The sequence below is a fragment of the Drosophila busckii genome, unplaced genomic scaffold (assembly GCF_011750605.1).
Source record: "Drosophila busckii strain San Diego stock center, stock number 13000-0081.31 unplaced genomic scaffold, ASM1175060v1 chrUn_01, whole genome shotgun sequence".
Taxonomy (NCBI): domain Eukaryota; kingdom Metazoa; phylum Arthropoda; class Insecta; order Diptera; family Drosophilidae; genus Drosophila; species Drosophila busckii.
Window position 1 is genome coordinate 456154 of NW_022872717.1, and position 70826 is coordinate 526979.

At 36.0% G+C, this 70826-nt stretch overlaps 8 protein-coding genes across 13 annotated transcripts in view; 3 read left to right on the forward strand and 5 right to left on the reverse strand.

Moving 5' to 3' along the window:
* Positions 1–7833: 7833 nt before the first annotated feature.
* Positions 7834–10851, reverse strand: LOC108600361 (leucine-rich repeat-containing protein 15). Its single transcript, XM_017987897.2, has 6 exons — positions 10702–10851; positions 9442–9987; positions 9199–9386; positions 9044–9138; positions 8602–8714; positions 7834–8538 (listed from the first exon to the last, which is right to left on the reverse strand). Exons 1-6 carry the CDS (start codon positions 10828–10830, stop codon positions 8107–8109), a joined length of 1503 nt encoding a protein of 500 aa, XP_017843386.2. The 5' UTR covers positions 10831–10851; the 3' UTR covers positions 7834–8106.
* A 2181-nt stretch (positions 10852–13032) lies between these two features.
* Positions 13033–17074, reverse strand: LOC108597617 (myotrophin). Its single transcript, XM_017984261.2, has 4 exons — positions 16936–17074; positions 16587–16697; positions 14177–14260; positions 13033–13343 (listed from the first exon to the last, which is right to left on the reverse strand). The coding sequence occupies exons 1-4, from the start codon at positions 17017–17019 to the stop codon at positions 13251–13253; spliced, it is 372 nt and encodes a 123-aa protein (XP_017839750.1). The 5' UTR covers positions 17020–17074; the 3' UTR covers positions 13033–13250.
* An 802-nt stretch (positions 17075–17876) lies between these two features.
* Positions 17877–20100, forward strand: LOC108594241 (ubiquitin-40S ribosomal protein S27a). The gene is made up of 3 exons (XM_017979355.1): positions 17877–17947; positions 19374–19716; positions 19884–20100. The coding sequence occupies exons 2-3, from the start codon at positions 19396–19398 to the stop codon at positions 20031–20033; spliced, it is 471 nt and encodes a 156-aa protein (XP_017834844.1). The 5' UTR covers positions 17877–17947; positions 19374–19395; the 3' UTR covers positions 20034–20100.
* On the forward strand, positions 18146–19276 carry LOC108594240 (ribosome biogenesis protein NSA2 homolog). Its single transcript, XM_017979354.2, has 2 exons — positions 18146–18251; positions 18417–19276. Exon 2 carries the CDS (start codon positions 18447–18449, stop codon positions 19224–19226), a length of 780 nt encoding a protein of 259 aa, XP_017834843.1. The 5' UTR covers positions 18146–18251; positions 18417–18446; the 3' UTR covers positions 19227–19276.
* A 1180-nt stretch (positions 20101–21280) lies between the features above and the next one.
* Positions 21281–25475, reverse strand: LOC108594389 (prolyl endopeptidase). Its single transcript, XM_017979551.2, has 10 exons — positions 25358–25475; positions 24946–25288; positions 24617–24887; positions 24412–24554; positions 24163–24322; positions 23973–24092; positions 23840–23920; positions 22190–22581; positions 21866–22138; positions 21281–21779 (listed from the first exon to the last, which is right to left on the reverse strand). The coding sequence occupies exons 1-10, from the start codon at positions 25437–25439 to the stop codon at positions 21380–21382; spliced, it is 2265 nt and encodes a 754-aa protein (XP_017835040.2). The 5' UTR covers positions 25440–25475; the 3' UTR covers positions 21281–21379.
* Positions 25476–30302: 4827 nt separating this feature from the next.
* Positions 30303–31351, reverse strand: LOC108602788 (BLOC-1-related complex subunit 8 homolog). Its single transcript, XM_017991003.2, has 3 exons — positions 31250–31351; positions 31113–31183; positions 30303–31040 (listed from the first exon to the last, which is right to left on the reverse strand). Exons 1-3 carry the CDS (start codon positions 31287–31289, stop codon positions 30639–30641), a joined length of 513 nt encoding a protein of 170 aa, XP_017846492.1. The 5' UTR covers positions 31290–31351; the 3' UTR covers positions 30303–30638.
* A 1832-nt stretch (positions 31352–33183) lies between these two features.
* Positions 33184–58210, forward strand: LOC108608012 (kinesin-like protein KIF21B). 4 transcript variants are annotated; one of them, XM_017999182.2, is made up of 12 exons: positions 33216–33252; positions 38374–38434; positions 39673–39811; positions 39870–40279; positions 41159–41729; positions 43269–43617; positions 43696–43854; positions 44103–44291; positions 44367–44569; positions 54301–55262; positions 57950–58034; positions 58091–58210. In XM_017999182.2, exons 2-12 carry the CDS (start codon positions 38379–38381, stop codon positions 58154–58156), a joined length of 3189 nt encoding a protein of 1062 aa, XP_017854671.2. In that variant the 5' UTR covers positions 33216–33252; positions 38374–38378; the 3' UTR covers positions 58157–58210. The 4 variants fall into 4 exon arrangements, with proteins under 4 accessions (XP_017854674.2, XP_017854673.2, XP_017854671.2 ...); XM_017999183.2 differs by having other exon boundaries at positions 33217–33252; positions 43696–43839; XM_017999184.2 differs by lacking the exons at positions 57950–58034; positions 58091–58210 and adding an exon at positions 57804–57913 and having other exon boundaries at positions 33211–33252.
* An 8143-nt stretch (positions 58211–66353) lies between these two features.
* LOC108608217 (NPC intracellular cholesterol transporter 1) overlaps positions 66354–70826 on the reverse strand; it is a 13962-nt gene continuing 9489 nt past the window's right edge. Inside the window, exons 10-12 of one of the 3 annotated variants that reach the window (XM_017999493.2) lie at positions 68708–70097; positions 67163–68029; positions 66461–66603 (exon numbers count right to left, since the gene is read on the reverse strand). In XM_017999493.2, coding sequence (XP_017854982.2) covers positions 66521–66603; positions 67163–68029; positions 68708–70097 — 2340 coding nt within the window. In that variant the 3' untranslated portion in view covers positions 66461–66520. Of the gene's footprint in view, positions 66604–67162; positions 68030–68707; positions 70098–70826 lie in introns of all 3 variants that reach the window. The other 2 variants (XM_017999494.2, XM_017999495.2) reach the window with 2 other exon arrangements.

Below are 70826 nucleotides of genomic sequence, written 5' to 3' on the forward strand. Positions count from 1 at the left end.
TGGCACACTTGCTTGCGTTTATCCCGGTATTCCAACGATTTGCCCATTCTGCGAAGCTGTTTAGGTATTGTTGCAATATACCTCCAGCTTCAATTATACATTTACTTCTGGTCAGAAGGTAGGTGGCGATAAGCAGATCCTTGGAGTCTTCCATGCGGATCATAGATTCAATGGGCATATCATGTGTGAAGATGGTGTATAAAGTGGGCTCTAGAACACTGCACTGAGGCACACTAGCTTGTATAGACTTCACATTGGACTCCTCACCATCCAAGACAACCGTAAACAGCGGTAGGAGTGGCTTAAGCTTAGTCAGCAGACCATTATGCCAGACTCTGTCGAATGCCTGTTGTATATCCAAGTACGCCGCAACTATGTACTCCTTTGCTTCAAACCGCTCCAAAATGAAATTTACAACCTTGTTAAGCTCAGGTGTACCATGAGATTTACGAAAACCAAACTGAAAGGGATTAATTTTGTTTTTGATGCTTTCCAGTCGAAGTAGGCGCGTCAAAAAGCATCGCTCAAAAAGTTTATCTATCGTAGGAAATAGCCTGATCGGTTTAAATGAGTCAAGTCATGATGGACTTTTTCTTGGCTTATGTATCATACAGATCCTTGCTTTCTTCCATTTGAGTGTAAAATTATCTAATCCGTCTTCGCCTGGAGCTTTTCTAACTTTTAACTGTTTAATGTGTCCGTTAACTTCCTCAACTGTAATAGGTGCTACCGGGGACATAGTTGTTCAGGAATCTCAAGCTCTTGTTCAACTCTTCTTTGACAGCTAATTGAGCTGGTGCTAAACGGTTGAAATCTGGACTTTAGATCTTCCGCACATGCTTCGGATCTTTCTTTTGGGGATCTGGCCCAGGATCCATCAGGCTTTCTAATTGGGAATTTCGGTGACACCTGCTGCTTATATTTTTTTAGCCAGAGTTCATAAGGAGTGTTTTTGACTTGAATTAGCGGAAGCATTGGATACTATGCGGTCAACTTCCATCCGCCTGATATCAATAGCTTTTTCACTATATTTGAAATTCTTTGATATACTCTGTTACTGTTGGATCACGAGTGCGACAACGCTGCCTTCTGAGCATCCTTTTGATGAGCAGTAGCGTCTCAATAGCTAAAGGGAGACTGTTTCGAAGAACTGGAGCCAGACAACAATACTGTTAAAAAAAAATGAAGGGCACTCCAAGTACAAACTTCAGTTTCTACTGCATCGTAGAACACTATAGTAGAACCACATAAACGCAACGGCCCTGTACAATGCATGAATTGTCAAGAATATAGTCACACACGGTCATACTGCACACTCCGCCCGGTGTGCAGCTTCACGACTCCGCATACTGCCCAGAAAGCAAAGAAGATTCTAGTACTAAAAGGTGCATCAATTGCAGTGGTAATCACACAGCTAACTACAGAGTTTGCCTAATATATAAGGAGTTGAAAAGTCGAATCCGCCAGCGAGTAACCACGCCGCGTTTCGCAAATGTACGGCTTACACCATTTAAATACAACCCCAGATGCTTCTTTTCGTCAGCAACCAGAATCATCGCTTGACTCCGATCCTCAATCAAGGAAAAATGTGACATTTGCAGGCGCTTTAAAATCAGGATTGAAGCACACTGCCCCAAATACATTGCACCCAAAAGCACCTCACACTGAGATAAAAATGGCAAACCATTACCAGCCTATGGAGCACCAACAATGTAACCTGAAGCACTGTTCTCTAGCCTACAACAGAAGCATTATGGAGTTCATGTCTTTCCTTGAGGACAACTATGCAAGACTTAATGCGTAATCAGAATCTCTTGATACAAATGTTAGTATCACATCAGTCCAAATAATCAATGGTTCCTCTACGTATATTTACGTGGAATGCTAATGGCGTTTCACGGCATAAACTTGAGTTATCACAATTCCTGCTCGACAAACACATTGACGTTATGCACATCAGACGAACAAATATAACTTCAATTAAAGAGGCTACACATTCTAATCAACAAACTATCCCGATGGGAAAGCACACGGTTGGACTGGTATCCTGATCAAAAACCGTATTAAGCATCACCGCTACAAGGAGCTCGCAGAAAATTGTTTACAAGTCACAACAATAAGAGTAAAACTGGGTACTGGTAAACAACTTACTCTAACCGCAGTATATTACCCCCCTCGTTTCACCATAAGTGAAGGAGAGTTCATGCAGTTTTTCGAATCACTAGGAGACCATTTCATATTAGCTGGCCAACAGACCCAAACAAACTGCCTGACTTAATAGACTTCACAATTACCAAAAAAAATACCTCGAAACTTGATCAGTGCCGAAAGTCTGTCTTATCTCTCATCTGACCACTCACACAAAACCAAATGACCTCACACAAAACCAAATGGATCTGCGATAGGAAATATATAAGTTCACACATTAAGCTCAATCCTGTACTTAACGTTGAAGATGATGTCGACAACCTTATAAACACACTAGACTCCGATTTTGTCAAGGCAGCCCGCATTGCAACACCTCAAAACGCACAAGCGCCTTACACTCAAAAGAAGACAAATCAGCAAATCGAGCAACTCGTTCTAGAAAAGCGATGCCTTAGACGAGAATGGCAGTCTCACAGGTCGCCATATGCACGTCAAAGGCTTAAAGACGCCACCCGCAAGCTTACCAAAGCGTTAAAACAACAAGAAGCAAATAGTCAACATCGCTACATCCATCAACAATCATCCTCTTCTCCGAAGAACTCACTGTGGAAAGCTCATCCAACTCTATGCTCACCAACAGAAACCGAGATGCCTATAAGAACCCAACTAGGCGGATAGGCCCGCAGTGATGAAGACAGAGCCGAAACATTTGCAGGACATCTTGAAAACGTGTTTCAGTCAAATCCTGCCACAAATACCAACATTAACAAGTGACTCTCAGCTTCAACAAGATCCAATGGAATTTCGCCCAAACGAAATTGCACACATCCTCAAAAATCAGCTGAACCCGAAAAAATCACCAGTCTTCGACCAAATAACGCCGAAAATGATTATTGAACTCCCATATTGTGCAGTTTGGACCCTTGCGCAACTCTTCAATGCCATCACTAAGCTTGGTTACTTCTCAGAGAGATGGAAAAAGTCAAAAATAATAATGATACCGAAGCCAGGCAAAGATCACAAAAATCCATCGTTATACAGACCCATAAACCTACTATCATGCCTATCAAAACTCTTTGAAAATGCTTGCTGACTCGGATAAATGCATATCTAAGAATCCATAACAAAATCCCATCACATGAATTTGGGTTTTGTGAAAAACACGGCACATCTGAAATAAGAAGCGCATTCAAAAATCCAGAATATTGCACTGCAATATTTTTAGATGTATCCCAAGCATTCGATAGAGTCTGGCTAGAAGGACTAACGCATAAGGTCAGAGCATCGCTTCCTTATATACACACAAATTATTAGAGTCGTATCTATACGACAGGAAATTTGCAGTGAGATACAATTCTGCTATGCCTGTCGACTACGTGATCCGAGCTGGAGTGCCACATGGCAGCCTACTTGGACCAACACTATATGTCCTTTACACATCAGATATTCCAACAAGTAGACGACTAAAAACATCCACCTTTACTGACCCACCTTTACTGATACAGCTATTCTCAGCCGATTGAGGTGTCCTATGCATGCATCAGCACAATTGGCTTCGACCATATGATTGAAGTGGAGCATGTTACGTTTACCCTAAACAGGCAAAATTGCACACCGCTGACACTAAACAATTCCGCACTTCCGGAAGCAAACGAAGTGACGTATCTTGGAGTACACCTCTACAGAAGACTCACATGACGTAGGCACATCGAAGCCAAGCCTCCACTGGCCTATCAACGCTCGGTCCTCTCTCAATCTTGAATATAAGGTCCTGCTCTACAATTCCGTACTTAAGTCCATCTGGACCTATGTGGCTCCCAACTATGGGGGAACGCCAGCAGTAGCAATATTGATATTGTTCAGAGAATTCAGTCAAAAATCCTTAGAACTATCACCGGGGAGCCGTGGTACGTTCGAAACGAAAACATATAGAAAGACCTAAATATTCAACCAGTCAGAGATGTAATAGCTGAACACAAGGAAAAATGCAACAGCAAGCTTTCTTCGCATCCTAATCCCCTCGCGCGAGGGCTAACAAGGCTGTGCAGGCGTTCCCGTCTGCGTCGTAACGACCTACCAACCAGCAATAGAATCTAGAAACGTGCAATCCTAAAACAATCCGCTACTCGTAATACGAGACCATTTTGGATGACCGGAAAAATGGTTATTTTCTTACAGGCTAGCTTAACCTTCGGGAACCTAATGATAAAATATAAAATGTTATTGAACTGAAGTACCTTAACGGACGAAACGGACAAAAGTTACCCTATGGGAGTGTTGGTGGGCTCCCCAAGCCAAACTGATTTCAAGTCTATGTGATCTAAAATATTTGGTCTAATAATGTTCGCCTTACCTAACGTTATTGGTAGCATTCAATTTTGCATGTCCATCATCAGCATTCTGTTTCTAGCTAATAGGGTATCATACAAGTGACCAGTGTCAACTTGTGTCTCTTTGGTCTTTGAGAATCTCTTTGACAGTGATTGTGAGCTGATTAATTTGCTTCTGTACTTTGGTGTTTATCTCTACCTGTCTATTGTTCCCGTTTATCAATTGTAGTTCTGTGAATTTTATTTGTTCTGTTCCACGGCTTTTTTGTCACACAAAGGTGTAAGTGTGTTCCCGAGTCTCCGGTTAGACTTTTGACCAAGACCACGACGAAGACCCTGTTCTACCGTTTGGCATTTTCCCTGGCTCTGAGTGATGTGTGGGCATTTCTCATCTTGTTTTGTATATTTCCTTGCGGCTCGTCGGGATGCGCTTGAACCATATCAACTGGTCTTTTGTCGATGACCGAATGGATCGATTTATTATTCTCAATTGTAGCCAGCATAATGATCTAATACCCTTGTCGATCTTTAGGCACCTAGAGTGCTGTGAAAACGCTCTACCTGACCATTCGAGACGCTATGGCGCATTTGAAACGCTAACCCCATAGTTGTTTGCAAGCATAGTCACGATTGTTTGTGAATTCAATGAAGGTTCATTGTCACAGTAGATGGACCTGGCTTTTGGGAAAAAATTGATCAGCTGCTTTAGCGCTGGTTTTAGGTTTACAATGGTTCTTGATGGAACTGGTTGTTCGACAGAAAATTTAGAAAACTTGTCGATGCGAGACAGAAAAGTTTTTTGTCGGTGGAGAAAATTTCTATGTGTAACATTTCTCCTACGTGCGATTGTATCGCCAAGTTCCTGCTTCTTAGGGTGTCTATCATATTTGGTCTAGCGCACGTCTTGCACTTTTGCATGATTTCGTAGCTAGCCTTGCCATCTTTGGGAAATTGTAGTCGGAGATTACCTGTTTAATGTTTTCCTGTGCACACCGGTGTGCCCTATTATGCTCGGTTGTGAGAATCTCTCGTCTTTCCGCAATACCAAATATGTCCATGACACGGTTCTTACAGTGCCTGAACATGGTGGTTGGGTACCTTCGAACCAACGCGTCTTGTATAGTATAGTTAATTAAAAAACGTTTCTTGTTTCCGAATAAATTGAAACTGCGTTTTAAGGGGAAACGCGCCTCTACTATTTGGTTCTGGAAACAGTTCAAGGGTTTGTCTGTTGCTTCGATAGTGTAGGTGAGAGGCTTAGTTGTGGATCGTTGCTACGCAAGACCCTACCTCTTAGTCATCTACAGCATTGAGCTGTTGCCTTGATAAAGCATCTGCGACAAGAATATCTTTGCGGGGTTTATAAAAAGGCGCTCATTGGATTCTTCAATCCGCGCATTCCACCTTTTGATCTAGACGTTTGGATTTGACTCCGAAACCGCGAAGGTCAAGGGTTGGTGGTCAGCGAAGATATTTATATCCTTCACCCCATATAAGTAGTGCCTTATTTTAACTATTGGCCAATAATTCTCGCTCATTTGTTGCGTAATTAGTTTCACAATTATTCAATATTCTTGAATTCTTGACAGAACAGCACCTACCCCATGAGCAGAAGCATCGGTCGTTAGATGGAATGGCTTTGTATAGTCCGGGTAGCTAAGAAGAACTGAATTTTAATGTCCCTGGACCTACACTTACTGACTGTTCCATTTTCTCCCTTCAAGAAGCTTGAAATAGGTCTTGCTATTGCAACATTTGGGTTCTGGAAAGTCTTGTATTGCGCTAACTTTCTCTGGATCGTTTGTGGCACCATTGCTGGTGACTATAAATCCCAGAAAGTTAACGCTTTTCTTGAAAAAAAAAAACGCGAGTTTTCAACTGACACTCTCATGTTTGCTGCATGCAAACTCATTAGGACCCAGACCACATGTTTAATGAGGGACTCCCCATCTTTAGAGAAGATAATTACATCATCGACATAGACATATAGCAGAATTTGTCGATCTGCTCTCGCAGTATGTCGTCGAGGGCTCTCAGGAAAATGCATTCTTCAAGCCAAAAGGAAGTCTTTTGAACTCATATTTCCCCCCTTTCACCGAGAAGGAAGTCTTTTCGCGGTCACATTCTGCTAGCTTGATAGCCAGACTTGAGGTCTAATTTTGAGAAGTATTTGGCTTAACCCGTTTAGCTTACGAAAGTCTATCACCAATCTCATATTTTTATTCCCTGCCTCGTCATTAGTAATGACTCATTACCTTTCTTATCTACTACCCATATTGGGATATTGTAGGGGGACACTGACTTTTGTATTATGCCATTCTTCAGCAGACTTTCGATTTCTATATTAGCGAGATCAGCTGCTCCCAATGGGTTTGCGTTTAGCTTGGCATAGACAGGTTCCTCATTTTTGGTCGCCACAACTGAGGTGTTATATGGCAATGCTCCATTCGGGTCTGCAAATGCCTTTTGTCTGGGTTTTTAGCATCTACCAGAACGTACTTCTTACAAATGGAGGTGCTTCTGCACAATCTACGTTTGTAAAGTTGGCGCAATTGCGGTAGGTGATTTGTTCGACCTCTGTACCCCATTTATGTTGGACTTAAGCCAGCTTCAGCAAAGCGACGCCCCTGCCTGTGTTAACAGCTCGAGGCCTATTATTCCATCGAACGTTCACAGGCCCGATAGGAGATAGAAGGTTGCTTTTATGTCGAACATTGAGTCGAAACATTTTTCTTTGACTATGGTTATGCAATGAATCGAGTGGATTGTGAAGGGACGAGCCCGTATCTATGAGGAACTGCATGTCTCTTCGCTTGATGACGGGCAACAGGGATCTACCCCTAAAAAACTAACAGTATCTGAATCGTAACCAGCCCTAGCTTGATCTCCAAATTCTGCCACTGCTCTAAAGACAGCACTGGCATACGCTTGTGACTCTTGGTCTGTGTCCTTTGTGACATGCTGCTTTTTTTGGAAGCCTGTGCGATCAGATGTGTGATGCTTGTGTGGGTTGAAAGACCCTGGAAAAGAAAGGATCTACCTCCATGAGTTCCTGTCCACTACTGTTGTTCTGCTGCAGACCAGATCGTTGGTCGGGTTGACTCTGTTGTTTGTTAAAGTATGGGTTTTTTTGTGCCAGTTGTTTGTGGCTCGGTAGGTTTGTCCCGTTGACGGCCCGGCCTAAGCTCTTTGTCCTCCTGGCTTTAGGAAAAACTGGGCGCGAAAGCATATCTCTCGTTGTTCGATTCTACCTCCTGCGCAAGTGCAAGGGTTGAAGGCAGAGCACATACGCCATGGCTACTTAAGGCACTTTTGTATTTACACCTGGTCGGCCGTCAATATTATATTAATTTTTATTTATTTATTACGATATTCCGCTTTATAAAATGTACGGGATTAGAGCCCGTGACAGAATGGTACTTGAGTTCGTTGGCATTGAACGCACATAGGCTGAGTGTAAGAAAATTTTTTAATTTAATTGGGGTCTGGAAATTTCACAGTTGAACTATATACTCCTATAAACTATAGCATTAACTTTCCTTATTGACTCTAAATTTATCAAGTTACAATATGATATATGCTTTTACTCATGTAAACTTGTTAAATTATAATAATAAAAAAACATTTCTTAAATGTGAACATCTTCATTAAAACTAGCTCGGCTATACAAAGCCCTATTAGATACATCGTTCTTCTTATGCCATCGGAAAAAGCCACGTTTATGTAAAACTATGCCAGCCAATATGATCGGTATTGCTAATAAAATGAAAATCATGAGACTAATCCAAATCAAGCCATCAGAGGCCGAGGAGTCAATTAATTTCTCATTAGAAAGTTGTAAAGCTTCAAGTCCTTTGAGCTTTTCTGGAAATTCACATTTAACATTGCCTGCTAATTTTGGAGTTGATTTGTTAACTTGTTTCATTAAATAGTTAATCATATATTCGTTTGAACTATCACATGTCCATGGGTTCATCCGTAGATCCAGCACGTTAAGTTTGTCCCATCTACGAATTAATTTCTGTGGCAGCTTAGTCAATTTGCAGTTTCTCAAATACAACTTAAAGAAACGGAAAATTTGTTCGTTTATTTCGATTAAATAAAATATTATGTATAATGTTACCTTTTCCAATGGGGGGTAATCCAAATATTCACCACCAGTAACATTTTTACAAAATGCTTGTTCATCAATTTCAGAAAGCATTTGGTTGTCACTTAAAATCAATTCCTTTAAATCTACAAAAAAAAGTTTTATTTTAGTAAATCAATGTTTTTGCTTTGAATGTAAATATATATCTTGTTAGAAGTGAAGAAAAACAAATACTATGCGTCATCTGATTTGAGATCTTAATACATTTACATCAACTCAAGTTGATGTAAAATTCACATCAATCCTCTTTTACTACATTTTATTTATTTATTCTACTACAGTTCTTCTTTATTAATATATTATGTTGAATTCTCCAAACCTGATAAAATTAATTCTTTAAATTTCTTTGTTTATGGAGTCACTTTCAAAAATGAGCAGAGCCTGTACAGAATATAATTAGACACATGATACTTACTCTGTAGCTCTTTAAAAGCTCCAGGTCCAATTTTATAAATATCAGGCATATATGCTATACTGAGGTATTGTAGTTTTCTCAATGTTGGAAAGACACTTGAATAAAAATGTAAATATTAGATAAATGTGTTTCTTGTAATTTTGAATGTAATTTACTTTTTTGCTTCCAAATTTTGAATGGGGTTTTCATCTAATACAAGTCGTTTCAAATTAACTGCAAATGAAAGGGCCTTTGGTAGTTCAATGAAAAGATTTCCTGATGCTATCAGATCTTCCAGTTTTTGTGGACCGTGGAAAATTGTTTCAGGTAAAGTCATAACTTTCATGTATGAGATATCAAGAACCTAAGATAAACTTAAAGTTAAGCAAAAATTTAAATAAGCTATTCATGATGTATACTTTTAATTCCAAAAGTCCCGATACTGCAGCTTCCGTACTTCTATCTATAGCTGTGAATGTATTTGAACACAAAACCAGCTCTTCAAGATTTGGAACATGTTCAAATAAATCAGCATTTAAAGTGTGTAGTAGATTACATCCTAGATTAAGAAATTTAAGGTTCTTCATAGGCAGAAAATCGTGTTCAGAATATTTTCCCTTAAAAACATCGGGTTTTAAATCGTTTGCGGATAGTTTGTTGTTACTCAAATCAAGTTTTGCAAGCTCTGTTAAGTTCTGAAATGCTCCGAGTGCAATCGACGTTATCTGATTATTGCTCAAATATAAGTTTTTAACACCATAGGATGGTATTGCAGTTATTTCTGTTAGATTGTTATGATCAATCTTGATCGTTTCAAAAATTATTTTATCATCTTGTAGAATTTTCCATTCTTCCTTAGAAAACCATTGAGTATTATTTAACTTTTGTGAGCAATCAAGAAGTTTGTTTTCAATATCACAAACGCATTTTTTACAAACTGTGCTTTGCATAACATCGGTAGCTTTCTAAAAGAAGATTTTGTTAACATTTTTTTATTGTATTACAAGTTCAAATTACTATTACTATCAAATTATTATCTTTGAGAATACCCACTTTCAGAGTTATTGGTATACGCAAGCATTAAATATGGAAACAATATCAGTATTCAGTAAGCTAAAGAGGTTTCCAAGATATGACACAATGTTTTTCTTAACTTAACGCTAACTTTTACATGCAAAAGTGTCTACAAATAGTATTGATAAAATCGAATAAACTTTGAGAAGCTTTTGCTGACTAAGTATAAGCTACTCACAGTTATCATACCAACTATATATGTATACATATAATATAATCCAATGTGAATCATTAGCAGGGTGTACCCAGAGGGTGTACCAAAAAAGAAACAAATTGATTTTGAAGTATGAAGCTATTTGCTTCGGAAATATTAATATCTACATATCCGATTTCATGTCTCTAGCTCTTGTAGGTGCAGAGTTCTTGTTTCCCATACAGATGACAGATGGACAGCAAGCCAAACGTACATACTTAATCGTTTGTCTAGCTAATCCAGAATTAATATACCTCTTAGGGCCTGTCACGCCCGCTTCCCTTATTATATACGTACACGTTGTTAGTCAAATCAAGTTTTGCAAGCTCTGTTAAGTTCTGATATCATGATACCCTTTTACATTTATTATATGCATAAATGTTGTAAAATACATTTCAGCTATTTTGATTACCTTTTCTTTTATACTTTTTTCTATAGATGTGTCGTTATTATTTGATTCTGTACTAGAACTCTTCAAAATCAATAAAAACGAAATTATTATAAAAAGGCTTGCTTTTTTATTCATTATGTTGCCGAACATAGCTCGAAGCTACCACACTAAAGTGCACACAAAAACTGCCAGTCCGCAACTAGAGTACTTCACAAAAAGCTCTGGCCACTTTTTTACTTAGCCAATATCTAATCTTATCATCTTATGTATAGCACAGCCAGTTTCGTTATCAGTGCGTATGTTTCATACATACATATGTACATATTACAAAATTCCAGAAAATGAGCAGCTACCTACTGACAATGTAAAACTGTTGTCAAAGAGAAAAAAATCCTCAAAATAGTTTTCGCTTCGCTTGCTAATAGCTCAACGAAAAACTGTTTTAATCAGTGTTTCCTGACAGTTTTGACTCAACACCATTTACATTTACGGCGAGGCTCACGATTAATAAGAAAAACATCATCCCGTTATTTTCTCCATTCCTCTTTAATACATTGACTGTGACTAGATATTTAACAAAAAGCGAAAACTATAGAGCTTGTACAAAAATATAGGTCATCTTTTTGTCTCCCTGATACTGATACCCAAAAGCTGAGCCAGCATTAGCGATCTCCACGATTGTAATCAAAGCGGCATTTGGCACATTCTCTGTATGAGCAACAAGAACTCAGAGACTATGATCTAGTCAACCAAATTTGATAAGTATCAGAGATCGGAAAGGGTTGCAACATCCAAGCCTACGCACAAAATGCGGATGGCCTCTTAGGCTGCGTGCCTTTTTAGATCGGCAACCAATGTTCTGTAAACACCAGAGCACGGGTGGGAATGAGTGCACCCACCTTAAAAAATAACATGTTACTAACATGTTGACATCCGTACACACAACCGAAATTGCGGCTGATATTAGCCTACGCTTATTGCGCGGCTAGCTGATGAACAGCCTACAATTATTTTGAGCGATGTCAGACATTCCTCGGTTGTTTATGAGAATACACAAAAAAAGGTCATACAATTGTTTGTTAGCTTCTGTTTCGGATACGCGTATTCGCCTTTGCTCATGTCTTGTGGATGTGTGTATGCCGTTCATAGCCTCTTGTTGTGTTCGCGCGTATGTACCCACACCCATGTCATGCGGATGCCACCATGTTGCTTAAAAAGACCACACCTGCCGTTCTCTGGTCAACACCAGAGAGCGGCAAGAGGGCACTCACCCTAAAAAACACTGTGCGTACAACCAGTACTACTGACACATATAAGCAAAACAGTGGCTGATGGGCACAAGAAATATTGTATGTGTCGCGAACATATTCGCGAGCCGTGCACAAGAAAAAGGTTCAAAAAGTGTTTCAAGTGTTTCTACCTGCCTTCGCGGCGGCGTTACAGCCAGTGCTGACAGACTGCAAAGGCTCAACACAAAGTAGCGACTATGAATGAGCTTGGTAATAAATATTCAATTTCATATTACATCATGTTCACATCAAGTCACATTCACATTAAATCACTTGCATATATGTCAGCACTGTTACAAGCAAGCGAAATTATTTCTCGCAAAGGCTTAGTCCAGTCGAACGTCAGGTCTTGCACTTCTTTTTCTACTGTGCCACCCTGTGCCTAAAAAGTGCCTCTCTTGCCGTTCTCTGGTCAACACCAAGGTGCTTGACCATGTACATGGTACTTTACAAAAAAAGGTAATATAATAATAATAAGTAAGATAGCAAAGAATTGAAATAATTAATACTTAATACACATTAGGTGGTCAAATCGAATCAAAGTATAATTTATTTAATTTAACAATACTAAGTATGCGTGTTCTTAATTTAGTTTTTATTTATTAAATTATTTTTAGCGCATATATGTAGTCGGTCTACGCTAGCAGCGGTTGCGGCATCGTCATGCAGGTACCGAAGCGAATCACATGCACACAGAAGAAAAGGCAAGGATTGCCTATGCCTCACTAAAAATTATATGACCTTTTTTCGTGCATGTCCTGGACTATATCTAGAAAAAAAAAGTAACCTTTTTGACAACAACTATTAATTTTTGAGCAGTAACTTACGAAACTTGGTAGTAAATATGGGTGTTTACACAGGCCACTTTCTGTGTTGGCCGGTATACGCTGTGTATATTAGGTAGTACGTGCGTGCGCTTGCTGCGATCCCATATCCAAAGTGCTAAAGTTAACTGTGCTTGACTATTATATAATTCCTTCCTTTTATTATCAACCCAATTAGGCTTAAAAAGGCTTTGTAAGGATTAAGCACTGCCATGGTAAAATATAATATAACGAGTTCGTTTCGTTTTAAATAATGACGGTCGAAATCTACTGTTTATTCCTCTGTTTACATATTAAAGTACATAATTCCGAGTTTTAAATACTCACAATTTTTTCACAAAAATTCATAAATACATAAATTTTTTGTAAATTATATAATAAATCAAATATATATATATATGTACATCATGAATCTTACAGTTGGATGTGTAAAATAATCATTCGTATAAAATACTGTTCAAGCATCAGATAGGAGTGATTTGATTTCTTCTTTCTCAGCAACTTCAGCATACGAATGTCCATCGGGAGTTATTCCATTTTTGTCAGCACCCTAAATTAACAAAATTTATAAATGAATAAGAAATACTTTTAATTAATGATTTATGCAATAAGAACGCATTAAAATCGGACACAGCAAAAAAAAAAGCTTACTGTTTTAGAAATAGGAGCATATACATCCTTAGCTCTTATAGTCTCTGAATTATTATATCTCACAGACGGACATGGCTAAAGTGACTCATCTTGTCTTGCTGATCAAGAATATATGTATATATGTACATCTTTATGGGGTCTGCCACGCGTGCTTCTCTCTTCTTCTTTATGAATTTCTTTCCATTTTTATACACCGACATTTTTGTAAAAAAGCCATGTCCGTCTGTCCGTCTGTATGAGTGCGTGTTTCTCAGCAACTAGAGCTAGAGCAAATACCAAATTTGGTATGTAGGTGCTCCAATATCCAGGACACTACGATTTTATTTTTTTTTATTTCCTCCCCATCAAATCGAAAAAAAACGATATAAGGCAGTATAAAAATCTTTAAAAATAAATTAAATAAATCAGAAATTGCCCAGTCATGCTTTCGACCGATTGTGCGATTTCAGAACGATCGGATAAATAACTTAGCAATTATTTACATTTCAATTTTCAACAGAGACAGCAGGGTGGACGTGCTGACGCGCCATACAACACGCAGCGGCGGCGTCGTTGCTGACGCTGCAGTGACCAGCTGTGACGGGTCCGCTGTTTTGTATGTATGTGTTCATGCGTGTGTTTGCTGCCCTAGTCGAAGTGTATCTAAAAGTTGGTGGCGCCCAACTTTAATTTGTCCACTTGTTTTTAATAAAAATGTGAAGCTGTATACATTAACATTTATATAATTCATACCTTTTCCAATAGATACTCCACACAGTCTGTGTGTCCTTCCCAAACAGCAGCAAGGAGAGGAGTTATGCCATGCTTATCTTTTTTCTAAATTGAAATTGATATATAATTTTAAAAAGCACATTAATACTATGTCAACATTTTTTTATTAGAGATTAGATATTTATTGTACATTTCATATTATATCTGATAAATATAAAAATGAGTATTTAGCAGAGCTCGCAAGTGGTCCCTGTTTGCAAAAGGTCCCAAAAAGAACTGTTGCTCGCAAACACAATTGAAAACGGGATCAAAACGACACTTCAACCCTGTTTTTACTCAGCGTGCTCTTTGCTCAATCAGTGATAGTTTCTTGTCGCTCTCTTTATGTACGCGCTCACTCGAGACACTTTAAATCGGTGAGAGTGTCTTTTGAGTATATTCAAAACTTTCACGTTTTGCAAATCGTTTTGCTCAGTTGCCGAGAGCCAGTTAAGGAGCGCCGAGCAAAAATATCCTATTCAAACTGTTGTCGCAAGAGCCGTGTGTTCTCTCACCGATCAGCATAAAACAGAAAACACGAGAGAAAAAAGTTAGAAGTGTTCTGTTCGGTGAGTGAGCGAGTCTGTACAATATTTTCCTGTTATTTCAGTGAGAAAACAGCTTGTGAAATTTTGGTTGAGCATATTTTGGGAACTCTGGTATTTAGACGATTAACCGTTCAAATATAAAATTTTGTATACATATCGAAAATATGTACATATATGGAACATACATATATCATCAGAATGTGCTGATAAAATGCCAACAAGTTTCATCTCGAACTTTAAAAGTGCGGTTAACCTAAGGTGTAACCTAACATATTAACCTTAAAAAGTGAGCCTTCTTAACGCACTGCTTCTGAGATTCAGTTTATAAATCTGCTGAAAAAAGAACGCGTTCTCTTGCCTCGATATTTTGACTACTCATATCGTGCCAATTTGGGAAAATCAGAGCTATAACTTTAAGACAGTTAAGCTTTTCTGTAAAGAAAAAACTTTAAATTTCGATTACAGGTACTCGACACATTAAACCCAGCCGATGCTGTATCTGTAAAGGTGGCAAAAGGTCTGATAAGAAATCCCGAATCGTGGGTAGATAACCACATGTGATACAGAAATGAACGATTGTATACAGTTAGAGTAAACGTGCACATGACATTGTCAACAATTAGTTGCTACCATTCAGACAAAAAAATGTCCTTTGTATTTTTTTTTCGAAATGTTTTCAAAGATTATGTAGTTTTATTATATTTCGTATATAGTTTGATAGTGACGGGTGATCGTTGTACAGCGAAGCCCATGAGAATTTTTACCAAAATGATATCAAAAATATTAAATTCGCGAACGGCAAAATATGAGAATCTGAAATTTTTACTAAACTCATTCAATAATTATCGTTAAATTCTAGTCATCGATAAACACAAAAGGTGTCGAAAATTCTAAGCTTTTTGGAAAAATGTAAGCATTATCACTAAGCATACAACAACAGCATCGACAAGCCCAAAATTGATCGAAAAGTACTTTAAACTTTTGTTCTTTTGTTTGTGCATAGCAAATTTAAATTTTTTATTAAAATAATTAAAAATAAAAATTTCAATAAATATTATTAAATACTCATGCTGGTAGATAAATAGCTCTGGTTGGAATACAATACTATTTTTTATGCATTACAAGCTTTATATGGCTGAAAATTAACAAATCTCTGACCAAGTGATAAGGATTTTAAGATACATATGTACTATCTAATTTGGTCTGTGTCACCTCGTATATGATTTGGGGTAAATTTGAGTTGATTTTAAATTCTGTGCCCCGTTGATATTTTCAAGCGTTGAACATGAAAATTAAATTTTGTATAATATTGTCATATGCATTTAATTAAAAAATATTGTATGTACACATATCTAGCTAAAAATTTTTTTTTAACAATTTTAAAAAATTTTTAACATTTTTAAGGTAGTGAAATTTGTGTACATACTACAATACAAGACCTCTTTTTCCTTTTTGTTTAAATGTCAATGTATAAAAAGATCAGCTGTACCTAAAACTGTTTTATTTAGCAACTATATACAAGTAGGCAAAAGGAATTGGACGAAACTGAAGTTGAAGGTACTCACCAATTGAACATACTTTATTGACACATGTCAAGACAAATTTTGTATCAAAAATCGATTTTGAAGACCTTTCCATTGATACCAATATGTCAATAACAAATGTTCAACTTTAGTTTTGTCCAATTACTTTAGCCTCTTGTATATAGTTGCTAAATAAAACAGTTTTAGGTACAGCTGATGTTTTTATACATTGACGTTTATACAAAAAGGAAATAGAGGTCTTGTATTGTATGTACACAAATTTCACTGATCTTTAGCCTACTGTATATTATATATACTCACATTAATATCAGCCCCTTCTTTTATCAAATATTTTAATACATTTAAGTGGCCGAAGTCAGCTGCGTAGTGAATTGGAAATCTTCCTTTTATTTCATCATTGACTTTTGCTTCCTGAAAGCAAGAAAGTAGATTTTCATACTATATATTAAAAAATATTTACGCGAGGTGCATACAGCATTCATTGTATGTATGTATGTACATATAATGAAAATCTTGGTAAACTATATCCACAAACATATGTATATGCATACATACATATGTATGTACCCACATATGTACATACGTATCTTGATTCAATGTTTGTTTTCGATTATACATATATATTCTTCGCTATATGAATACTGCTCACATTATTGCTAAAAGTTGATTGAACGACTTCCAACTCTCCATTTTTAATTGACCATATAATATTTTCGTCATTTTCTACGCTCATGATTCAAGCTAAAAATGTTCTTTTATTCCTCTTTTTTGTACGGCCTTTATCTATTGATGGCACTATCGTTATCATTTTTCATGCAACTGCTATTATTATACGAAATATGTGAATTATTTAAATATTTATATGAGTGGTGAATCTATACTAGTATTTAACAATATATTCATATTATTCAAATAAAAATAATATTATTATTAACCACAGCAATTTCCAGGTATTTTGGCCAAAGTTGATCGGTAGTCAACAGCTGCCACCATACATAAAGAACATTAGATCTTAAAATGTGTGTTTTATTTTCGCCGAATATAAAAGAATTATTTATTAAATGGTATCAGCTATTTTTCTTACTTTTGTTTTTTTTCTGGTGCATGCAAATCGCAATTATATGAATACGTAAAACAAAATATAAAATACACATTACTTCAGTTGGTAAATATATAGCTATGCTTATTATTTATTTTTTATTATTTAAATTATTTTGATTGTCGATTCATAGTTTTCATATTTTGTCTTACCAAAAATATGTGTAATAATAATGTTTAGAAATAAACTAATATAATATAATATAAATATTTATCATTCGATTCTTTCTGAATTAAGCGACATTAAGAAAATTTATATCCGACCTGCTGTCATATTTAAAATTCAAAATATGCAGACAAATTCAATATTAATTCAGTTAGTTGTCTCATTAGTTAAAATTGATCAATAATATTTTGATGTTATATTAAAAACATTTCGCTGAGCATATGTATAAACAAAATTTTTATTCAATTTCGTTGTTCCAAATGATTGCAATGTAAGGTTACTATGTTAATCAGAGCTGATCGATAAATATTCAGTGCAACCGTATATAATACGATTGTCATTTCCTGTCTACACCGCGTGTAAAATTTCTTTTCTATTGCACTACTGTCAGACTCAGGTTGGTAAATTTTTCTGTGTCCATATTTATGTAAGATTGCTGAAAAATATTACTTAAAAATAATTGTAGTGCTAAATCGAAAAAGTTATACATGATACACAATGGTACATATGTATAAATGAACTTATTGATTATATTGCATATCGGTGAAGTGTTGACGACTAAGCTATGTATGTAAATGTAAATGTATGTAAATATACATAAAAGTATATATGTATGGTTACATAGCTTTTACACGTGAAATAATGTTATTTTAATTCAAATCAATTTAAAAATGAACGTATTGTTTTCCATTAAATAGAAGGTGAGTGATGAAAGTTAAATATGTTGGGTGGCTTTTCAAAAATTATACTACACATGTAGATGCCATTTGCAACTTAATTATGGGTAGTATATTTTTTTTTTTGAGAATTCACTGTACATGTGTATTTTTAATTTTTGCTATGTTTAATTGACATACATTTTACAGGTCTGCAGTCTGCAATAAACTAAAAAAAAAATGCCTCAAAATGAGTATATGGAGCGGCACCGTAAGTTATACGGTCGACGACTTGACTACGAAGAGCGTAAACGTAAGAAGGAAGCACGTCTTCCGAAGGAACGTGCACGTAAGGCACGTAAGCTCCGAGGCATTAAGGCAAAGTTGTTTAATAAAGAGCGCCGAAATGAGAAAATTCAAATTAAGAAAAAGATACAAGCACATGAAGAGAAAAAGGTGAAGAAACAGGATGAGAAAGTTGAAGATGGAGCGCTCCCACATTATCTCCTTGACCGAGGCATTCAGTCTAGTGCTAAGGTCCTTTCAAATATGATAAAGCAAAAACGCAAAGAAAAAGCTGGAAAATGGGATGTACCAATACCTAAAGTACGTGCTCAGTCTGATGCGGAAGTATTCAAGGTTTTAAGAACCGGCAAGACAAAAAGAAAAGCTTGGAAACGCATGGTGACAAAAGTTACATTTGTTGGCGAAAACTTCACACGAAAGCCACCAAAGTTTGAACGCTTCATTCGTCCGATGGCACTTCGGATGAAAAAGGCACATGTAACGCATCCCGAATTAAAGGCAACATTCCACCTGCCAATCATTGGTGTTAAAAAGAACCCCAGCTCGCCAATGTTCACTTCGCTAGGTGTGATAACAAAGGGTACAGTTATTGAAGTCAATATTTCGGAGTTAGGCCTTGTAACTCAAACTGGCAAAGTGGTTTGGGGAAAATACGCACAAGTCACAAACAATCCTGAAAATGACGGAGTGATAAACGCTATACTTCTTGTTTAAGTGACGTAACATGCGTTGTCTTTAAGGTCAATAAAAAATAAAAATAAAAAATGTTGAGCTGTTTTATTTTAATTTAAATGAATATAAAATTTTTTTTGTGTTTTTTAATATTAACACTTAACACAACATTTTTGTTGCTCATTTCAGCTGGTCTTAAGTGTGTTGTAAGATGCAGATCTTCGTTAAAACCCTTACGGGTAAGACCATCACTCTTGAGGTCGAACCATCGGATACTATCGAAAATGTCAAAGCCAAGATTCAGGACAAAGAAGGAATTCCTCCAGATCAACAACGTTTAATCTTCGCTGGCAAGCAATTGGAAGATGGTCGTACTCTGTCCGACTATAATATTCAAAAGGAGTCCACCCTGCACTTGGTGCTCCGCCTCCGTGGTGGTGCCAAGAAGCGCAAGAAGAAGAACTACTCCACTCCCAAGAAAATCAAGCATAAGAGGAAGAAGGTCAAGCTAGCGGTCCTGAAATACTACAAGGTATATCAACTTCCATAAATTGAACGGATTATATCAATCAATATTGTTGGTTGGAATTCTTGAGTCTTGGTCTTGAGCTTATTGACTTACAAGTGTGTGAAAGAAAACATATTCATGAGAATCAATATTTTATGCTTTAATCCGCGAAAAATTTTTATGTTCTTCAGGTTGATGAGAATGGAAAAATCCATCGCTTGAGACGCGAGTGTCCTGGAGAAAATTGTGGTGCTGGCGTCTTCATGGCAGCCCACGAGGACCGTCATTACTGTGGCAAGTGCAACTTGACCTTTGTGTTCAGCAAGCCTGAAGAGAAGTAATGTCATGTTGGTCACGCATCAGCTTTGAAAATGTAATTTAATAAAAGTACATCTTTAATACAAATAATACACCCGTATGCATATTTTATCGACATAATCGAGTTTACCTTTTATTGGCTTTCCGATATATTTACCTTTGACCTATACTTGTTCATATATTAATGGTATTGACCAGTACACAGAGATTGTATATAAAATATTCGGAAGCTGTATGCAAAGGCGGCCAGGCTACCGGTGTGCTCATTGATTTTTGTAATTGGCTCTTGAGATATAGACGAATGCGTGTATGTATACGTTCTCCGTCCATAACCCAATACAAATTTTTCGTATTTTTTTTTGTCTCGACTGTGCGAGCAAATTTAGTGCTTGTTGTTGTCTGTTGTTTTGCGAGCCCTAGAGCAAACTTTATGTTGTTTGTATGCTTGACGAATTGAGATGCACTTACATAATTAAACAGCTTGCACTGGATACCGTTATTATCATTGCCTGCGAACAGTGAAAAGTTGGAGCTTTTTTTGATCGCATCTTGAGCAATTTTTTCTTTGAAATTTAATTTAAATGAAATTCAGTTTTTGTAGTTTATTTTTTAACATTGTTTAATTTATATAAAGCCCTTAAATTTTTTTTTTTTTTTAATTGCGGGGAGAGGAACATTAACAAAAAAAAATAAAAGGTGTGTGGATATAGGAGCAATACTCTAATGGTTGCCTAATCTATATGTGCTGAGATAACACGCACTCATACAGAGGAATGGCTATCTATCAGATGTCGAGCTGATCAAGAATATATATACTTTATGGGGTCTGCACAGCTTTTCCCTGTTACATACATTTAAAAAACTTCATAATACCCTTTTCCATTTTTTACAAAAATGTCGGTGTATAAAAATATTTTTAAAATATTAGCCTATGCTTATAAAATTATTTTTATCATCTGAAAAATAGGTATTACTGTGCCGTATCATCTCCTTTTTACAGATTTAAAATATCAAGGCCCAATCAAAAATTATAATGTACATATATATTCGAAGTCACAGAGGCCAATTTTTAGCGCAATTCGCATAAAATTTTCACAATGCTACATGCACTTGCCCTTCATTCTTGATTGGGCCTTGATATTTTAAACCAAGTGAAGAAATCTTAAATCTAAATATAGTCACTCCTGCTAGCTGACGGAAACGATCATAAGAACATATTTACCGAAACTGCAAATACAGATCCCACAAAAAAGAATTACAGTTAAGTGGCACAGTTTTTATTATTTTTCAAATTATGTAGCATAGATGCAGGACTATAAAGAATTTAACATTCCGAATTTTGTTTGGATTGGCAGAGTTAGAAGCTCTGTTAAAGATTTATGGTGTCCATATTCAGGCTTTTGAACATAAATGTCAATATATCCGTGGCCTCCTCGATCCTCTTGGAAGTGGGTTTACCAGCCCCATGACCAGCTTTTTTGTAGACCCGCAAGAGCAGAGGATTTTTTTGATATTCAGAATTGCGAACAGCATCTTGCAATGCAGCTGCAAATTTCAATGAGTGCAGGGGACTCACACGGTCGTCATGATCGGCAGTCAAGATCAAGGTAGACGGATATTCCCCCAATTCACTTTTCGGCGTGTGTACATTGTGTAAAGGTGAAAACTTGATTAGATTATCAAAATGCACTTTCTCAGAGGGATTTCCATAGTCGGAGCACCACGCATGACCGATAGTAAATTTATTAAATCGAAGCATATCCATAACACTGTTAATAGAAATATTGAATGATAATTCAATAATGATAATTAAAATATACTCATACGGTTTGAAACAATGCAAAGCTAAGCTTACCCAACTTGAGCTACCGCCGCTCCAAATAAATCGGGTCGCTGATTAATACACGCACCGACGAGGAGACCGCCATTTGATCCCCCTTGAATTGCTAGTCGATTTTTTGTAGTGTATTTGTTTTTAATTAAATACTCTGCAGCGTTCTGAAAATCGTTGAATACGTTCTGCTTATTTAGCAATCGCCCACCATTGTGCCATTTTTCACCATATTCTCCACCGCCACGAATGTTTGGATAAGCTAGAACACCATCAAACGTATCTACAAACATAAGACTGTATATGCGATTAGAAATATTATATTGCGCGAGCTATTCGCTGACATACCCAGTAAGACTAAATGTGGGCAACATGCTTATATTAAATCCACCGTATCCATAAAGCAAACACGGACGAGGATTAATTACATCTCGTTGTTTTCGTATAATAAACATAGGCACCATGGTGTCATCTTTGCTTGAGTAAAAAATTTGCTCAACAATGTAATCTTCTCGCCGAAATCCATTTAAGTTCAGCTTAATCTCCCGAAATACTTTTGGAGGCTCTTCGGGGCTTTTGAAATCATAGTGGTAAATTGTTCCCGGATTCAGAAACGATGAAAAATTGTAGAAAATCTCGGAATATTTCTTCTTTCCTGAAGTTCCCACAATTGTGCCAATATCTAATTCAAATTTACGAATTATTTCTCCTGACCGCAAGGAGTTTGCTTGGAGAATCGTCTACAACATACAAATAATAAGACTTTAAAAATATACGCTTTTCACTTTATGTTTTACTCAGGGATTGCAAAAAAACGAAATAAGAGAAAAAAATTCAATAAAAAAAAATTAATTTAGGTAAATAAGAAAACGCCAGTTTTCATATTTGTATTCCATATTAAATTTTTTACATGCATTTTTATAAAAATTGAAAGTATGTAAATTCTTAATCAGCAAGTCAAGCTGAGGTAATTTAGCCATGTCCGTCTGTATAAGTATATTTTTTATGTCGTGCTCCTATTTCCTCGGCACGCATCTATTTTTTTTATTTTATCCCACCGGTTCAAAAATCGAAAAAAACCTAATTTACGCTAAAAATGTAACGGATAAATAACTTCCGAATTTTTCACCTTTCGATTTCCCACAGACAGCGGGGTGCGCTTGCGTACGCGCCATGCAAACCTCGATCTAGACGCAGCTGCAGCGAAAAAAAGACCGTTCAAACGGCATAAAAAAGTTGAGTGTTCCAATATATAAAAATAGGCGCATTAAAGTTCGTCGCAGCAAACTATTATACACATTGACTCTGGCATCGCAGCACACATCCGCATGCATCCTTCAAACACATTCACACAAAGCAGCCAACGGCCGTTTTTGCTGTAGCGTCAGCTGACGCAACCGCACCCCGTTGCTGAAATGTAAATAACCCTTAAATTTTTTATCCGGTCTCTCTGAAATGTTTAGTGTCGGTCGCCAACGGGATAAAGGTTTTTTGATTATTTTTAGATTTCTGTGTTAAAATTTGTGAGCTTAAATCGATTTTTTCGAAGCGGGAGGCGGGAGGAAATAACATTAAAAGCTATTTGTCTCGCATATAGGAGTACCTACATACCAAATTTGAATGCTCTAGCTTTTATAGTTGCTGAGATTTTGATTTGACAGACGGACATAGCTATACGGATTCTCTTCGTGGGGTCCGCTACGTCTTGTGCCATACATTTGCCAATTTCATACCATTTTACATTTTGTACAAAAATTAAAAGGAAATACATTTTAACTTTTTTTATGAATGGTAGCAGTTTTTTTTTTTGTCGAAGCTTTGTGAATTTACTCGGATTAAATACTACGCAAAATTAAATCTCTGTAAGTTCTGTCAGATACTTTTCGTTTTACAGACTTATTTCAAAATCTGCTTTAGACAATAAATTAAAATCCCTGGCTTTATTGTTACTTTTAGTAAACATTTTTAATAAAAAAGAAAATGTTTTTTAATACTTACTTTCACGTCTCTTATGTAACTTAAAAGAAGCTTATCGTCATTTACGCACTTTGCCCACTCTAGAACATCTTTTTCATGTTCCTAAAAACGAAATTGTTAATATGTACACCTATGAAATAATTCAATATTTAACTGGTATAATGGTTTCCCAATTTTCTTCAGCCGGATTAGCAAAGTCTATAATAATGACCCGATAATTGGGAGCATTTTTATTTGTCCGGAAATATACCTTAGAGCCAACATTAGTAACATACTGAAATATATACGAAATATTTATAGAACATTCTAATAATATGAATGTTTAATGAAACACATGTACTTACGTCGTAGTCTGATTCAAACTTATCTACGATTATTTTGACATTTAGCTTAGAATTAATAGCTTCACCCTCACTTAGATCAGCATAGTAGACAATATTATCACGACAGTCCTTAACAATTGCCAGTATCAGATATTTTCCACAATCTGATACCACAGATTGGCTAAACAAATTGTAGATAAAACAATGGCAACAATATAATCGATGTATACTTCTATAAATATGTATATTTGTGTGTGTGTAAATACTTACAAGCGCCACGATGGCTCGTCATTAAATTCAACAACCAAAATATCTTTATCTTGGCTTTCCCCAATGCGATGATAATATAGTTTTTGGTGCTCATTCTGCTTTGTTTCTGAACCGTCGGTTTTTCCATCCTGGTCAGGATACCTCTGTAAGACATACGGCGATTTTAATACATCCGCTTAAGAAAAATCATATATTGGATACATACACCATAAAAGAAGCCTTTATTATCTTTAGTCCATGAAATTTCCGAAAATTTGACCTTTTCGAGCAATTCATCAAAGTCCTGGCCTGTTTCTGCTTTTCGTATGCGAATTTTAATCCAATCAGAACCACTTTCACTCAGTCCATATGCCATATATTTGCCATCGTCAGAGAACGATTTTTGAGACAATGCAACCGTACCATCTTCAGATAGGCTATTCGGATCAAGAAATACTTTGCTCTCCCCATGCAAAGAGTCCTGTTGATACATAACGCTGGAAGAGGACAATATATGATTGTAAATAGGACAAGAAACAAGCACGTATCTGTTACCTTTGATTTTGAAGACCGGTATTCATAAAATAATAATAATATTTGCCATACTGCATTGGGCACCCATATTTCGGATAGTTCCATAACTTTGTTAGTTTTGAATTAATGTGTTGCCACTGTTCACAACTTTCGAGAAACGGCTGACTTATATTGTTCTGGCTATCCACAAAATTTTGTGTTTCGTTAGCATCCGGATCTTCAAGCCAACGATAAGGGTCCTTTACTTTCGACCCATGAAAGTTATCCTCTACAGATGTATCCTTACGAGGAACGGGGTACACAAAAGTTTCCTTCATTTTTAGACTTTTATCTAAAGTGCTAGTCTTGTAATAATTTGATGAAACTGTACATGTAATGCATAAACATATTTACATATTGAATGTGTTTACTTTAATTTTTTAGTAATACTTACGTCTATCTCCAATCTTTATTTGAAGACCACGAGAAATGATTTTACAATGTCGGTGAATTACACTGCAGTATCGAATATGCATTGTAATAATTAGTTTTAGGGATGGAAGATGTTAAGAAAGATCCAATACGTATGACATAAATATCGATGTATCTGTTAGAATTGTTAATAGAGTATCATACTAAGCCATGCCCGTTGAATGATTTTAGCGAGATTATGTATCTATATATATATACCAGAGAACGGCAGGGGTGGCACTTTTTTGACACCATGGTGGCATTCACAAATCATTGGTATGGATAAATACGCGCGCAAACAACACAGAGGCATAAGCCTTAACGCATATACACAAGACAAGCCTGGGTACTTGCAAAGTGCCGAAAAATAAGGGCAAAAGAAAATGTGCGCGCTCACAAATACCACAAAATGCATTAAGTCTTGCATATGAACTCCATAATGCTTTGTTGTAGGCTAGAGAACAGTGCCTCAAGGTATTTTGTTGGTGTTCCATAGGCTGGTAATGGTTTGCCATATTTATCTCAGAGTTAGGTGCTTTTGGGTGCAATTTATTTGGCGCAGTGGGCTCCAATCCTGATTTTAAAGCGCCTGCAAATGTCACCTTCCTTGTTGAGGATCCCGAGTCAAGCGACGATCTGGTTGCCGACGAGATTAAGACGTCTGGGTGTGATATAGATGGTGTAAGCCGTACATTTGGGGAGCGCGGCGTGGTAACTCGCTGGTGGATTCGACTTTTTTAATCCCTATATATTGGGCAACCTCTGTAGTTAGGGCTGTGTGATTACCACCGCAGTTGCTGTACCTTTTGGTACTAGAGTCGTCTTTGATTGCTATGCAGTGTGCGGAGTCGTGAAGCTGTCCACAAACTACGCACACCGGGCTGAGTGTGCAGTTTACCGTGTGTGCGCCATATTCTACGATGCAGTAGAAACTTGAAGTTTGGTAAATAGGGTGCACTTTCGTTTTTTAGGTATTTTGTCTGAGCCCAGCTCAACCTTGAGAGCTTAGGCTTTTCTTATTCCCTTGTTTAGATGTTGAAGACTGTTCAGCGTTAAAACCTTTATCATGTAGAGCCTGAGTATTTCTGCAGGTGTTACATTCTATGCCCTTCCCTTTAAGACCACTTGTAAGCCCTTACTGCTTTTTAATTGATAACGCGTAAAAATTCATTTTGTGTCGTTTAGATGCTTGGATAATATTCTAAAGCTTTCTTCTGACTTCGTTTTGTTTGACGAATATTACCCCGTACAATGGAAATTATGTGGAAGTTGTTCTTGTCAATGAGCTCTATAATTCTGCTCACAAGGGCATTGGAACTTTTCTCCCGTATATATATCGAGGTGGCTGGCTCTTTTTTAAGCTTCTTCGGGCTGCAATCATCTGAGTTGTTTTGCTAGAATTTGAAAATATAATTGGTGGTGGTAAGTTTTTCGCTTGATCTACTTTCATATTGCTGCCGGTCATTTTCGCTCTTGGCATTGCTCTTAACTTCCTTTTAATTTGAATGTAGCGATCCATTCCAGTCTGTACGAGCGGTGTATCGCTTGCGTTGTTAGTCGAGGAGTTGGTTTTAGTTGCTTTTGTTTTTGATTGTTGATTCATGGGGGCTTTTCTTGCCGCCGATGACACATAGGGAGCTAGCGGGCGGCCGATACCGTTGCGGTCGTTATAGTTGCTGTTGCGGTAGTCAGAGAGACGGTTTGTGCTAGTCACCGTAGGTGAGAGCATGTCTCTCGGCCCATTGCATGCCAGCTTTTGCTTGTTCGATGTTTGCTCAATGCACTCGGTGCTCTGAGACTGTAGAGCTGGAGAGCAAGAACGAGCTCGATCACTTGTTAAGTACAACTGGTCAAATTTTAGGTCCGGGGTAATTGACCGTTCGAAAAGTACTGCATCAGCAGTATTTTGAGTTGGCTCGGCCACGAAAGAGAAATACGCGTTGTTTCGCTGAAGCGAAAGCCGGCGTTCGTCTTGCTCGCGCTGTCTTTGCTTACGAATGTCGTTATGATTCATCTTTTTAGTTTTTTGATATATTTTACTTATTTATAATATAATTAATCAATTAATTAATAATCAATAAACATTAAATATTTAGTGTGTTTTCATCGCACTTAGCGTTTTTTCGCGTTTTACACTAGTTATACACTCTCACTGCACTCTAAACTTGTGGGGCTTATATTTTTTTCCGGAGTTTTATAAAAACACGTCTGTATGCTACGACGATTGCAATTGCAATGAACACACTCACTAACGATCTTTTATTTTTGCTGAAACAAATTTTTGCGTCACAAAAAGTCAATGAGCGGGTATGATCGAAGAAATATTGATCGTTGTACATTTGTAAAAAAGGGTTTGCTGATTGACGGATAATAATGCCGGGTAAACGCTGTACAGCCGAACTAATATGAGGTACAGGCGTGAAAACCAAAATTTTGTCAAAGATATTTGAGTAGTTTCACATGAGAAAATTTTTGAATTTCCGCCGTGAAATTCGAGAAAATGCGTTTCCTTTCAGTCATCTCTGTCTTTCACGTAAAAATATTTTGAATATTAACATAAGTAGTTTAATGTGCTCAGATTTTAAAAATGATGCCGGAAAATCTGAAATTTCTATACAATAATAGCAAGAACGGAAAGAGATACAAATCTGATAATTGAACTAAAAATTAACCATGTGGAGACAGTTAAAAAATTATTGAGTTAACAATAAAAGTCAACGCAATCGATAAGTTCAAAAGTTATTTATATATGAGATTACTTAAAATTCCAAAAACGACCGTAAAACATAACGCAAAATTTACCGAAAAATTCAATACAATGCAGAGGACAACTGTATTAAATCCCTATAAAAAATATTTGTCCGATTTTCACTCCAAAATTGGAAAATGGCTTGCAAAAACTTGCAAAAGAATGCGAATTTACTTTGTACGTATAAATGTATGTATGTACATACGTTTTTATATTGCACCCACGACTTTCTGTCTAAGGCATTGCTTATTCGTTATTAAGCAAGGGTCGCAAATAATAATTTTGAGTTTAAAAAATTGAAGCCCAAGAAAGCCTCGGAGGCGGGTTAAAAACTACACATAATAACAATTACGTGTTAATTTTTATAATAAAAATTGAAAAAAAAAAATTGAATTGAAATATCTTTTTAACCAAAGAACCCAGATCAAATATCGGAGTATATATATAATCTACACCTTAACACCTTTAATTTAATATATATAATATTTATTTATGTATGTATGTATTAAACACAGTGTTCATATGATTGCTGTAGAACTGCAAAGCCATAGATGTTCTCAACATCGATGTTTTAAAAGAGGGGAGTCCAAACCCTGCATAGGGAAGAGCAAATCACCAATACACTAATAAGAAAACGCTAACACAAGTAAAAATGTCGTTAACACAATTTTATTTCATACACTGAATAGAAATTAGGTATCACCTATGTATGTACTTATTCAAAGTTTGCGCAGGCAACGATAATATCGCGTATCCAGTCACAAAGCGTATGCTTAGTGATCCAGTGCCAAGTTGTTTTCATTTTTTTTAGTGCACGCATTTGAGTCAAAGCAACAAACGAAGTGTGCAAAATTTTTGACGCAACAACAAACACATGAAAGTGTTGTTGCCACGCTAGCGCAGTCGAGACAAGGCAACAACAAAGACATGAAAGTGTTGTCGCTCTGCTCGCACAGTCGAGATAAGAAAAAAATATACGAATAATTGTTTGTGTAATTTGCATATGGCTGGAGCACGTATGTATATATAAAGCATTTGCTCTTCCTATACTCAAGAGCAATTACAAAAACAAATGAGCACACTGAGCATAGGGCTTGGACGCCCCTGTTTTAAAACATCAATATATCGCTGAAGCATTGACAAAAATTGGTAAATGTCCATTAGGTGCACGGGAAGCTCAAACATTTTTAATCCGAAACTAGAGCTTAATTTTTATAAGAGAATGTATTAAAATTATTATGCAGAAAAAATATGTTTAGGTTTTAGAGCGATCCAAAATTTGTCCATTTTCCCATGCAAATTTCCTGGATGCAAAGTGTAAAGAGAAGTGGAGGGGCAGGGTAAATTTATTTTTGAAAAAAAGAGTCGCGCTTTTTCTTGGCCTAAAATTAAAGTTTTGATTTGTTTTGTTTGTATGTAATTTATATCCTTATAACTTTTATAAGGTATTTTACAAAATATCCTTGAAACTATTATTAAACACAGCTCATAATTTCATTAAATTCACTTATTGATATATTTTTAAATCTAAATAAACAAAAAACATAAAGTTAATTAAGTGGAAACTAAAACATCGATGCTGAAAACAATCCATCGATGTATCGGACAAATCTGAAAACATCGAAATCACCATCAATGTTTTTGCAGCTCTTCATTATATATAAAATACATTTTAATATATATATGCACATACATATTTCCTAAACATGTTTAATGGGTTTCAACTACTATTATGGAAAAGTTTTTTTTTTAATTGTGTTTAGTGTACATACAGTTCGCTTATGTCTATTTTAAAAATTTGTTTTTCCATTCCCAGCAAATCAAAATTTTTCATATTATAGTTAAAGGAAAATTATCGACAGATGCAAAAAATAACATTAACTGATATAAAATGAAATTTAATTTTGTTTAAAGAAGACCTAAACTAGGGGCGTCCAAACGCTTGCATAGGGAAGAGCGAATCACCAATACACTAATACAAGTAAAGATGCCGTTAATTTCATACATTTAAAAGAAAGTAAGCATCACTTACTTCTCCAACGTTTTCGCAGGCAATGATAATTTCGTATGTCCAGTGCAAGCTGTTTTCATTTTTATTAAGTTCACGCATTTCGTCAAAGCAACAACAAAGCTCGCAAAAAATTTTTCGACACAACAAACACATGAAAGTGTTGTCGCTATGCTCGCACAGGAGAGACAAAAAAAAAGAATTCGAAAAATTGTTTGTGTAATTTGCATTGGCTTATGGAAGGAGCGCGTATACACGCATTTGCTCTTCCTATACTGAAGAGCAATTATAAAAACAAATTAGCACACTAAGCACAGGGCTTGGACGCCCCTAGCCTAAACTAACAACCAATGGGCCAACTTTTTAATACGAAAAAACTGAGGTTAACGAACTTTGCATAGGGAACGGAATAGACGGCGAAGCTATCTTGTTTTTATATAAATAGAACCAAGAAACTATAATCGCTTTTAATTACTAAAAATAAATTATTTACTACGTAAATACAGACTAATGCAGGGTAGTATGTGATCTTTGGAGCTCACTTAAAGTGGATTGAGAAGCGTGCGCGTCCGTACGATTTTGTGATGGAGCAATGATTGTGTCCATTACACCACTAAAGTCTGGCAAGTCTAGCGCAAGATGAGCTGAAAATCTCTTGTACACAGAGCTTTTTATGCTTTCCTTTTTTGTTTTTTTCTTTGCTTCTTCGTACTTTAGTTGTTGTTTGAGAAAGATAGATGTTTTCATCATTTCTTGAATGTTGAAGAAAACAGTTTCAGATTTCTCTATAGATTTAAGTGCTTGCACACTGTACTCCATGTCATAGCAATGTCCTTGTAGGCTATTTTGAAGATTTACAACTTCAATACGTTTTTCTAGAATTGCTGGCAGAACTTTACGAATGTGCTCCTATTTTCAAAAGATTTATAGAGGAATTTTCATTAAATTGCTTCGGGAAATGAAATTCATATGTATATTTACCTGAACCCGGTAAAATGCAAGCGACGGGTCATTTGCGAATATATGTACATTTTCAGAAATCTTTTCCGCAGCTAAATGAATAAAAGTATTTGTACATATCTGATATAATAAACATATATTTTTTCAATAACTAATACTTTTTTTGCCTCTAAAGTTGAGTTCAGTTCCTTGAGCCATTGTTGAACAACAAACAAAATACTTCTTTGTGATGTAAGAAAAAATCTATGCATCGATCATCGATACATATTTTGTATTCGAGCGTGTAGAGGTGGAGAAACACCGATGTTCGCCGACATCGATGTTTTAAAAGAAAACATCTATGCATCGTCGATGCTTAAAATAAAATAAATAAAAATATTTTTTGTTGCTTTTGGAAAAATTAGATTGTTTTAAATTAAAAGTTTTTATGGTTTTTTTATAACAGAAATCAAATGTTTCATATATATATATAATATATATATCTGCCCGCAGTAATTGCATACTGCCTTGCTATTATCAGTTGATTTTTGAAATGCAGCCACACATTTGAAGTCTCGCGCTTTCACTTTATAGTAGGAGCCAGAGACTCAATATTTTCTTTAGTTATTGGTTTACAAATGGTAAGTGGCTTGGTAAGTGTCGCCATTGCCACACATCTACCCAAGTTGCCTACACCATCAGTTAAATATCTGTCGATGTTTTCATCGATGTTTCTTCACCTCTACGTGCGTGGCATTGCTATTACGGGAAACATCGGTTAGTGAATTTCAAAATCTGGGCCACAGTGTTTTCAAACTACCAACTGTTTTACCGCGCAAAATCAGTTTCAATCTGGTTTTAGGAGACACAGAATTATTTTCTAATGGCTTGGGCTGCATTAAAGACTTTTTTGCAAAACTATCTAAAGATTTTCCAAGCAATTATAGATATCTATCTAGAGATAATAATAATATAAAGATATGTATGTTTATATTACGAAGCACCAGTCAATCTCCCATGAACTAGCTGACTGGTCGCTTGCTGCGCTCAGCCGATCCTTATCGGGTTGCTCGTTTCTCTCATGATTTCTGCAGTAAATGCGTATCCGAGAACGTCAAGAGTACACACACACACACACCTAAAAATACAATGTGTACTATCATTGTGCGACTGCCAGACACAAGCGAAATTGTGGCTGAGACCACACGACAATTGCTTGTGTGTGGCTGAGGGATCGGAGCAGTATTTTATGTGTGGGCTTAAGCTTCCCGAAGCAATTCACACGAAAAAGCCCATACAATTTTTTGTGAGTTTTGTGTGCTTCTGTTTTGCTACCTGATGTCGCCAATCAAGACAGAGCACGTGTGGGTTTGTGTGTTGAGTGTGCGGTGTTGTGTGTGTTCATATATTGTCCCGTGTTTTCTGTCTGCGCGTATGTTCTCCCGCTTGCTTTTTTAGGGTGCTACCATTGTGCTTAAAAAGTGCCAAAATTGCCGTTTTGGAGGCGTAATGTAATTGAATGTGAACGACAGCCTCAATGTTGGGTTTTTGTGTGGGTAGTACTATGTAAGTAACATTGTAATTTTAAGGGTAGGTGCACTCATGACCTCAATATTATATTGTGTATACAATATATGTATAAATATATATACATTATATTATAGTATCTTGGTACAACTGATCTCCGATCACGATTAAATTGGTTTTTTTACCGTAGAAAATATCGATCAATTGATTTTTCTATATATTTCTGACAATCAATCATACACTCAGTTATTGCAGTTATACGCAGTTACCTGAAAATGCACACTACGAAAAGTGTTGGACCCAATATATGAAATTGTATTCTGTTTGTCGCGTAGTATTATTATAATACGATGCCTTAAGATTTGATATAAACGTTTGATGTATTAATATTTCTTATGAAACATTTAAAATTAATAGAATTTTTAAAAATAAATCTAATAGTAAAGAGTCTAATATCGATAGAAGTTTTCATTTTAGAGAAATAGGATTAGTTTTGACTGTTATCGGGCGTCGGACATCACCAATGACATCAGCTGTTTATTGAATGTTTACATAGGCTTAATAGTGTATTTGTGAAAAACATGATCCGTTGAGCTTTAAAAAATAATAGAACTTTGAGCTTACTTGTTTAAAATACTAAATAAGTTTTGGATTGGTATGGTTATATGATATAATCACTTTATGTGGCTGTAGCTTTAATTTAATATTAATATATTACATAAAATCATATTTTTAAACAGCAGGTGTTGTATTCTTTTTACTAGTGTCATATTGTTTATGTCATCTTACACACATCTGGACAATAGTGCAAAACTCAAAAATTAGTGTGGGCACGCTTAAGCAATATGTACATATATACACAATTGTAATACACAAATATGTACATGTCGATAATATGAAATTTGAAAAAATACATATTCTAATTTATTTATACATTTACATACATATACATTTATAAGATGAATTTAAATCGTAATTTCCTTCAGTGTGAGCAGGAAGTAGTAGACATCTCCATTCTTATAAATTATATATATTCTTGATCAGGGAGTCGGTTCAGTCAAGTCCGTAAGACTGTCCTACCATAGGTTTGTTTCGGATAAATTTCATTTGGCCTTGATACTTTCTATACAAAATGGAAAATGGTATAAAATTGTGCAAATTTATGAAATAGTCAGAAGGAGGCGCGGCAGACCCTTAAATGTATATTCATACATTCTTAAGCAGCAATACAGACTGAATCGATATACCCATGTCAGTTTGTATGAGCCACGAGAAGTCAGAGATTAAGAGCTAGAGCAACTAAATGTGGTGTGTAATTTCTCGTATTTCCGAAGCATTCCGATCCCAATCGAAAAAAAAAACGATTTACGCCTGCAATACTGATAATTTCAGAACGATCGGTTACATAATTTAGGAATTATTCACATTTTGATTCTGAGTATAGGCAGCTTTCTGACGCGCCATAACGGGCTGTGTCGAATTAGCTATTTTGTGTGTGTGTGTTTTTTTTTTTGTTTTTGGCTCGGCATGGGGGGGAAAATCTTTTAAAGATACTACTGGCCCGTACCAGTAGCATGCACGATTCAACTCATTGCCTACGTACTTAAAACCCTCCCATACACCTCACACCACAATCCCCGCGGTATCATCGCAAAGTATTACTTCGCGAAGAAGGGTAGCATATCTTAGGCCCTCACCACGCCCCGTCGCTCCTTCTCGCATCGTCTCAGATCGCTCTGGATGCCTATGACTAGCTGGGTGACGTACTTCCAGTTGTCGCAGCTCTCCATCATGAACGGCACTAGTTCCTCCACTGATGGTATGCCTCCATGTCTATCCGTGTATCTTGTGCAGTGGTACAGCACGTGCTCCGGGTCTTCTTCCATGTTTGGACAGCTTGGGCACTCAGGGCTGTCTTCGTGCCTAAATCTGTATAGGTATTTCCTGTATCCTCCATGTCCTGTAAGAAATTGTGTCAAGTGGAAGTTAACTTCCCCCTGGCTTCTTCCTATCCACTCGTCAATGCGAGGGATCAATCGAAATGTCCACCGTCCTTTGGTTCCATTCTCCCATCTCCTTTGACATCTGCCTATGGAAAAAAGCCGAGCGGCTTCAGTTGTTATTATATTACCTCCTTGAGTGCGGGATTCGAACGTCGCCTTCATCTCCTTTGCCAGTATGTCGATTGGGATCATGCCGGCCGTTAACGCGGCCTCGTCTGAGACCGTCCTGAATCCTGATATTACGCGAAGCGCCGCGAGTCGATACGGCGCACCTAGCTTCCTCACCAGACTCTTGTTGCGTCTTGCTGGCTACTGCTGATGCCCATATGGGGGCAGCATAGAAGCAGAATTGACCAACTACGCTCGCCATCAAGAGTCGCCTTCCAGGTCGCGGCCCTCCAACGTTTGGCAGCATCCTCGATAGGGCTCCTTATATCCTCGCTGCCTTCTTACTCACATATTCTATATGTGAGTGGAAGCTCAGCCTGTTGTCTATCATAATACCCAAGTATTTGATAGCGCGCTGGGACTTGATCGTAGCGCTACCTACTCTCACGCTTATATACTCCACTTGCTTCCTGCTTGTTATCAGCACTGCCTCCGTCTTGTGTGCTGCTAAATACAGTCCTGCTGTTTCCATCCAGTTGGCGATGACATCAATAGCCGCGTTCGCCGTTTCCTCCACTGTCCTGATTTCCTTAGCCACTACGACTAGCGCCAGGTCATCTGCGAATCCTATCAGCGTACATCCATCTGGTAGTCGGATCCTAGGTACGTCGTCGTACATTATGTTCCACAGTAGAGGTCCCAAGACTGACCCCTGTCGAACCCCGGCTGTTACCTGGTATCGCTTGGGGCCTGCTTCCGTGTCGTACTCCAGTACTCTATCCCGTAAGTAATTGGATACGATGCCCAGCAAATAGCTAGGTACTCCAATCCTAAAGAGCGTATCCTTAATTCGTGCCCAACTTGCAGAGTTGAAGGCATTCCGAATGTCCAGGGTCACTACAGCGCAGTACTCCTTACTGCCCCATCTCCAGCGATCTCCTTCGATCGCTTTGGATGCGATGTCTGTCACCGCCTTGATGGCATCCACCGTGGAGCGTGCCTTGCGAAATCCGTACAGAGACTCCGATAACGCGTTCTTCTCATCTATAACGGCTAACAGCCGATTGTAGATAACTTTCTCCAAAAGTTTTCCCTTCGTGTCCAACAAACAGATCGGTCGATTTCCAGATGGTTCCTCTATGGGCTTATTTCCTTTGGTCAGGAGAATAAGCCGTTGAAGCTTCCATCTTCTTGGGAACACTCTTTCCTCTAGGCATTTATTGAATGTGCCAATGAACAGTTCCGGCCTAGTAGCTACTGCTAACTTAAGGGCCCTGTTCGGGATTCCATCCGGTCCGGGAGCCTTCCTGTCACCCACTTGCTTTGCGGCTACCTCGTCGGTGCTCACCAGTTGCCATGGCTCTTGGGATTCCTGTCTTGTCACCTCTAGCTGAGGAAACAATTCAGCGACGATGGTACCAAGCAAGTCAGCTTTACCGTCTCCTGGCTTCTAAGGGTCTTCATCACCACTTTGTAGGCCGTTCCCCATGGATCCATGTTTGCTTCCTCGCAGGTACGCCTAAGTCCCTCTGCTTTGCTCCGTTTAATGGATCCTTTAAGCGTTCGCTTGGCTGTCCTAAACTCTTCGAGTCGCTGACCAAAGTCTTGTCGACCTCGAGCTCTCTGGCATAGTCGTCTCGCTCGCAGGCAAACCTTTCTTGCCTGATTGATGTCCTCCGTCCACCAGTAGCATGGCCTTCCGCGTCTTTGGTTTCCTTCTTGGCATCGCTGAGTCACACGTATCAGCAAGAATGTGTGATAGCTTTTCAGCAGTATCTTCTGCTGAGTTTGGTCCTAGGCACCAGTCGCTTTGGTGTAGTGTGTATTTAAAGATTTCCTCATCTAGGGAACCTTCCATCCACTTCGTACCGGTTACTCGCATGCGTTGTTCTTCCTTCTCCGTCTTTCGCCTGAAATTAAAAAAGATAGCCTTGGTGGTTGCTGGCGGTGAATTCGTCCCCGACCCTCCAAGTAGCTCTTCTACTTAGGGAGGGTCTAAGGAAAGTAAGATCGATGACCGATCTTCTTCCAGCCTTCCAGTATGTTAGTTTGTCACCTGTGTTTGCCAATCCCACGTCGATCGCTGAGAATATTTCCAGTAGGCTGGATCCTCTAGGCCGGGTCTCCCTACTGCCCCATTCCACAGCCCACGCGTTGAAATCTCCTGCTATTACTATAGGTGCTCGTCCTCTCGAGTCTATGGTGATGTCCATCAGCATCCTCTTGAAGCGTTCCAGGTCCCAGCTGGGTGGAGCATAACAGCTGTAAAAAGTTATTCCTCGGATTTTCGCTCTACCGAATCCCTCGCGGGAGGTATTAACGTGCTGAGGCACGATCCTTGTGGACCAGATAGCAGCTCCTTGGCATTTGCTGCTGACCCATCCACTGCCTGGAATTGGCTTATATGGCTCGCATGTAAGAGCAACGTCCGTCTTCTTCTCTGCCTCAAGAGGGCCTGAGCCTTCTCGCAGTGGTTAAGATTGAGTTGAAAATAATTCATACTGTCCTCTCGGCCAAAGCACTCCTGAAGAGCGGGCATCTACCGCTACCCGCGATGTGGTTCTACTCCTTGTTTTTTCCTTTGCAGAACATGCACTGCGGCTCCTGTGTGCAGTCCTTCGCTAAGTGGTCCTCCTTTCCGCATCTTCTACAGAACTTGGATCTGTCCACCTCACTCTTGCAGTGCCTCGCAAGGTGACCAAATTCGAGGCACCGAAAGCACTTCGTAATGCTCACCCGTTCCCGGGAGCTCACCCATCCAACCTTAAGGGCTCCAATGTGCAGCGCTTTTTTCGCGTTATCCGCCGGAAGCTTTATGGTGGCAGTCTGGGTCTGCCCGTATGCCTTCCTCAGGTGGATATCGTCGGGGACAACATCCATGATGTTCATCTGCTTGCGTAGTGCCTCGCAGATATCCTCCCTCGTCGTGACCTCATCCAGATCTTTACATTCGATTGCGATCCTGTGCGAAAGCGTGCGCACAACATCCTGCTCTCCTATGGCCTCATCCACTAGGCTCCTGAACGCGGCCGTTTGTTCTTCGGCCTTGTTGAGCTCTAATAGAAGCTCTCCCTTCTGAGTTCTCCTGATCTTGCAGACGGCTTCCCCAAGTCCCTGCAGCTTCTCGTCCGTTTTCACTTTCCGAAGAATATCGGAGTAGCTAACATCGCCCTTTGCTGCGATGATTATAGCATCCGGTCGCGTCTTCTCTCTTACTTGCCGTTGCTTTTTCTCCTTCCTCTTCTTCTCTGGCTTCTGCGGCTTCTTCCTTGGCTTGACTTTCTGCCATTCCCCATGGTTCGGTCTGATGGCTGGAGTAGCCGGACATTTCGAGTCGCTGGATGTGACTTCCATTTCTTGAGGGACATCGGCTTGCGCAGATTCCTCTGCCTTGCTCCTCTTGCTGTGCGGCGTCGGGGCCTTAAGCGGCTGCTTTCTCTTTGTTTCCAGGACCGTCCTGAAAAAGGGCGATGTCTGCTACGACTGGTACGCCCTAATCACCTCCTTCGCCGAGTTATCGTGCAGCTGCCACCAGCTCATATAGCACTAACATAAACTTTTAAATTTAAATAGAGATCTTAATTTATTTATATTAAAGCCTTATATGAATACAATTTTCTATACTCATATTTTTGTATATAACCTTTGTGTTTAACCTTTTTAAGTAACTATGGCTACTGAAACTGAAGCTATTGACAAGGAATGCTTAGTCCGGGTTGCATTACGGTAAGTTTCCATTGAGTTAATTGTATTTACACAGCTGAAAATACGAAATTAAACCAATTTCACTTTGACTTAAAAAATTGTATTTATATAATTGATGACAGTGCGAATTTTGCCACCAATTTTTGTCTGCTGAAATTGAGCAAATGTATGTAAAAGGAGAAGGAGACGTGGCAGAACCCATAAAGTATATATATTTGATCAGCGAGACGAACTAAGTCGATATAGCCTTGTCCGCTTGTGCGTCCGTCCGTCTGGTTGTATGAGCTATTCAATTTTCAATATAGACAGGGAAAGCGCTTGCTGATGCGTGTATAGGCACGGATCGCTGCTGACGCTACAGCTGTCACGAGTTGGCTGTTCTCTGTGAATGTGTTTTTGGATGCGTCCGGTTGTTTGCTGTTATGCCCTAGTCAAAGTATATAAGAAAGTTGGGCCCAACTTTAATGTAGTATTACTATTTATAAATTTCTTTAATGAATATAATTAATTACTGCGGCTATATAGAATACATTCATTTTACAATTAATACAAACCTTTACAAAAATGTATATATATACATTAAATTGGAAATAAAACTATAAATTGAATCTAAACAAAATTATAAATTAATATTTAAAAAAACTATTCATTTTTAAATTTATGTTTTATATTAAATTAAATAAAAATTATTAAATGTGAAAAGTTGTCTGCTTTATAAAATAGATTTCAGTCTAATATCTAAATGCGAGTGACTTTATATGTAAATTATTTCATTTTCATTATACCCGTTAGAACTCAAATTTGAGCTTAGCTGAACGCAGTTATCTGCTTGATCGGTGATCGGGCAAATTGTCATAGGCGGAACATAATATTATAAATATAATGTAAGTTTTGTGGGACCTACGGGCTTGCTTGAGAGTTTTCAAAGTTAGCAAGAACCAAAATCCAAAATCACAAAAAATCTTATGGCCTTTTTCGTGTGAATTGTTTCGGGAAGCTGATGCCCACACAAAAAATACTGCTCCAATCCCTCAGCCACACACAAGCAATTGTCGTGTGGTCTCAGCCACAATTTAGCTTGTGTGTGGCAGTGCCACAATGGTAGTACACATTGTGTACACATGCACTCTTGCCGTTCTCTAGTGTATTTATAACCCAATGAAAAAAATTGTAAGAAAATAAATAGAATTCATAAACATTCGAATGACTTAATTAGTAATTTGAAATAGTACTGTTTTTAAAAATCTATTTTTATTTAGGATTCGACCTCAAAATTCAAGAGAACTCATTGATATGTGTAGGGTTTGCACATCTATAACTCCTGGTGAACAGCAAATAGTTTTAGGATCCGACAAGGCTTTTACATTTGATTATGTATATGGCATGAACTCAAATCAGGTAGGTTCACCTGAAATAAACGTTGTGGTTTTGACATTGTATAGTTTGTTCATTGCAGTGTGATATTTACAACGAATGTGTTGGGCGATTAGTGGATGGAACATTACATGGGTATAACGCAACCGTCCTTGCATATGGACAAACTGGATCAGGGAAAACCTACACTATGGGAACCGGATTTGACAAAGCATCTGATGACTATCAACTTGGAATTATACCCCGTGCCATACGACACATATTTGCAGGCATAGACAGCTTGCGATTCGAAAATAATGCAACTGACTCCGTTACAAATTCGCAGTTTAGTGTAGCTGTTCAGTTTATAGAACTTTACAACGAGGATGTTGTTGATCTTTTAGATCCATTTAATAAAAATACATCATTTAAAATCCATGAAAATGAAAACGGACAAATTACGGTAGCAGGTGCTACAGTCAAACCCATACATGAGCCTCAAGAAGCTTTAACGTAAGTAACAAAGAAATGGATATAACGGTTATGAATATTTTTATATGGTCTGCCTTTTAAATTTTATCTAATAACCAACAACCTCTAAAGGTAGACTTTCCATATACAAATGTATAAAAACGTACGTGAATATTTATGAAATCTGTTGTTAATAAAACTTTGTCATTTTACCAAATTTGGTAATTCTACTTTAAAGGTTGGTTATAATTTTACAAAAATTCTTTTTTTTATATACACATTTTTGTAAAAAACGGAAAAAGGGTATCATGAATTTGTGCAAATGTATGTAACAGGAGAAGGAGGCGTGACAGACCCCACAAAGTATATATATTCATGATCAGCTCGGACGGCTTGAGTCTATATAGCCATGTACTCGTTCTCCCGTCCGTCTGTAGATGTTGTGTGTATTCCATAATAATAAGAGCTAGAGCAACCAAAGTTGGTATGTAGGTGCTCCGTATATCCGGGACACTACGCTTTTATTTTATTTTTTTAATTACCTCCCTCCTCCCCCGCAAATAAAAAAAAAAACGATAAGAGGCAGTAAAAAAATCCTTAAAAATTTCAAATAAATCACAAAATTGCCCTGTCATGCTTTCGACCGATTGAGCATTTCAGAACGATGGGATAAATAACTTAGGAATAATTTACATTTAAATTTTCAATATAGACAGTGGGGTGCACGTGCTGACGGGCCATGCAAACGTCGCTGCCGACGTAGGCGGTGGCGTCGCTGCTGTATTAATCGATCAGCTGTGACGCGTCCGCTATTTTGTGTGTATGTGTTCATGAGTGCATGTGTGTGTTTGCTGCGATGCATATACTAAAATGTATTAAATTTATGATATATTTATATACACATTTTCCAAAATTTTACAGATTTCTCCAGCAAGGAGCTTTAGCACGCACAACAGCATCAACAAAAATGAATGACTTGTCTTCTCGATCACATGCTGTATTTACACTATTTGTCCGTAGAAAACACATTTTTGAGCCGAAGATACAAAATTCCGATTGCCAATTTGAAACCCTTACATCCAAATTTCATTTTGTTGATTTAGCCGGTTCAGAGCGTCTTAAAAGAACTTTAGCAACAGGTGAAAGAGCACGTGAGGGCATCTCGATAAATTGCGGCCTACTTGCTCTTGGCAATTGTATCTCGGCGTTGGGTGACCGATCTAAGAAAGTTTCCCATGTGCCGTATAGAGATTCAAAGCTTACACGCCTCCTTCAAGATTCTTTAGGAGGTAACAGTCAAACTCTTATGATAGCATGCATTTCACCAAGTGATCGAGACTTTATGGAAACACTGAATACACTCAAGTACGCCAACCGAGCACGTAATATAAAAAATAAGGTTCAAATCAACCAGGATCAAAGTTCGAGAACGATTTCGTCGATGCGTAGGGAAATCGCAGCCTTACAGTTAGAACTTTTGGAATACAAACAGGTATATTATAATATAACAAATTCAAAATCCATTTTTTTTGAGCTTTTTCTATTCTTAATTTTTTTAAATAGGAACTTTTTGCTACCAGTATATTCAATCTTCATTACCGAGTCGAGCTTAGACTTATATAAGACTGTCTACTCATATGTTCTGTAGGAACATCGGGATGTAATTATAATATATTGACTTATATAAGCCTGTCTACTCATATGTTCTGTTGGAACATCGGGATGCAAGACTGGATTGCTCTTAGGAACGTGCATAGCTCATGTCTATGTCAATCTATGATCTTATTTTTGTATGAAACGGATTACAAACACAGAAGCTATAAAGACAACCACGTATTCTTATTATAGAAATAGGCAGGGAATTAAGAAAAGTTTCGCAGAATCCACAACTATTACATAATGATATGATCAAGTTTGACATTATAATAACGAGCTGTATGCTTTTTCTAGTTGATCAGTCGAACTGATATTCGGGGGTGTCACAGATTTTTCAACCAACCTTCAATCATATACGAGATAATTTTACAGAGCCCTGTTCGATATGATTTTAAAATCCACATCACATGAGATTTGTCGGTGACCAGCCAAAAAGTACCATTGTTTTAGAAAGATCATAAAATTTCTAATATGCCTGTATAAATACATTTCAACATTATAAATGCTTTAATTCATGATTTTCAATTAAACAAAATCTTTAAGTTAAATCAGTAGGTTTAAGTTAGTATAACTTTAACATTCGCTGGCAGAGTTTAAAATCATCTCAAATCATTAAGACTCTTTACTTTGCTATGTAGTGTGCGCATTGCTTTTGTCATATATACATATATTAACAAGAAAAATTAGTAAATTCAATTGACTTTAAAAACAGCAACAAAAAATTGCGTACAAGTACTTTCAACTTAATAGCAACTTTTGATGTGTTTTCTAAAAGCTTATGTTTTGTTCCTAAAGCTAAGGTTTTTTTTGTTATCACCAGTCACAGTAAATCATATGCTCATTAAGTAGAATTTACTTAATTTAATTTTTTGCTAGCTTCTTTCTGATCAATAAAGCCATAGCTATTTATCTACCAATTAATTTTTATCTTATATTTTTTTTTAAATATAAAAATAATTAAAATTTGCTTTTCATAAGCAAAAGAACAAAAGTTCAAGTAGCTAAAAGGGCCGTAACCGGCCTGTTATGAAATTAAATTCTATTATCTTCCGCTCTATGAAATATAAAAATAAGAATACAGAATCATCTTTGAAAACATTACTAAAATAAGAAATATATTTAAGGACATTTTAATGAATTGTGCTACTTTTTATTGCCAATTAATTGTTGCGCGATTACTGGCCAAAAATCGACCTAGATTTTTTTGGCAACCCTGATTTTATTTATTTTGGAATTTATTATACACGCTATTTTATTTTTCATTTATCATACACAACATATTTCTGGGATTATTGTTTATAATTTCATGCTTAACAATTAATAAATTAATTTACAAAGATTCGCAAATAAATTTATGTATGTATTTTTGGTTTAGGGGAAACGTGTGCTTGATTCGCAAGGGAATACATCAATTTCTGATACATTTCTTGAAAATTCTATGCTCATGGCTGACAATAAACGTATGCAACAAAGGCTTAAGTCAATGCAAGAAACTATTGAAGTCTTAACTGATCGAAACGCTGAGTTGAAGCTTGAGAAACAAACACATGAATGGTCAATGGACAAGAACATTGATTTCGAAGTGAAAATGTTGCTTGGAAGTTATTTAAGGGACATAGAAAAATTACAGGCTAAAGTAATTGAAACTGAGGATATGTGTCGACAATTAAGGAAGTATAATTCATCAGGTAACTCCCCACGTGCAAATAAAATGATATATGAAGGTATGTTCGTTCTTTATTATTAAAGCATCTGTTCTTTATTGAATATATAACCGACTATTATTTTCTTTTTAATTTCAGATCAAAATAATATTATAAGCATTGCAAAAAAGGGGTTGGAAAAAGAACGGGAAATCTTAATGTCGCGTTCATTACCGGGACCAGCAAATGAAAATAGTGATCTTGTGGATATTGAGTCATCCGATAGTGAATGTGAATTAAACGGTAATTGTAAAAGAGGTGCGCGAGTAAACATATTTAGTATAAGAGTATTGACAACTGTTTTGTACTGTGAGAGAACAAAGCAGCGTGTGCAGGAACGAAGGTGAACGTAGAGAAATTTATAAATATATATTGAATATTTCTTAACTCTTGCAGTATTATTTATTCTGATTTGAACATTTAATATTTAAATATTTAATATTAATAATATTTAATATTTACTTAATAATTATGATTTGTTTTATATATATGTTTTTTACTTATAGTTGCAATGGAAGCCGATTTAAATGATATTAATTCAGATATTGAAATAAAAACAAAATTAATAGAACAACTTGAGTTGTCACAAGAGAGAATGCAAATTATGCGTCAGCACTATGAAGAAAAGCTTACAGTATTGTCATCTAAAATATTTAGCACACAAAAGGAGCGTGATGAAGTTTTAGCAAACATGGGTATGATTTGTTTTCTTACATTAAAAATTTCTAATCAATTATTGTTCAATTTTAATATTTATTCCTTAATTGCAGTTTCTGGAACATCAAGCTTAGCAAAAAACAATTTAAAGTCTGTAAAGATGGAATATGAACGAAAGCTGAACGAAATGAATCGTGAACTAAAAAGGTTACAACAGACACAAAAAGAACATATACGTCAGCAAAAAAATTTGAAAGCTCAAGAAATCAAGCTGCAAAATCTTCGAATGGAACTAAATGAATTAAAATGTAGTAAGGTTTGTAATTCTTAAATTAAATTAAATTACATTTTATAAAAGTTTCAGGGATAATTGTCTTTAAAAATCGTCAGAAAAAAAAAATCGTTCACTTTCGGAAGAATTTATAAAATTTGCCACGTATGCTAAGATATAAAGAATATATGAATTAAAATTGGACTTATGCCTTCTCCCCCATCACCTATATTACAAAAAAGAAGTCAAATTTGAAAGACTTCATATTTTTATATGGACTATTCCAGGATGCCAAACGTGACATTCCTAAGTCTTAAACGAGAAAAATTTTACGTTTGTATCTGATTTTATCCACTCTATTTAAAATATATTTAATATAAAAGATAAGCTGTGATGATTTGTCGTTTTCGCAATTTTTATAAAACCAACGAATTACGATTAAGTAAGTTCTATGACTATTTACAGGGTTAGCTACCAGTCCTTGGGTGGCCTAAAGGGAAGGTCGAGAGGGTGATGTCTTTACAGACGTCTATGGTCCATACGTCCATATGGGCTTGAGTATCGCTTTGTATAGGAGGACTTTTTTTTCAAGGCTCAGCTGGGATCTTTAGCCCAGGAGCCACCTCATCTGTCGAAATTTCAAACTAATCTTTTTTCGTTTTGACTTTATGTGGTCTGCCCAGGTTAGTCTTCTCTCTAGTGTTAAGGCGAGATATTTTACTTTGTTGACAGTAGGCAATATAGTGGACCTCTGGGCAGTATTTTGGCCGGGTTGTGAAAGTCATGTGCGCTGACTTTCCTTCATTGATTACAACATTCCATCTTTGTAGCCATGGCTAAAAACTCTGTGTCGTCGGCGTATGTTGCAAAAACGAGATCTTCCCTTTCTAGCACTGGCATGTCTGCAGTGACGAGCGTATACAATATAGGGCCTAAAACGCTTCCCTGTGGGACTCCAGCTAAACGCTGGAACTCGGCCCATTCGCATCTAACATAAGGTGTATATCAAAATTATAAGACACTTTGTTTTTTGTACATAATTCGCAAAATGTGAATTGCATAATCCCGAGCTCACTTGTATTAAAGCAATGTGTAATAATGTTTAAACTTAAATTTAGTACTTTTTCAATTATTTATTTAATGTCAACTAAGAGCAGTTGACAGCGAAAGAAAAAATTACATTATAGTATTTATATACAAAATAGGTAAAATTAAATTTAAAGGTAATTTATAATTATATCTTTATTTTTAAAACCTTAAATATTGGGAGTGTTAAACAGACCCAACATTTGTTGCAAGGATTGGGGAAAACCCAGAAAACCCCAATCAGATCTGGATTAAAGTTAATTGTTAATATTTAAGTAAGTTAAGATACACCGCTTAGTAATAAACTCTGAGGTCTCTGTGTTGATAACAGAATAAAGTTTATTATAATCAGCACAGAGTACTCGAAGAGGCTCATGCAGTAAATAGTTAGTTGTGCAAAAGTTAAGAGTTAAGGGAAAAAAATTCGAGTATACCTAACAGGAACCGAGAAATTAAGTTGACCCAACAAATAAGAAGAATCAATTTCCCCTTTAATTAATTTAATCATAAACATGACACCGAGCATGATTCGTCGATTAGTTAAAGATGGAAGATTAATTAAAAATAGTCTACTAGAGTAAGATGGTAGATCAACACCTGGAACCCTGTTAAAGCCACGGAAAGCAAATAATACAAATTTTTTTGAACAGATTCAATACTAATCTAGTGGTTCGAGTATTGTGGAGACCAAATACAAGATCCATATTCCAGAATCGGTCGAACAAGAGATATATAAAGTAGTTTAGTTGTGTAAGGGTCATCAAATTCCTTAGCCCATCGTTTGATAAAGCCGAGAACTTGAATTGCCTTACTGACAGTTAAGGAAACATGTTTGTCAAACTTCAGCTTACTATCAAGGAGAATACCCAGGTCATTAACCTCCGATAATCTGTTGAGAGGCAATTGATCCATGTAGTAGTTGACGATGTGAGGCGAGTGTCTATGGGATGACATAACTTTACATTTAGAGCAATTAAGTTTTAATAAATTATTTTTGCACCAATTAAAAAAGCAATCAAGATCGGTCTGCAATAAAATACTGCATGACATGTCTCTAAATGATAGACACAGCTTCACATCATCAGCATACATCAAAATATTGGAATGCAAAATGACTGAGGGAAGATCGTTAATAAATAGGTTAAAGAGCAAAGGACCAAGATGACTACCTTGAGGGACACCAGACGTTACGAATACTGGCTTCGAAACAGCCGACTTGAAAATCCCCCTCTGAGTTCTGTTAGTTAGTATTGGAAATCCATTTCAGCAAATTGTTTGAAGTCCAATCAAGTTAATTTCTTCACTAAAAGACGATGATTAACGGAATTGAATGCTTTATATTATCAGTATAAATAAAATCAGTCTGCATTTTGTTTTGAAAAGCTTTAACCACCGTTGAAGAAAACTCAAGGAAATTGGTGGTGGTAGACTTTTGTTTAACAAAACCGTGCTTGGTAAGGTGAAACAATTGAGCTGCTAAAATGCATTAATTGAGAAGTAAGAATTTTTTCAAAAAGTTTAGGCGTAGCAGACAATTTTGATATATCCCTATAGTTATTTACATAACTTCTAGGGCCATTTTTATGTAACGGAATAATAAAAGATTCCTTCCAGATTGGAGGCAAATAGGAACATTTAACGGACAAGGCAAATAATCTATGTAAAAGTAAATATAGTGAGCCAGCGCAATATTTAAGTACGCAACCTGGTACACCATCTGGTCCTGGAGAGAACGTAGGTTTCATTACATTTAGTTCAAGCAATATTGAGTCTTCGTTAATCACAGGCTCCGCAACAAAATTAGATTTGTTGATGTTATAAGGGTAGTGTGTGTAGGAAAAGTTGTTAGTGACTGAATAGGTTGTTTGAAAAAGTCTGCAAATAGATCGGCTGATGCCTGATCATCATTTGCAGTAGTATTTTCATAAGAAACATAGTTAGGTATTGAAGACGATTTACGTTTAGAATTTACAAAATTATAAAACTGTTTAGGATCCTGAACAAACTGAAGCCGACAGCGACATAAATAATTTTTGTAAAGTTGAGAATTTAACAAGTTAAAATTGGATTTAGCAGTAGAATAGCGCAAAAATCAATACTATTCCCTGTACGTTTGTATCTTTTAAAATAACGCGATTTTATATTTTTTAAGCCCGCTAACTCTCTAGTAAACCATAAAGGCTTTTTAGACCTACCAGGTTGTCTACGAGGAACGGATAGTTCAAAAAAGCTATTTAAGGCGTTATAAAAAAGAGACAAAGCAATTTCTAAGTTATTACTGGCAAAAAAGTGAGACCAGTCATGATTTATAATTAGGTTATTTAATTTATTAAAGTCGGCTTTTTTAAAACAAAGGGGCTTAGGCGCTGCTGTAGGCTGCACGGTTTGCTCAAGAGCCGGTAGCTCTATAAGTAATTCTAAAGTGGAGTGAAATACATCTTCGGGAAGCACAATCGGATCTATTCTGCTAACTGCGCTAGCTGAATGATCCGATACAAATATAAGATCAAGAATCGGTTGTTACAATTAGGAACATTATTTATTTCATAAAGTGAAAGATCCAGTAAATTATTTATGAACTCGTTGGAGCTAGTAGGAACTACCAAGTTATCCATAGTGGACCAAGATATTTCTTGTAAATTAAAGTCTCCTAATACACATAAATAATCCTTTTCAGATAGCTTAGAGGATATTAATTGTATATTAGATAGGTGTTCATTATAAATTGTAACATCCGATTGAGGTGGAATATAGGAGCAGGTTATATAGAAGGAAATTTGACAAACAGTCACTTTAACTGCAACAAATTCAATATGAGATAAAGAACAAATTAATTCCGATAAAAGGTCGAATTCAACGGCAATCAATACGCCACCACCACCCCGTGACAGACGGCCACATCTATAAGTGGTATATTTATTTGTGAAAATTGTTGAACTAGAAATTTCAGGCTTTAACCAGGTTTCCAGTGAAGGCAAGAACATTATGATCAAAAGAAGTACTATCTATATATAGTTTAGCTAATTTTGACTTAATGCCTCTAACATTTTGATACGCTAAAACAAATGAAGAAGTTAGTTTTTTGCATCATTAGTAGGTTTAGTAGGTTTAACTGTAGGAAAATTTAATTTTGGCAGCGATACACTTGGTCTGCTTTTATTTTAAATGTAAATTCTTTAACAAGCAAGTCTTGTGGCCAGAAAGAACTACAACAAATGGTGTCGAATAATTCTGGTGGCACATTCAATTTAAATGAAGATATCTCTAGAATATTTAAATTTAAATTTTTCTACAGTGATTATAGAGTTAGGAATCTTTGATTGAATGTAAGCAATTACATCTTCAGCCAAAGTATCCGGGTGAAGCCTAGAAACAAAAACTTGTTTCTGTAAAGGAACAGCTAATAAGGGCTTAGGAGCAGGGCGCGGAGTATGGAAACTATCACCAGGCGATCTAACACTCTTTTTAACAATTTTTAGATGACGGACCAGTCTCATCATCATTTATAACAATACTAGGGCAAACTGCAGTAACAGGTGTACTGGACAGTTTACCAATGTTACTTCATTTGTTTTTTTAGGTGTTACTGCTGGTGCCAACTGGGATTCGTCTAAAACTTTATGAGCTTTAAACTGAGTCTCCATACTTTTAAACTCATCATTGAGTTTATTAAAACTCTTTCGCTGAGCATAAAAATTAAGCTTAGTATGTCGCATAAACCTAGACATGTCGGCCTCAGCTTCACGACAAGATTCACATGACCATTTTAAGCCGGTCTTGTTCATAATGGAATCTTTAACTTTAATCGTGAAGCCTGCACACTTCACATGTATAAATTTATCGCACAGCCAGCATCCGATGCACTCAGCAGTTGCATCGCTTTGGCATTTGCAATTTTTAATGCAGCAAGCGAACATTTTAACCAAATGTATATGCTCTACGAAAGGGTATGTAAGTAATAAAAATATTAACAGCTAATGCAACGACTAAGAGCGCACAACTAAGAGAAGTACGTTAAATGAGAGCGTTAGTTAGTTTTGTGTGAGCGCAATTACGAAAAATGCAACAACAAAACACACACTATTGCAAGCACCGTTCTAAAAATAGAAAGCACAAGAAACAGAGAGTAAGCTGGAGGGAGCGTATACAAGAGATGCTCAAACCAACAAAAACAACACAGCAATAAAACCGCGAAAACAATTGTTAGTTTATTTATGCCACTGAAACAACTAAGCAATAGAATACTTTTACCAATCTTAATATGCACTCTTTCACCGTGAATATCACTACTAATAAGCTAGTTTAAATACACTAAAACGCACAGATCAATCAATTAAATGAGAGTAACAAAAAATACGTCCGTTCACAGCGAAAGCTAAGTACTTCTTCCGTCGGTAATAATGTTTAAACTTAAATTTAGTACTTTTTCAAACTGTTATGTTTTTTTAAACAAAATACAAAAAAGTAACTTTCTCAAGCTTATCAAATTTATAATACACTTATAGTTTTATCGGGTTTAAACTAAAACTAAGAAAATTAATAACATTTTAAGTAATGTAAATCAACAATTTGGGCATTTATAGTCGATCCCTTGTGTACTCCAACATCAAAAATCCTTTTTTCCTTTGAATTTATTAAATTCACAAACAATTGCGGTTCAAGTAGGCTCCATTCCCTTAAAATCGCACTCTTAAGTGCATTGACATGATCAAATCTAGTCTTCTCTTTGTAAACACGTCGTGCAAGAATTCCCCAAAGATTTTCTATTGGATTCAAGTCTGATGAGCATGCGGGCGATTCCAATAATTCAACAGAACAGTCCTTTAAAAAAGTTTTTGTTGTCCGACTTGTATGAATTCTAGCATTGTCATTTAAATATGGAAGCAATATGTTTTCTAATTGTAAGACTTGAATATAGGCTGCACTATTCATTCTGGAGCTCGTAAATTGCAAATCCAGCTTTACGAACTTGTTATATGCTCCCCACACCATTGCTGATCCGCCACCAAAATTTCGCTTTGAAAAATAAAGAGGCTCTTTCTCAAATCAAGCCAATAATGACGAAACCCATCTGGACCATCAAGATTAAACTTCTTTTCATCCGAAAAAATTACCTTAATGAGTTATAGAACTATTAGAAATTTAAACAAATAATATTGTATTTTTTTTACCGAGGCCCAGTTTGTTTTTAAGTTAAATGAGGTATTTTTTTGAATACACCTCTCACAATATGTTCTGCCTTATTCAAGAGCCTCCAAATCGTCATAGTCGACACTTTTGTTGGCCTCAAGCCAGCAAGTTGACAGCATGAGGCGCATGAATTACTCGCTGGTCATCTAACACTGGTTTACGTCCAGTGCTACGCTTTATGCAATATTCTTGTAGATTCTTTAAAAAGTTGGCAATAACAGTGCAGTCAACAGTCTGGCGTCAATTTTCGTTATGTGACTTATAATTGTGATACAGCTGCAAGCTAGCAAATTATGCTCTCGAAAACGAAAAACTAATGGCATATTTCCAAGCAATATAAAAAATAACCAAAAACGGTAAATTATCATAGTTTGCATTAAGCATATTTTAGTTCAGGGGTGCCCAAAATACATAAACGCACGAATACATAAACGCACGCGATTTTTATACACTTTGACATTTTTGTAAAAAATGGAAACAAGGTATTATGAAGTTGCTCAAATGTATGTAACAGGGAGAAGGAGGCGTGGCAAACCCCATAAAAGTATATATATTCTTGATCATCTCGACGAGCCGAGTCGGTATAGCCAGTCTGTCCGTCCGTCCGTCTGTAAGAGTGCGTGTTTCTCAGCAACTATAGGAGCTAGAAACTAAATTTGGTATGTAGGTTCTCTTATATCCAGGAGGCTGCGATTTTTATTTATTTTTTTTTATTTCCTCCCCCCTCCCCCGCAAATAAGAAAAACACGATATATAAGGCAGTACAGAAATCTCTTTAAAAATCTAAAAATAAATCACAAAATTGCCCAGTCAATGTTCTCGACCGATTTTGTAAAGCTTAGAACGATGGGATAAATACTTAGGAATTATTTGGCATTTGCATTTTCACAATAATAGCAGCGGGGTGCACGTGCTGACGCGCCATACAAACGTCGCTGCCCACGCAGTCGCAGCTGCTTCGCTGCTAAACGCTAAACAGCGAAACGAGCTGTGACGCGTTAGCTGTTTTGTGTGTATGTATTTGTGATCCGTGCTGTGTTTGGCTGCGATGCCCTAGTCAAAGTGTATTTAAAAGTAGGTGGCGCCCAACTTTAACCTGTCCACTTGTTTTACTTCAACTTGCTACACTGCAAGTGTTTTTGCTCAGCCGAAGCCTTCGAGAATGAAGAGAATACGCAAAATTGTTTTTGTATACTGCTTTGTCAATGCCGCGAGCCGTATATGTACATATATGCGATTGCTTTGCCCTATAGCAAGAGCAATTACAAAAACAAAATGAGCTGGCAGAGCAATGGCTTGGGCACCTCTGTTCTAGTTCAAAAAGATTTTGCGAGGGTAAGACCACAAGATTTTAAAGTGTCTTATAATTCTAATAATAATAGACGCCTATGTAGATAAGATTTTAGCAACAGAAAAAATAGTGCTGGCAGCATGGACTTGAGCTTGTAGAGCAAACTTAAATGCCAAATACGATCGAACGACTGTTTTATGTCCAGAAAAGCTACGGAACAGTACTTCCTATCTTTAAAAGGATTCAATATCGTTTGTGAGATTCTATGGCATTGCTGTGGGGTTCCGTGTTGACTCCTAAAACCAAATTGCTAACCCTCTGCCAGCTCCGGCAATATTACCTAACGGTGAGACACCAAGAGGTGGTTTGGAGAGAGACACTTGTTTTTACACGTGCGCACCAGTACAGTAATAAAATTGTTTGCGCAGGGTAGTGCGATTTTATTAACCGCTGTTAGGAAACGATTTTGTTGTAGGTGAATGGCCTTTAAATAGATAACATTACTTAAGTAGGCACGTCTGCACTTAACGAGTATTGGATCGCGACTTCTTGGATTAATCTTGAAAAATTACAAAATCTACCAACTGTGCCGAAAAATTTAAAAGAAAATAATTTTAAACAAGTGGAAAAATAAAAGTTGGGCGTAACCAACTTTTATATACACACAAAACAGCAAAATCGCACCCCGCTGTCTATTTTGAAAATTGTAATGTGAATAACTCCAAAGTTATTTCTTCATCTGTCAAAAAACATGATCAAGCGATTTTGTGATTTATTTGATATTTTTTATTGCGTTTTTTTTTTCGATTTTTGAGTTAGGAATTTAAAAAAATAAAATAAAAGAGCTCTATCTCTTATAGGTGCTGAGAAACAGTCGCTGAATCATTCAGACGGAGAGACGGGCATGGCTATATCGACTCAGTTTGTCTTGCTGATCAAGAATATATATACTTTGTGGGGTCTGCCACGCCTCCTAATCCTGTTACATAAATTTTGCCAACGCTATGATACCCTATTGCCATTTTTTATAATAATGATACCATTAGCAGCAATTATTTTGATGAATGACGATAACGCTTTTAGATAAAACAAATTGAATTATTTTTATTGGTATAAAAGAGATTGCGTAGCAATACATAGTTCAGCCACAGCATGTTGTTATCCCAAGATTCTAGCAATGCTTACTGGCCAAACTCATATTTGTCTGTAACATGTACATTTATTTCGAAATGGGTATGTGCACGCAAAACACGCTGGGCAAAAGTAATACTGCGCCTTATTACATTTGTTAGATTTCAGTTGTAACAAGTGGACAGGTTAAAGTTGGGCGCCACCAACATTTAAATACACTTTGAACTAGGGTATCGCAGCAAACACACGCATGCACTCACAAACACATACACACAAACAGCCAACGAGTCACAGCTCGTTTTCGCTGTGGCGTCAGCTGCGTGCACCCCGCTGTCTATATTGAAAATTGAAATGAAAATAATTCCTAAGTTATTTATCCGATCGTTCTGAAATTTTCAAAATCGGTCAAAAACATGACTAAGGCAAAATTTTGTGATTTTATTTTCAGATTTTTAAAGATTTTTGTACTGCCTATATATCGTTTTTTCCGATTTGCGGGGGAGGGGGGAGGAAATAAAAAAAAATAAAATAAAAGCGTAGTGTCCTGGATATAAGAGAACCTACATACCAAATTTAGGTTGCCTCTAGCTCTTATAGTTGCTGAGGAAACACGCACTCATACAGACAGACGGACGGACGGACGGACGGACGGACGGACAGACGGACATGCTATATCGACTCAGCTCGTCGAGCTGATCAAAATATATATACTTTATAGGGTCTGCCACGCCTCCTTCTCCCTGTTACATACATTTGAGGAACTTCATAATAATACCCTTTTTTCCATTTTTTACAAAATGTCAAAGTGTATAAAAATAGGCTAACATAGCAGTGTCTTTAGCGGCACAGTTTTGTTTACTGTTTCTTTATCGGTACATAATTATTATTTATTATTATTATTATTATTATTATTGAGTGCAATCAGCAGTAAATTCGAACAGTGATGACTACTTGATTTATGTAATAAATGCAAAGGTAGGAATCATGTATCATGATCAGTGTACCACCATATATGCGCGCATCATTTTTGTTATTAATTGAATTCAGCTAATTATCGAATTTCCTGTTTCATTTCAAGGTTAAGCTAATGAAAAAAATTTCAGAGCAATCAAATCGGCACAAGGAGGAGAATACAAAAAAAGCGAGAGAAATCGCTCAATTGCGTAAAGAGCAACGAAGGCAAAAATGTACAGTTATGTCTTTGCAAGCAAAAATGAATGCGAAAGAGCAGATCTTAAAAAGGAAATCTGAAGAAGTTTCCGCACTTCGTAAAAGCCAACGTAGTGGATTTTTGAGTCAAAGATTTACTAGATCGTTACCTTCGAAAACTGTATCTTCACAGTATAAGTGGGAGTCTTTATCACGTTCTATAATTCACTCAGCAAGGAATAAACAATTACTCGTCCAGCTAGAATCAGAACTAGAGCGCCTTGTTAAAGAACGAGAACAGTTAAGTCATGAATTGAAAGAAATTCACGGTCCCTTAAGTGCGGATAAAGCATCTGAATTTCAAAGCGAAGAAGATAATGTAAAAACAAACTTGGGATATATCCAAGAAAACATACAACATGTTCAAAAAGCAATTATGGAATTTGAAGACGGCAAGGAACCTACGAATAGTAATCCATATAAAATACAAGGAATATTAGAGTCAACTAACACCATAGAGGAGGCGAAATTTCTACTTCAGAAGTTGGCAGACAATGCTGTTTTTATGACATGCAATTCATCTATGCTCGAAAGTCGATTTCAAGAACAAGAAGCTTTATTAAAAGAAGCTCAACATGAAAGTGGCATACAACAACAGTTGCTACAATACTTTCTTTCGAACAATACGAATGTGCAAATATCGGACTTATTTGACTCATTAAACATTAATGATCAGTTTAATGTAAATAATCTAACACGAAGTTGCTCACAAAAATCGTTAATAAGTAATGGGACTTATGATATACCTCAAGAAGACTTACCAGAGTTTTCTGGCTTAGATCATCAGCTACTTCAACACCGAAGTGTATCACCCAGTACAAATATGGAAAGGTATGTTTTAATTTGTATTTATCCGTTGATTATTTACTAAGTGCACATTATTGTTATTATTAATACTTGAAAACCAATCCAACTAGATATTATTTAACAAGATTTTTAAGCATTTTTAAAAAAAATAATAAATAACAATTATTTTTTTATTTTATTAAATTATTTTTAATTATTAAAATTGATTTAATTAATAAAAGGTAAAAATAATTGTTATTTTTTAATTATTATGTAAAAATTAAACTTTTTATTAATTAATTTTTATCATATAAATTAAATTGAAATATCTTTTTAAACAATGAACCCAGATGAGGAAAGTTTTTTGCAGCGTTCTCCTTTGTATCTTTTTATTTCGTCAAGTAAAATTTCCAAATTATTTATAGTAGTTAACTCTATCTGTAAGCTTTCAATGTAGATTATTACGGTGGTGAAATATTTTTTTTATAAATGTACAATGCCAGGTGTTTGTGAAAAACATTCAACGTTTTTAAAATACTGTCCGCTTTTAAAAAAATTATTTTTTGCGTTTGAAATAAAGCTATTGTTGCGCCACACCATCTCCTTTTTACATATTTACTATATCATCAAACAGCAACGAATTTTCCTCAATGCAAGCTGTAATATATGAAATGCAGTACATTTTGTATGAGAATTACACCAAAAAAATTTTGACACAGCTTCATCCGACACTATCTTTTGAACGCGGTATGATATCGTAAATCTGTAAAAAGAAGAGTGTAGAAGACAATAGCATATTTAATTCATGTGCTATGAAATTACTATTTACGTTAAAAAAAATTAAAAAATCTTGTGCCACCGTACTAATCTACATTATGAATTTTCTTTGAATTAGTTCATACATATCTGAATTTATGCATATACGTGATGAAAAAAAAAGATACGAAACAAGTGGACAAATTAAAGTTGGGTGCCACCTACTTTTAAATACACTTTGACTAGGGCATCGCAGCAAACACATGCATGCACTCACAAATACATACACACAAAACAGCTAACGCGTCACAGCTCGTTTTCGCTGTAGCGTCAGCAGCGACGCCGCCTCTGCGTCGGCAGCGACGTTTGAATGGCGCGTCAGAACGTGCACCCCGCTGTCTATGGCGCGTCTTTTCTTGGTAAATTTTGGGGGCGGGGAAAAAAAAAAATTTTGAAAAATTGTTTGTGAAATTAAGTTATTTATCCCATCGTTCTGAAATTTACAATCGGTCGAGAACATGACTGGGCAATTTTGTGATTTATTTTTAGATTTTTAAAGATTTTTGTACTGCCTTATATATCGTGTTTTTCGATTTGCGGAGGGGGGAGCAAATAAAAAAAAATAAAATAAAAAGCGTAGTGTCCTGGATATAGGAGAACCTACATACCAAATTTAGTTCCTCTCTTATAGTTGCTGAGAAACACGCACTCATACAGACGGACGGACGAACGGACAGACGGACATAGCTATATCGACTCAGCTCGTCGAGCTGATCAAAAATATATTATACTTTATGGCGTCTGCCACGCCTTACTTCTCCCTGTTACATACATTGGAGCACTTCATAATACCCTTTTTCCATTTTTCACAAAAATGTCAAAGTGTATAAAAATTGACGAAAATTTTTGCAGCGTTCTCCTTCGTATCTTGTTTGTGCGAGCCAGTGTACACTGTACATGTGCACCTGCAATTATACATATGTCGCAGCGTGATTGCTAGTAATTATACGCGGGTACATTCCTCAGAAGCATTCTGGGAATTCGGGGATTCTGGGAATTCCGTACTTCTGCTCTACTATCTGATATTGAGCGAAAGCTCGGCAGCAGAGGCAGAGACGCTCTGCTGCTGAGTGAGGCTCGATGGTAAGATACCAAGAGTCTTGAGTAAGACTGAGATGGCTATATACACTCGACATGAGTGAGTTTATGGCATGAGTGCGTATGCTGACAGAGTTCAGTTGAGCTTGGGTATTCGAACCGATCGGAACTCGCTGTGCAGCCGCGTCAATCTTCAAAAGTGTTAATATGGACGGCATACCTTTGCCGCCGACATTCATACCCTTGCCTCCGACACATACATATTATATATGAAATCAAAAGGTATTGATGTGTAGATTATTCCGATATTTTATCTGGGTCATTTGATTAAAAACATATTTCAATTCAATTTTTATGATAAAAACAAGTAATTCTTATTTTTAATCTTTATTATAAAAATTAAAAATAAAAGTTATGGTGTTTATTTTATATAATAATTGAAAAATAATAATTATTTTTAATTTTTATTAATTAAATCAATTTTAATAATCAAAAACTCAACTATCATTTGCGTTCCCTATTTTTAAGAATTAAAATGCTTTAGACTTGTTATTTTAACACCTAGTATTGATTTTTCGAGATCTGTTAAGTAACTTAACTAACTTAACATAACATAAGTTAGTTTGAAAAATTTTAAAGTTACTTTTAATTGAGTTTCTAAATTTAACTCGAAGATACTTGTTTGTAAATCTGAAACTTACATGTTCTTCTCCATTATGCAAAATCATATAGAAATTCAACGATTCTCCTTAAAAGAAATCAAGTTTACTCTACAATCAACCATTCATTTGAAACAGTATGCAACAACTCGGATTAATGTAGTTCTCATTTATGTAAGCATATCACATTAATTTATTTGATTTGTATTTTGTAATTAGCTCTTCTGACAAGAGCCCAAAGGTTCGCCGACGAACAGCGAGACGACATGATCTTCTCTTCGGAGAACCAAATTTGACCAGTACCGTACGTATGACTTATGTTATGTTAAACTTAAATAACAGTAATTTTTTTGTCAATAGGCATTTAAGCCCAATGAACCAAGTTTATTAAAACGCCTGGAAATTACTCAAACCTCTTTGCAGTAAATCAAATCTGACGAAAAGAAATATTAATTTTTGTTATACAAAATATAAAAAAAAAAAACAATTTCCCATTGTATGATATATGCATGTATATACATACTGATTTTAAAATATTTTAATGAACACTTATATGAAATCAATTTAAAAAAATAAAAGTTGTCACTAACAAAATTCAGAAACTTAATAAAATTAAAATTAAAAAAAAATAATGTAGAAAATAAAATATTTTAAACATTTTCAAAGGTGTTAAATGTAATGTTAATACTATTAAATTTATTATTAATACTATTAAATTTATTCACTCTAATAATGTATGATAAATTATTCAAATTATATTTGTTGCACTACATTTAAAAAAATAAAAATTATTTAATTGTCTATTGCTAGATCGCTGCCGGTACAGTGGTCTAGAAGTAGACAATTAAATAATTTGTTGCTTATGCTATACAAAGCGCTCTTTAAGCGTCTTTAACGAACCTGGCTTTAAAGTAGAGGGCAAAGGTATGCATCCGTTTATCAAAAGGTCGAATTATTGTTAAATGATTAAGCGCTGTAATAGCAAAGACGTAGCGTCGACTCCTAGTATCGATTTTCGTTAATTCCTCTTATTTTATGTTTATAATAAAAACTTTTTATAAACTTTGACACATTTATAAAACATTAAAAAAATCGTATGAAGTTATGCAGATTTATGTAACAGAGAGAATGGGACGTGACAGACCCTTAAAGTATATATATTCTTAATCAGCAAGACACACTGAGTCTTCATAGGCATGTCTGTCCATGCTGATGTAGCCGGCAGCGTCGTTGCTGACGCAACAGCGATAACGAACGATGACGCGTAACTAATTTGTGTGTAATTGCTAGTGAGTGCGTATGTTGTCGCGATTTCCCAGTAAAAGTGCATATCAATGTTGATTGCGCCCAACTTTAATGCTACATATAGGCATGTGTACATCAGAGAACGGCAGGGGTTGCCCTTTTTTTAAGCACCATGGTAGCACCCAAAAAATTCTATGATCTTTTTTTTTTGTGTTCTCACCGACGAATGTCTGTTTGAAATCCCCACAAAAGCAATAATTGCAGGCCGGTTATGAGCTATCCATGCAATAAGCGTAGCCTGGCATCAGCCGCAATTTCGGTAGTGTGTATGGATGCCAACATGTTAGTAACATGGTAATTTTTAGGGTAGGTGCACTCATGCTGTTCTCTGGTGTACATACACAGACACAGAGTCGGCATTACCAGCGCTATCTTTAACTATTCAAAGTAAATAGAAGCAATTTTATTTTCTTTATTTATTTAATGTCAACTATGGACAGTCGACGATAAAAGAAAAAGATTACAAAATATATAAAAAAAATTAATTTTTTTAAATTATTTAAAATTATGTTTTTGTTTTTTGATTTCATAAACTTATAGATTGCAATGATTGGGGAAAACCCAATCAGGTTTGGGTTAGTGCTAATTATTAATAGTTAAAAAAGTTAAAATAAATTTTAATAATGTTTAATTATTAATAGTTAAAAAAAAGTTAAAATAGATCTTTTAGTAATACAATCAGAGGCCTCTGTGTTGATAACAGAGTCAAGTTTGTTGTAGTCAGCACAGAGTACTCGAAGGGGTTCATGCAGTGAATAATTGATAAAGGAACAAAATTTCGAGTATTCCTAACACGAACGGAGAAATTAAGTTGACTCAACAAGTATGAGGAGTCAATTTCCCCTTTAACTAATTTAATCATAAACATGACGGCTACCATAATACGGCGATGGGAGATTAATTAATAATTAATAATAATTAATAATTAAGATTAATAATACTAACGATGGGAGATTAATTAAAAGTAGACGACTAATCGTCTACTATATTAGTTATACTAATATAAGATAGTAGATCAACTCCTGGAACCCAGTTAAAGCCTCGCAAAGCAAATAATAAACATTTTTTTTTGACAGATTCAATACTTTTCTGGTGGTTTGAATATAGTGGAGACCAAACACAAGAGCCATATTCCAGAATCTGACGAACAAGAGATGTATAAAGTAATTTAGTTGTGTAAGGGTCATCAAATTCTTTAGCCTATCTTTAAATAAAGCCGAGAACTTGAATTGCCCTGCTGACAGTTAGAGAAACATGCTTGTCAAACTTTAGCTTACTATCAAGGAGAATACCTAAGTCATTTACTTCTTCTAATCTATTGAGAGGTAACTGATCAATGTGGTACTCGACTATGTGAGGCGAGTGTCTATGGAAGGACAATACTTTACATTTAGAACAGTTAAGCCTTAATAAGTTGTATTTACACCAATTGACAAAGTGTTCAAGATCTGTCTGCAATAAAGTACTACTTGACATGTTTCTAAACGATAGGCATAGCTTCACATCATCAGCATACATTAGAACGTTTGAATGCACAAGTGCAGATTATTGATAAATGGATTAAAAAGCAAACGGTCCAAGGTGACTATCCTGAGGAACTCCAGACGTCACTGACACTGGCTTGGAAAACCGCTGGACTTGAAAAACTACCTTTTAGAATTATGTTAGTTAGGTAATTAGATAGCCCACTTCAAAAAATTCTTTGGAAATCCAATCACAGCTAAATTATTTATTAGAAGACGATGATTAACGGAATCGAATGCTTTACTAAAATCAGTGTAAATAACATCAGTCTGGTATTTGTTTTGGAAAGCTTTAACCACCCTTGAAGAAAACTCAAGTAAATTGGTGGTGGTAAACTTTTGTTTAACAAAATAAAATTGAACTACAGAAATGCATAAGTTGAGATGTAATCATTTTTTCAAAGAGTTTAGGTGTAGCAGCCAATTTTGAAATACCTCTATAGTTGTTTACGTGACTTTTAGGGCCGTTCTTATGTAACGGAATAATAAATGATTCCTTCCAGACTGCAGGCAATGATCAAGACTTAACGGACAAAGCAAAAAGTCTATATAAAATTAAGTATGTGGAACCGGCGCAATATCTAAGTACGCAACCTGGTATGCCATCTGGTCCTGGAGTTTACACAGGTTTCAGTAAATTTAGTTCACGCAATTTCGATTCTTCGGTAATCACAGGCTCTGGAATAAAATTAGATTTTTTTGTACTACGATTAGGGTGTAATGATGAGTCGCTATTAACAGAATAAGTTGTTTGAAAAAAGTCTGCAAATAGATCGGCTAATGCCTGATCATTATTTCACGTCGTATTTTCATATGTAACTGAATTACGTATTAAAGAAGATTTTCGTTTGGAATTTATAAAATTATAGAACTGACGTAAGTAATCGTTGTAAAGTTGTAAGTTAAAATTAGACTTGGCAGTAGAATAGCGTGAAAAATCAACACTGTTCCCTGTACGCTTATATTTTTTAAAATATCTCGATTTTATATTTTTTAGACCACGGGTAAACCATAGAGGCTTTTTAGATCCACTAGGCTGCCTTCGAGGAACGCATTGATCAAAAAAGTTATTAAAGGCGTCATAAAAAATAAATAAAGAAATAGTTCGAGACAAAAAAGTGAGACCAGTCATGATTAATAATAAGGTTATTTAATTTATTAAAGTCGGCTTTTCTAAAACAAAGGGGCTTAAATGCTACTATACTGTGTACAGTTTGCTCTAGAGCCGGCAGTTATATAAGTAGTTCCAAAGTTGGGTGATAGGCATCTTCGTGGAGCACAATCGGATCAATTCTGCTAACTAGTGCTATCTGAAGGATCTGATACAAATAATAAATCATGAAAACGGTTGTTACAATTATAAACGTTATTAATTTCATTAAGTGAAAGATCAAGTATGCTATTTACAAACTCATGATAGCTAGTAGGAACAACTAAGTTATCCACTATGGACCAAGATACATCTGGTAAATTAAAATCTCCCAGAACATATAAATAATCCCTATCAAAGAGCATAGAGGATATTAATTGTGTATTGGATAAATATTCATTATAAATTGAAACATCCAATAGAGGCGGAATATAAGAGCATGTTATATAAAAGGAAATTTGACATACAGTCACTCTAACTGTTATTATTATTTAGATAACCAACAAATTAATTCCGATAAAAGATCGGCCTCAACAGCAATTAATACACCACCACCCCATGACAGACGGTCACATCTATAAGTGGTATATTTATTTGTGAAAATTGATGAACTAGAAATTTCAGGCTTTAACCAGGTTTCAGTGAAGGCAAGAACATTATAATCAAAAGAAATACTATCTATATATAGTTTAGCTAATTTAGACTCTAACATTTTGATATGCTAAAACAAACGAAGTAATTATTTTTTTGCATCATTAGTAGGTTTTTGCTGTAGAAAGATTTCATTTAGGCAGCGATACACTCTTTAATAAGCAAGTCTTGTGGCCAGAAAGACGTATAACAAATAGAATCGAATAATTCTGGTGGCACGTTTAATTTAAATGAAGATATTTCTCTAGAATATTTAATTTTTTCTACAGTTATTAAGGGGCTAGGAATCTTTGCTTGAATGTAAACAGTTACATCTTCAAGCAAAGTATTCGGGTGAAGCCTAGAAATAAAAACTTGTTTCCTTATAAGGAGCAGCTAATAATGGCTTAGGAGCTGGTCGGGGAGTATGGAAACTATCAGTGGGCGGCGACCTAACAATTTTTGAAGACGTACCAGCCTTGTCATCATTTATACCTATGCTAGGGTAAGCTGGAGTAACAGGTGTTACTGGACAGCTTACCAATGTTAGATCGTTAGTCGTCTAAAGCTTTAAGCTGCGTCTCCATGCTTATAAACTCATCATTGAATTTATTAAAGCTTTTTCGAAGAGCATAGAAATTAAGTTTAGTCTGTCGCATAAACTTGGACATGTCGGCCTCGGCTTCACGGCAAGATTCGCAAAACCTATTTGAGCCGGTCTTATTGACAATCGAATCTTTAACCCCAATTGTGAAACCTGCGCACTTGACATGTATAAAATTATCGCACAGCCAGCAACCGATGCACTCAGCATTTGCATTTATCATTACATTTTACGAGTCCGTCTTAATGACGGCTGGCTGTTGCTATTTATTACTCTTTCATTGATTTTTTGCTTTAAACTTAAACCTTAAATCCAACAAAAGTCATTTGTGTAATGGAACTTTTGATAACCTTATGGGGTTTCGATACTTTCTTCATCGATTATCTTATATATAAAATTCTCATGTCCTCCGAAATGGCTCGACCGATTTTCGTGAAATTTTGTGTACATAGCCGTTAGGCCTGAGAATCGGACAACAACAAATTTGTATCCCTTTAAACGTTCAGGGTTGTCCTCAAAAGCCGTCAATTTCTTTTTCGCATACTACACATCTAGGCAGCCATAGAAAAAGTAATTTTTCACCTCCCTAATACATATGAACAAAAACACACACACATATATGACTTGAGTACTGGTCGATTCAATTTCGAATAGGTGGGGAACTATAATGCATAGACATAAAAAAAAAAACCCTAGCAAGCCTTGCAAATCACACACACACCCATGAAAATGTTATGCTTGTGTGTGTTCCATATGGAAGGGCGCTGTATGTATGAGCCTATGCGCCCCATATCCAAGTGTAAAACAAAAACAAATGGGCACGCAGTGTATATGGGCTGGGCACCCCTGGTCTGGACGCTAGACATGAGCGGCCATTTGGAGATTCACAGCAGAACACACGTGCCAGTAGCAATAATACGCAAAGGGGCCAATTTGAGTCGTCGAAGATAGAAGAGCACGAAGATTAAGTGAACAAATCGAAGAAATACACATGTGATCATGCTGCAGTTACGTCAATCACAATCGCAAGAGGCACGAGATGAATGTAATCAGCAAAGATAACTACAACGAAGAGAAACGCGTAGATTTATAGTTAATAGCCGTGACCAACAACGTCAATAAGTTCTTCGAGCATTTACATCAAGGTCATTTCTTAGACTGGCATTCCAGCACTTAAGCTGCCATTGAACATTCAAAATAATCCAGATGCATTCTGCAATATAAAAAAAACAGACGTCTATGGCCACTGTGCTGGAACAATGTAAAATTATTATTTGGGATGAACATAAACATTTCCTTGAGGCATTAGTTAGGACATTGAGAGATATAAAACAAGTGGACAAATTAAAGTTGGGCGCCACCAACTTTTAGATACACTTTGACTAGGGCATCGCAGCAAACACACGCATGCACTCATGAACACATACACACAAAACAGCGGACGCGTCATAGCTGGTCGCTGTAGCGTCAGCAGCGACGTTTGTATGGCACGTGCACCCCGCTGTCAATATTGAAAATTAAAATGTGAATAATCCCCAAGTTATGTATCCGATCGTTTTTTCAGATTTTTAAAGATTTTTGTACTGTCTTATATATGTTTTTTCGATTTGCCGGGGAGGGGGGAGGAAATAAAAAAATATAAATAAAAGCTTAGTGTCCTGGATATAGGAGCACCTACATACCAAGTTTGGTGCTCTAGCTTTTATAGTTGCTGAGAAACACGCACTCATTATATATACTTTATTTTATGGTATATCGCACTCAGCTCGTCGACGCGATCAAAAATATATATACTTTATGGCGGTCTACCATGTATCCCTTTAAATTTTTTTTACAAATATGTCAAAGTTATAAAAAGATCCGAGCAGCATTTTGTGCGTAGGCAATTCCTTCCCGAAGCAAAGTATACAAAAAAGGTTTTATGAGCTTCTGTTTCGCTACCTGCTGTCGCGTCGTCGTCGCTGCCAATGCAGACAGAGCAAGACAGCAAGCGATATTGTTTCTCGCTTATGCTTATGCTAGCCGATCGCATTTTGGGCTTGCGAACATTTGCTTTGTTTGTGGCTGAAAGCACACAGACCTTTTTTTGTGTCTTTCCTGTGTTTTGTGCGTTGCTTGTGCGCCGCACACTCAATTTTTTGTTGTGTCTGTGTGCGAATATTGTCCCGTGTTTTCTGTGTGCGCGTATGGCCTCGCGTATGTGTGTGCTACCATTGTGCTTAAAAAGTGCCACAATTTCCGTTCTCTGGTACACACACAAAATCAAAATTATAAGTGGTTGGCAGAAAGCGATTTTGGCAGCAAAAAATGTTGATGTCAATGGATTAAATTTTAAGATACGACAGTTGTTGCCTAGGGACTTGGTGTCACCCAAATCGATCGATGCAGCTTGTGATACCAACGAAACTGTGAATTATCCAATTGACTTTTGAATTCATTGGGTTTGGCAGGCACCATTTACAGTTAAAGATTGGAGCTCCGATCATTCTACTTCGTAACTTGAACTCACCACGGCTGTATAAGGGTACACGATTAGTAATTAAGAAATTAATGAAAAATTTAAATCATCATTTTGAAAGCAAACATGTGTTGCTGCCACGAATCTCTATGATTCCTACAGATGTGCCAATTGAATTCAAACGCACTAAATTTCCAATTAGATTGGCATTTGTTATGACGATCAATAAGTCACAAGTCCAGACATTATATGCATGTGGCTTAGATTTGGAAACACCATGATTTCCCCACGGACAGCTATATGTTGCATGTTCTCGGGTGAGAAAACATCCATTTTATTTGTGCTGGCTAAAGACGGACTAACCAACTGTCATAATTGATAATGAATTGTTGTAATTTAAAATATATTCGTAATGTTTATAAAGATTAATTTATAAACCTAAATACAGTATACTTTAATTATTTGCAACGCCTTCGATTATAAGTACATCCCCGGACACTTATAGTAGTTATTTTAGTGACTGAAAAAATATACATGGCAAAACAGGATAACTTTTATATATATATATATATATATATATATATTTATTTATTCTGTCTAGAATAAAACAATTACTATTGAAATAATTAAAAAAAAGTATATAAACTTTACTGGCGGTGTGTAGTTCGCCGGGTTCACTAGTTCTATATATATCGATAATTTATACACGTATCAAAGTTAGTTTAATAAAGTGAAAATTTTGTTTTACTCAAAACGGAAAGCAATTTAAATATTTTACCTGATAAGCAGAATTTTAAAAATTGTGCCTGTGAAGCCGCTTCTTATTTTTTGCGACCTTGTAGACGACCGTATTGTCATATTCTGCATGCATTCAGATAAAATTACGATTTTCATTGTTCTGATTAAATGTCTTTACTCTAAATATTTATATTATTTATTTATTAAAAAGTATCACCAATCCATTTACAAAATGTTACATAATGTGTTTCCCGTAAAAGTTGAATATACATTTAATACAGCACTTAACCTAAATAATAAATGAATATAACATAATACAGTCTAGATTCTAGATTATGATACATGTCTTTTAATGTGTCTTTGAGGTTCATATAAACATAAATTATCTGCCCCTGGAAAGTGAAGTTTCTTGCTCACAATGTTCATGGTTTTGAGATTCAAGCCGGGCATTATTTAAAGGAGCACCTGAAAAGATATGAACATATTATATTTATTAAAGAAATTTAAGCTGGAAATATCTAAATCTACTAAAATACTAAATAGAAGCAACTTTTTGCATGCCAATATTTTTTTAGAAAAAGTCTAGAAAAAAAAATTTAAAAACCTGTATTTTACAAATAAAAAAAACAATTTTTTAATGGGTACCTTATAAATTAACACAAATTTTGTATCATTAAAAAGGGATTTGAAGACCTTTCCATAAAGTATGATGAAATGGTGAGTACATTTAACTATACTTTTGTACAATTACTACACTATTGTAAATATTATAGACTTTAGCAATAATTAATTAAATAGTTTAAGATGTGTTTAACATAGGCAATTTTTGCATATATGCAAAATATGCACATCGTTTTTAATGAAATGGATTTTGGTGTTATTGGAATTCAAATATCTTAATACTTTAAAAATATGCAAATTTGTAAATTTCAAGGTTACTCATGATGTCTAGACTCAATTTTAAATTTAATTTAGTAAAAAATTTTTTTGTACTATATAATTTTATTATTAATATTCAACTTACCAATATAACTTAAAAGAACAGGGAGAAAAATTAGGCCGTGTGTGGCTCCAATAACTACAATTCCAAAATACATTCGAAAATAAAATACTTGAAATATTTGGCTTTTTGCAAAGGCTAAGACTAATATTCCTGCAAATTTAGTAAGTGTAATGCCAGAGAATATTGAGCTACCCATTTTAGATAAACTATCAGCAGCCCGACTAGTTTGCGATAATTCTTTCGACCGTGAAAAGCTATGCACAAGATGTGAACAAAACTCTACAGAAATTCCTACAGCCATAACAAGATTAACTAAAGATACTGCGTTTAGAGATATATGCCAGTAACACATAAGCCCACCTAAATTCACAACAATCATTGTTATCGTTATGACGACAACTAAAGCGGAATGTACATCGAAGCCCAATAATACAAATGTAACAATAAATATGGAAAGTATCGAGATCCCCAAGCTTTGCAATGTATCAGACCACATAGTTAAATACTGTTCATAAAATACATAAAATACTGAATAAGGAAATACTTCGACTTGCAAAGCTCTGTCTACCGGATATCCATACGAAACTAGTTTCTTCTGTAACATTTGCGTAATATTAGCAGAAATCATTCTCGCCGATCCTAATGCTTGGAAATAATCTGACGAAGACTTAAGTATTGAATGATAACCCATAAAATATGAAGATTCCACTTGTAAACTATTTTTGTGAGTGTTGTAGCGTACACCTCCACTATAGGCGGCGTGGCCACCTTTTACGCATGCATCGTCCGGATTATCCATTAAAAAAAACGGCAAATATTTTCCAAAGTCCTTTTCATCAGGTCGCTGAAATTTGTTTTTCTGAATTTTGCACATTGTACAGGTTGTATCTACAATAAAAATAATTAGAAATACTTGTAAAATACAAAATGATTATTCTTTGCAAAAATTACGACGATTTACGATATACATATAATTTTCGATTTCAATGCTAATTTGCTTTGTGTAAACAAATTCAATTCCTTGAATATTTTTATTATACACTTTAACATTTTTGTAAAAAAGGTGCAAATGTATGTAACAGGGAGAAGGAGGCGTGGAAGACCCCATAAGAGTATACTATATTCTGGTCAGAAGACAAACTGAGTCGTAAGCCATGTTCCGTCTGTCCGTCCGTCCGTCTGAATATTTGAGCAACTGTTTCTCAGTAATTATAGGAGCTAGAGCAACCAAATTTTAAATAACTTAGCAATTATTTACATTTCAATTTTCAATATAGACAGCGGGTGCACGTGCTGACGCGCCATGTAAACGTCGCTGCTGACGTTGTTTTTATGGCGGACAAATTCATTTGGCCAATATGAAATATTTTAATAAGACCACTGTTCAAGATCATAAGCGATATGTATTTAATTTTTGAGTTGGCATTGTGCGGTTTTTTTTTTGTTAATTGCGGCTTTTAGTTTTTGAATTATGAAATCAAATCGCACACAATTTATGAAATCTACCACGTCTAAACATTTTTCATTTACACAATACTAATTTTCATAATAAATGTAATATCTTACCTTGATGAGGACAGAAGCTTCCGTTGCTAGGATTGTATTTACAGCAACCAGTTGACAGAGACCAATCAAAATAATCATCAATCCAACTTGATGCAGGTCGTGCAATGTATGTGGAGTTTGATCGTCGACTGGCCAGATAAATTTGTGTTAAAATGCTATCACTATTGCAATATCTTCCAGAGCATACTAAGTTTTGATTGGGACTACTCGAAAAATTCATGTCCCCCTTTAGTACAAAGTATACTGGTGGACCTATATTAAGATTTTTGTTAAGGGACTTAAAATAGTGCAGTACAAAACTATCTTCAGGCATGGCCAGTTCTTGGTCAAGGCCAATATCGATTTTTGGAATAAGAGCTATACTTGCACAAATCCAACCAAAAAACAAAACCATTACAAAAGCTCTAACAATTTTCTTCATTAAAAATGGAACATAAACACTTCTAAAAAATTTATATAAAAGTCCCTCATTGTTGTGTAAATTGTCGGTCTTTTTGCATTTTATAAAACAACAAACATCTAGACGGTTTTCCTCTTTTCGTTTAACGTCTAATGTAAATAGACCTACAAAACATGTTATTTGTAGTAGAAAATCAATAAGAAGAGCAACACCTGCGTACAATGCAAACGCTTTTACTGCAGGCATATCAGACAGACTACCAAGGAAAAAACAACAACTTTCACTAACAGAAGTTAATAACATACTAGGACCTACGCGTCCTAACACCCGTCCGACATGTTCCTCGATTGTCTCATTAGTTTTTCTTTGATCTCTCTGAAATGTCTGAACGAGGATAAAAATATTATCTACTCCAACCGCCAAAACTAAAAAGGGAATAACTTCTACGATAATTAATGTTGCAGGTACACCAATATAGCCAAATATTCCTACTGAAGATATGACTGATGCTAAAACTATAATAACGCCACCTATACCTAATGTTATTTTACTATCTATTAGTGATCTCTTAAGCTCTTGGACATTTCCTAGAGATATTGCAATGTAAAGGAACATGATCAAATATGAAACTAAAATCGTTAACACGTCTGACTGGGATTCACGATTTAATTCATCCTCAATAGATCGCTCAGATGTAAATGCTATATCCATTGACTCACTCATATTATTTTTTTTATAATCGAGCATAAATTTAATAAACTCTTTTTCCCATTCTAACGCTTTAACTAGTTTCTCTTTTTCATGATAATTTTTTACTAAAAACGTTAGTATTATCGCATCAGCTAATTCATATTTTGTGCTCCCTGTTAACTGATCACCTGGCTTCAAAAACCCGCCTAACCCAATTGCTGGATCTACAGGACCTCCATATGAAGCTAAACACAAATATGGGTTGCTTATACATTGATACATTGCATCCAAATATGTAACCTATAATAGAAACAGAACAAACAATATATTATACATATATATTATTATATAGCAATAACAATTTATTTATGATTTACTATTTTCATCTTTTTTTTTTTTATTAATAAAAATGCTTTTAACATTTTTACTGTTTTTTGTTTTACAAAATTCGTGTAAAATGTTGCAACACATTTTCTACTAACATGGCATCGTGATATCTTAATAAGCTATATCTCGCTTGCTTTTGATATATATGTACGAATGTCAATTTTTTACTAATCATAGAAGCCTAAAATAAATATTTTGAGACGCATTTATTCAAGGCTTAAAAATGTGTTGCAGTCACCACATATACATTCAAATAAAGTAAGTATGCAAAGCATCGATTTTACATTCAATATATTAAAGTGGACAAATTAAAGTTGGGCGCCACCAACTTTTAGATACACTTTGACTAAGGGCATCGCAGCAAACACATGAACAAAACAAAACAAAACAGCGGACGTGTCTAAGCTGGTCACAGCTTCAGCAACGACGCCGCCGCTGCGTCGGCATCGACGTTTGTATGGCGCGTCAGCACGTGCACCCCGCTATCTATATTGAAAATGGAAATGCAAATAATCCCTAAATTATTTATCCGAGCTTTCTAAAAATTTCACAATCGGATCGAAATTTTTGTGATTTATTTCATATTTTAAAAGATTTTTTACTGACTTATATTTTTTTTTTCAATTTGCTGGGGAGGGGGGG

Excerpts from the sequence above, each read along its gene's own strand:
- LOC108600361 (XM_017987897.2), bottom strand. The coding sequence starts at position 10,830 with ATGTTCGGCAACATAATGAATAAAAAAGCAAGCCTTTTTATAATAATT. Across the intron at positions 9,387-9,441 it reads CGGGACTTTTGGAATTAAAA|GTTCTTGATATCTCATACAT; the intron begins GTATACATCATG and ends AGTTTATCTTAG. Across the intron at positions 9,139-9,198 it reads CAAAATTTGGAAGCAAAAAA|TGTCTTTCCAACATTGAGAA; the intron begins GTAAATTACATT and ends TTTTTATTCAAG.
- LOC108597617 (XM_017984261.2), bottom strand. The coding sequence starts at position 17,019 with ATGAGCGTAGAAAATGACGAAAATATTATATGGTCAATTAAAAATGGA. Across the intron at positions 16,698-16,935 it reads AATCAACTTTTAGCAATAAT|GAAGCAAAAGTCAATGATGA; the intron begins GTGAGCAGTATT and ends TCTTGCTTTCAG. Across the intron at positions 13,344-14,176 it reads TGGAGTATCTATTGGAAAAG|GGTGCTGACAAAAATGGAAT; the intron begins GTATGAATTATA and ends TTGTTAATTTAG.
- LOC108594240 (XM_017979354.2), top strand. The coding sequence starts at position 18,447 with ATGCCTCAAAATGAGTATATGGAGCGGCACCGTAAGTTATACGGTCGA.
- LOC108594241 (XM_017979355.1), top strand. The coding sequence starts at position 19,396 with ATGCAGATCTTCGTTAAAACCCTTACGGGTAAGACCATCACTCTTGAG. Across the intron at positions 19,717-19,883 it reads CGGTCCTGAAATACTACAAG|GTTGATGAGAATGGAAAAAT; the intron begins GTATATCAACTT and ends TATGTTCTTCAG.
- LOC108594389 (XM_017979551.2), bottom strand. The coding sequence starts at position 25,439 with ATGCATATTCGATACTGCAGTGTAATTCACCGACATTGTAAAATCATT. Across the intron at positions 24,888-24,945 it reads ACCGGTCTTCAAAATCAAAG|CGTTATGTATCAACAGGACT; the intron begins GTAACAGATACG and ends GTCCTCTTCCAG. Across the intron at positions 24,323-24,411 it reads GACGAGCCATCGTGGCGCTT|CCAATCTGTGGTATCAGATT; the intron begins GTAAGTATTTAC and ends CAATTTGTTTAG.
- LOC108602788 (XM_017991003.2), bottom strand. The coding sequence starts at position 31,289 with ATGGCTCAAGGAACTGAACTCAACTTTAGAGGCAAAAAAA. Across the intron at positions 31,184-31,249 it reads CAACTTTAGAGGCAAAAAAA|CTGCGGAAAAGATTTCTGAA; the intron begins GTATTAGTTATT and ends TTATTCATTTAG. Across the intron at positions 31,041-31,112 it reads TTGCATTTTACCGGGTTCAG|GAGCACATTCGTAAAGTTCT; the intron begins GTAAATATACAT and ends TTTTGAAAATAG.
- LOC108608012 (XM_017999182.2), top strand. The coding sequence starts at position 38,379 with ATGGCTACTGAAACTGAAGCTATTGACAAGGAATGCTTAGTCCGGGTT. Across the intron at positions 43,855-44,102 it reads AAACGGTAATTGTAAAAGAG|TTGCAATGGAAGCCGATTTA; the intron begins GTGCGCGAGTAA and ends TTTTACTTATAG. Across the intron at positions 55,263-57,949 it reads CCCAGTACAAATATGGAAAG|CTCTTCTGACAAGAGCCCAA; the intron begins GTATGTTTTAAT and ends TTTTGTAATTAG.